We start from the raw sequence: 72089 nt of genomic DNA on the forward strand, positions 1-72089 counted from the left end.
CCCATATCTCTTAAGTTCACGTTAATGAAGCTACGAGTCCATGAATGTTGAATCCCCAATGATGCCCACATTCATTGTGGAAAGGATCAAGCCTCCTTTTAGAATCCCAAGGGTGAGCTAGTTACAACACAAGGAGAAGGAAGTAAACCAAAGATCCAACTAGCTAAGGCAACAAGAATAGTTCAAGGAATAAGGAAGGAATTACCCGTCTACCTGATCAAGCTAAACAAACCAGATCAAGTAGAGGACACCAATGAAGAACCATCATGGCTAGAAGAATACGTGAATGTGTTCCCGAAAGAATTGGCTAAATTACCACCGCCTAGGGGAAGTGGATCATGAGATTAAGCTAATGCCAGGAGCTGCACGAGTTGCAAAAAGGCCCTACAAGATGTCCATTCCTGAAGCTATTTAGTTAAATGAACAACTCAAACAGCTACTAGACCAAGGGCACATATGCACCAGCAATTCTCCTTGGGGGGCTCCAGTTTTGTTTCAAAAGAAAAAGAATGGTACACTTCCACTTTGCATCGATTATAGAGGTTTAACCAAGTAACCATCAAGAATAAGTACCTCATTCCAAGGATCGATAAGTTACTCGATCGATTGCAGGGAGAAAAAATATTCTCCAAGATTGATTTGAGGTCATGGTATTATCAGATCCGCATCAAGGATGAGGATATTCCAAAAATAGCATTCAATACCAGATATGGTCATTTTGAATTCACAGTAATTTCTTTTGGATTGACTAATGCCCCTACCACCTTTAACCGGCGAGTGCATGACATGTTTAGACCATATCTAGATGATTTTGTACTCATCTTCTTTGATGACACCTTGGTTTAGTCCAAGGAAGAGGAGGATCATGAACCCCAAGTTCACATCATCTTTTACACCATGGGGACTCGTAAGCTCTATGCTAAAAAGAAAAAGTGTGCCTTCCTCAAAAGGCAAATTAAATATCTTGGATTTATTGTGTCAAATGAAGGAATCTCTGTAGACCCTACAAAGGTTAAGGAACTCTAAGAGTGGTCTCCACCGGCTACTATTAAAGAAGTGCATAGCTTTCTTGGATTAATAGGTTGGTACAGGATCTTCATTAAGGACTATGCTTTAATCGTATCACCCCTCACAAATTTACTAAAAAAGCAAGTTGCCATAGTGTGGACGCCCTTTGAACAAGCAAGTTTTGATCAACTCAAGCATAGCTTGGTGACAACACCAATTCTGAAGCTCTCTAACTTAAGCAAGGAATTTGAAGTTGTCACGGATACTAGCTATGTACTAATGCAAGAAGGTCATCCTATTGCCTATTCCTCGTGGAAGCTAAAAACCCATGAAAGGAATTATGCAACCCATGACCCGAAGCTGCTAGCAATCATTCATGCCCTCAAAATTTGGTGACATTACTTGCTTGGTAACAAGTTTCATTGCTCACGGACCATAAGAGTCTTAAATGGATCTTCACCCACACCGACCTCAACTTCGTTGGATAAAAGTTCTACAGGAGTATGATTTTGAGATTAGGTGTATCGACTCGACAAAGAGAATGTGGTTGCTGATGTTCTAAGTTGTAAGGTGTTCCTCAGCTCTCTTATCATGGAGGAACCCGCAATGGCGGAATCATTGGTAACTATGGTGTCAATACATAGCAACCCTATCCTTGAACTAGCTAAGGAAGAAGCTAGCCATAACCCAAAATATCTAGAGATGATAAATGAAATTTTGAAAAATGACCAAAACCCCAGACTTAAGGACAAGTATCAAGAATTCTCGGTCAATGAGGGACTTGTCTATTTTAGGACAAGATTATGCATACCCTTGAGCAAGAAATTCAAACAGAGAATGCTTTGGGATACACAAGACTCCCTTCTTCAGGACATCTCAAATATCTCATGACCCTGAACACGGTTAGAAAGAGCTACTATTGGGGAAGGCTCAAAGGAGACTTGCTCAAATATATCACAAAATAATTTATCACGAGTATGCACTCTAAACTCATAAATGTTTATTAATTTAATATGTATTTTACAGAATCACCCATGTACACACTAAATTAATGAAATGCCCGAAAAGGATAGGCGTCCCCATCAACTTCTCGCACAAAGAATCCACTCTGTGTATGAGCCCGGGTCAACAAAGTTTACGGAATCGATCGTAAAACCTCACGAAATCCACCGTGAAATATGCCTCTTGGCATCAAAACATGTAGATAGGCTAGGTACCATTCTTCAGTGCATCCATATTTTTGTGTGAAGCATCACTCGATTGGTTGTATAGCCTAGATCAGACATTGAATATTTTCTCAATCATGAATCACAAGACATAAATTTCATTTTAAAACATATTCTCTAGGACACATTGCATAAACAAAACAAGCGCATTAAGGCAGAACATGTCAAGATGCCTTGAAAGCTGCAACCTCTTGACATCCCCCAAATGAAGTGGGAATTTATTAGCATGGACTTTGTTGTTAGGTTAGCTTCAATGCAAGGAGGCTACAATTTGATTATGGTTATAGTAGACATACTCACCAAGGTTTCACACCTTGTTCCAATCAAGAAAAACTATAAAGCTTTAGATATTGCTAGCAAGGAGATATTCAAACTCCATGGGTTGCCTAGAAGGATTGTTAGTGACTGTGACTCCCTCTTCACATCTCACTTTTGGAGAGGAATATTCAGGGCCATTGTGACTCAACTCTGTCTTAGTACAACCTATCACCCAGAAACTGATGGCCAAATGGGGTCAACCAAGTCAATGAAGATATCCTTAGAGCTTAGTGCTATCGCGAACCTAAGAAATGAATCCAATATCTACCAGTGGTAGAGTTCACCTATAATGCTTCCTACTAGCAAAGCATTCAAATGAAACCTATTCAAGCATTGTATGGGCATGATTGTTGTACTCCGTTGAGCTTTTCAGATCCTACTTTAAGGGTAGAAGCTTCTAAGGAAATGCTCGAGGTAATGGATGACCAACTTAAGGCCATTAGACAAGATATTAGAGCGCCAAGGACAGGCAGAAAGTATGTAGATCTAAATAGACAAGAGCGACTCTTTAATGAGAGAGACATGGTTTTTTTTTGTGTACAGCCCAAGAAGTGTTGCTTATCATTGGGAGAATTTAAAAAACTGAGTCCAAGGTATTGCGGACCCTAAAAGATCCTCAAATGCCTAGGGCCCAATGCCTACAAACTCCAACTCCCTGAGAACGTAAATGTCCACAATGTATTTCATGTTAGCCTACTAAAGAAATATGTATCCAATCCTAGCCATGTACTCAATGATCAAGAAGTTGTAATGCCAAGCGAAGGAATCCTTGAGCTTTAGCTAGATAGAATCCTAGACATTCAGGAAAAGAGGTTGAGGAGTAGAATCCTCAAGGAGTATCTCATCTAGTGGAAGGACTTTCCAAAAGAAGATGCCACATGGAATGACTAGAGTACTCTCAACCAACAATATCCCCAAATCCTTTTGAGATGATGACATCTTGATTCCTTAAGGAGGAAAGGATGTAATATTTCCCTCTCCCGCCATATGACCCACCCCCTTAATTAATGAATTTCAAAAAAAAAGGATAAACGCCCCCCTTTACTCATGCCGCTAGCTAGCTGACGGAGGGGAGGGGGCAGCCGTGTGATGACAACTCGGCGTGGGGGAGCTCCAACAAGAAGAGGATGGGCTGCTGCTGGTGGCTCAGGTGAGAGGGGGGGTAAGATTTGTGTATGGGTAGAGCGAATCGAGGCCTTCCAAAACATGTATGTGGAGCAAGGAGACATCGACTTCATGGGGCCATACACCTGGCTACCCTGATGGGGATGGAGGGGGGCTCCATATCATACTATTTTTCCCCCCAATACCACTATAAAATCCCCTTAGGCATAAGAAGAAGGGACATTACTAACATTACTCTTCCATGCTATCAAACTGGAGGGAACTCCATATTCAGGATTTTGGAAACTTCCCATCAATATGGGAAAACCAAATCAAAATGGATTTCATGAATTTTGTGAATTTCATTAATTTGGAACTTGGGGCAATTAAACATATTATTTCTTATGGTTGTTTCCAAGAGATGGAAAAAAACTCAAAAAGGTGGTGTTAATAAACACCTTAGTTTTAATATCCTTGAAATATTCAAGGAAAATCTTCAGTCTCGATGGATTCTTGTAGACTTTCTTTAGCCTTCAATACAACCTCTGGGGGAATTTTAAAATTTTCGGAGATTTTGTGCCTTTCTTCATCCAAGAGAAGACAATGCTATCTATTGTTTCCCATTGTTCAGGATCTTTTTTGTTGCACATCCAATATTTATCCCAACAATTAAAATACACCTCTACATATGTAGCATTTTGACGACAAGAAACTGGTGCCCAATATTGTATACGTACCTTTGTTGAAGTTTTTGAAATGTCTATTTGTATCGACCTCACTCTGTGCAACAACAAGCCATATTGGATATACTGGATCTGAAGGTCTAACAAGCACAAAGTCATCTTTCTTAACATCAAGCATTGGTTCAAATGCATGTTTGGGTCATTTGCTCGGAGGACCACAATAGTGATCCTTCAACTCTTCCAATCCAATGAAGTCATCTGTATTATCTACATCTATATTGGTTACATCACTTTGTGTTCTTGGCCAAAAATCTATGAAAAATAAATCTTCTTGGACAAGATCATCTTGAATGTTCCTTGTGCAACAAGCAATGATTGATATGCAAAGAGATAGCGATTTTTGTTTTCTGACCCAGAATTATCAAGTTGAAGTAGTAAGTTCTCTAGCAATCCTTTGAAATGATGATGGTCATCCTGTGGTGTATTATCTTCCATGCATGATTTATTTTGTGCAACACCTTGATAGTGGTCTAGTGCTTTTTTCGAGTTGAGGGCATTTAGTAGCACAGAGGTTGATCTTGGCATTCCATCTACTTGTAGATCACCATTTGCATGCCTGTGTAGTCGCTCCAAGTTCCTAAAGTACAATGACAATGAGGCAATTGTGAAGTTAGGATCATGAGGCCATAGATCGAGTGATAAATGTCCATATCTACCTTCTGCATGTCCATTTGTAATCATGCATGTTAAAGAAACTGGTAGTTGAGTAGATCTCTCAGTCTCTTTTGATTGCACCCTTAACCTGGGGATAGCTGTCTTTTGCTGGTCCATTTTATCATGTATGATGCACAAGTTTTTATCTGGATCTAATGCTGAGGCCAAGTGCCAACTGTAGTATATGTTTTGACAACTTTTTTGCTGTAGCATGTGACATTGACGCTTCTTTAGAAGCACATTTCGCTCTTGAAGACACTTTGTTGCTACAAGTTGCTCTTTGATCTCTGAGCAAATACTACATTTGGAGAACTCACTTGTCTTTGCTAAGGTTACATGCTTGAACTCTGTGTTCCAAATACGATTGAAGGTGAACAATGACATTTTCTTACATCCAATACCACTCAATGTTGTATTTACTTTTTCCAATATATCTACCTACTTGTAAACATCTGAGATGATCAATTGTATCCCCCTTGATCCATCTTGCATTGCTCTACTGTTGTGTGGCATTTGCTCTGCATTCTTCTTAACAAAGTTTCTAAGGATGGCTCTTCCCATCTCTATGTGATCCCAAGCTGCTCTTATTACCCCCTTGTTTCCATGCATTGCCCTCCTCACGCCATGCTTAAATTGTGTTTTGTACTTGTAAAAAGATGTCTTTGGGATTCCATGAATCTCATACCATGTCCTTCCACATACTACTTGTCCATTGAAGATAAAACTGTACTTCCTTGTTCCCAAGTAATCAATCCTGCATGATGATTCAAACTTGTCATAATCATAGTTTGTGTGGTTTTCAATTTGCAATCCCCAAAAGTATTTACATAATTGTTGCATTGCTTCTCTATCAGTAAACTGATAATGCTTTTCTTGGCAACAATCAATCATGGAAACCTGTGAAATGAAGTCCATAGAAGTCCTCAAGTTTGCACCTTTAGGGGCAATAATTCAAGGCTTTCTATTGACCATACAATATGATCTCTTCTGAACAAAAATTGATTTTTTTGCAGAAACATAATCTTCATTGGTATCTTCCATGTTTTTGGCACAAGCATTTGTAGAGACAAATTGCATGTATGATTGTTGTTGTAGCAGCGATATTCCATAATCAAAGGCGACTTGCTTAATAGGCCATCTTTCCAAAGTGACACAGTGGAGGTTGTCATCTATGTATGTTCCTGTGGTTTGATCAAGGGCTTTATCTACCACCACACCAACATCCTCTTCTCCTAGCAATTCAAAGTTTATCACATCATATGGAAAAGCCAATAATATAACCCATGTACCAACACATACAGTGTTGCCTTCTGTCCATAGCATCACTCTACGTTCTCTCCAACTTTCACGAATGCTAAGCACATCAATATCCTCAGAAGGTAGAACATGGTGTTGGGGGTAAAGGCGCCTCCGCCGTGCCGCCCCGTGTATTACTACACTGACAGTACCCGCCAATGCACACTGCAGGTGGCGGGCGCCCGTCACGTCACTTTATTCTTTATTCTTTTAGTGACAGTTTGAATAAAGGAAGGCCCGGTCACACATTGTGACTGCTGGAGTTCCCATTTCTTGTCTCTCTCTTTCTTGCTCTTGCTCTCCCGCCATAGCTCGCGTGCAAGCTTCGATCCTTCTCACCTTTCAACTGGTATCAGAGCTTGGCATTCTCTTGCTCGAGCTCGACTTGGTGCTTCCCGACCTTCGCATCGACTCGCTTCACGCATTGGGTATCCATCCCGGCAACCATAGCCGACCTCTTGAGCTCCCGACTCTCCCCGGCTTCCCGAGCTCCATCCTGGCCTTCTTGAGCTTCATCAAGGCCTTGCCCTTAAGGTATTGCTTCAGCATTTGCAGGCATTTGAGTGTATTCTCAGATTGAAACAGGGCAGGAACAAAGGGCAGCCACTCTTCTTGAGCTCCATAGCTCATATCTTCCCTCCCCTTTGCATTGGGCCTTCATGGCTTGGCATGTGCCTACCTTGGGCCATCATTGAGCCCCCCATTACCCCCTTTTTAGCCCATGTGGAGCAACAGCAAGTTCAGCACCAATAGGGCAGATTGCATCATTTTTTCCAGGCTGTGAGCACTCATCTACTTCAGCTCCACACTTGGCCATTGCTTCTTGCTCTCTACCTTGATCAAGAGGGCTATAGACTTCATGTTTGATGTCATTCAAGCTTTGGGTATTGGTCTTGATCTTTCAGGGCTGATTTCTTCAGATTTGGGACTGTCATAAACTGTCATAACAGGCTGAAAACAGGGCAGCACCATTGGCATTAGCATTTGTTGCTTATACTCCATTCCGGTTGTGCTATTTGATGCCCGTATGCGGTCTACATGATGCCTAGTGCCTTGGGAATGTATGCACATGATTATGCCATGATTTTGGCTTGAAATATTGGCTGATTTGGGACTGTTATTTACTGTTATACAGTGCTGGAAACAGGGCAGCCACACTTGGCATTGGCATTTAATGCTTATACTCTACTCCGGTTACCTTGTTTGATGCCCGTATGCGGTCTACTTCCTACCCAGATGTATTGGGGATGTATGCATTTGGTTTGACCATGATTTTGGCTTGAATTTGGGGTTGAAATCTACTGTTTAGAACAGTAAATACATGCTGGAATAACAGTGGGCTGAAGGTACTTTACATGCTTTGGCACTTACCTATCGATACCGGATGTACGCTTTGAGCTTTGGCATGATATCTCTGACATTTGGGGACGACTTGGAGCATATGTATGAGATTATGGGATGCTTTTGAGCTTCGCATTAGCTCGGTCTTCACTGGCATTTGGACCGACTCGGCATGCTCGTGGACCGCCTATGCCTCATGTCTCTGCTTGACAGTTAGGCTTTTGCATTACATGCTTTGGTTCGTGACATATGCTATTTGGTTCGTGTATGCCATACCGACATTTGGAGCTTGGATTTGGATGTATTTGAGCATTCCCGGCTTACTTGATCACTGATCTTGGTTGCTATTTGGATGTCATTGAGTTGACCGAGAGCTTATTTGGGCTTATGTATTGCTTCATGGTTAATACGACCGGTGCTTCATGTATGTCATGCTCTCTCAGATGCGCTTGATGCATTGACAGGGTCACTTATCACTGGTGCTTTCTCTTGGGTTGTTTGAGCTTCTGAGCTCGCTTTGTACGCCTTTTGTGCCAGTGGGAGAATTTTACATGCTTTCTTGACCTTTGACAGTTGCATGCTATTGGAGCACTTACATGTATTTGGAGCAGTTTATGTCTTGAGCAGCTACATACACATTGAGACTTTGGGATCATACTCCGATCTTTATGGATATGCATTGATGTACTCTTGGTTCACAGGATGCTTATGAGCTGAGTCTCATATTTGGATCTTTCTCTTTGAGCAGATACCTATTTGTGTCAGGTTTTGGCAGTTACAGGAACACTTTGCCTAGAGTGTCTGGGGGTGTGCCTTTCACTGGCAGATGTTATTTTGACATGCTTGGTGTTGAGCTCATGTTCTTTTCACTGTCATTGGCCTTGCTTATGTCCATTTCATGCCGGCTTTGGACCTAGCATTGTTTTGCTTGACATTGGATCCTATTTTGGGACAGTTTGCTCTCTAGACTGCATACCTGCAATTTATTACAGCAAGCAGTTATTGGTGGACTGAGGTGTACTTTTCATGCTGAAATATCCTGATTTGGTGTACCGCACCTAGTACTAAGTGGGCAGCCACTTTTGGCACACTTTGCTCGCCCTTTGGACCCCGTTTTGGTCATTTTTGGGCAGTTTCTGTAGTAAAACAGCAAGCAGTTTTGGACTGTTTGGGCATTTCCAGCCTGCATAATGGCGTCATCTTCGCATGATAGTGCCATCTTTAACATTACAAAGTTGGATGGTACCAACTACTCTTACTGGAAGAGTCAAATATGGCAGGTTTTGGTGCAGAAATCTCAGATTAAGCCACTTCGGTTGAGTGGGGAGCAGCCTGAAACTATGGACAATGACGACTGGCTTGAACTTGATGAGCTATGCAAGTCCACGATTGTATTGTCTCTCACTGAACAGGTACATTATAATGTATTTGAGGAAGCACAGAGTGCATGGGATCTATGGAATAAGATCAAGAATCTTTATGATAAGAAAAGTCCGGCGAGTCAGATGTACTGGTTGAAGCAGCTTATGGATCTGCGCATAAAGGATAATGCGACTATGTCTGCTCACTTGAGCCAGTTCCATGCTATACTGAAGAACCTGACTTCACAGGATATCACCTTTGGAGAGGAAGTAACTCCTCTTTTCTTGCTTGGAACTCTGAATGAGTCATGGGATGTATTCCGCACTGCCCTTTGTGCCTCTAGTGCTACTCTAAAATTGGCAGATGTTGAGAGTGCTCTTCTTCAGGAAGAGGTGAATCGCAAAAACTTGGATGCCTCTCGTGGTAGTCATGCTTTGACAGTTAGAGGCAGGAATGACAGGTATGACCGTGGTAATGGCCGAGGCCGTGACTCGCAGAAGGGTCGGTCTAAATCTCGTGGTGGCAAGTCGCGTAGTAAGTCGCGTGGACGCAATGCAAATGTCACTTGTCATCATTGTGGGAAAAAGGGCCATATTAGACCACAGTGTCATGAGTTGCGCAATGAGAAGCGCAAGGATAAGGGGAAAGATAAAGTGCAGGAGAAGTCCTCTGATCGCAGCATAGTACCTGCGAAGTCCAACGTCAAGATTGAGGAAATTAATGTCACGCAGACTGAAGAGTCCGATGGTGGTGATGAGTTTATACTTGCAGCTAGTTCTTCTGATGCTTCACACTTGACTGAGACACCTAGTATGTATGCACAGTGCTGGTTATTGGATTCAGGTGCGTCCTTCCATGTGATGCCTTACCGTGAGTGGTTTCACTCTTACCGTACTGTGTCTGGATCAGTCAGACTTGGAGATGACAGGTCTCTTGATATTGTGGGCTGTGGAGATATTCAGTTGCAGTTTTCCACTGGCAGTTCCTTTTTGCTCAGGGATGTACGTCATGTACCTGCGCTTACGCGTAGTCTTATGTCTACAGGACAGTTGGATGATGCAGGATTTCATGTCTGTTTTGGGGATTCTACCTGGAAGATTACCAAAGGCAGACTTGTGCTTGCTAGAGGCGCCAAGGCTGGCAGCCTCTATCCTCTTGTTGTATCTGGGTCTTCTGTAGACCATGTTTTGGCAGTGGGCTCTATCCCACATGTATCACTTTGGCATGCCCGTTTGGGGCATATGTCTTTGAAAGGAATGAAAATGTTATCTGGTTTGCAGTATCTTCCGCCTTTGGATTATGCATGTTTTGACTCGTGTGATCATTGTCTTTATGGTAACCAGAATAGGTCTACGTATAAGAAATCGGGTAGGCCACGCATGAGTGAGCCCTTGGCATTGGTGCATTCCGATGTTTGTGGGCCTATGCCTTGCATGTCTATGGGTGGCGCGAAGTACTTCGTTACCTTCATTGATGATTTTTCTAGGAAAGTGTGGGCTTATCCCATAAAGCAGAAGTCCGATGTCTTGGCAGTTTTTCAGAGATGGCTTGCTCTTGTTGAGAACCAGACTGGGTATAGGATGAAATGCCTTAGGACAGATAATGGGGGAGAATATGTCTCGCATGCTTTTGAGCGGTTTTGTGATGACAGGGGTATTAAGCGTCAGTTGACCGCCCCTTACACCCCACCCCAGAATGGTTTGGCTGAGCGCATGAACAGGACTATTCAGGAGCGTGTGCGCTCTATGCTTAGCCATGCAGGCCTACCCCCGAGTTTTTGGGCTGAGGCAGTTAGTACGTCAGTGCATGTCATAAACCGATCGCCTTCCAGTGGATTGGATTTCCAGGTTGCAGAGGAAGTTTGGGCTGGTAAGCCACCCTCTTATGCGCATCTCCGTGTCTTTGGATGTGAGGCATTCTGCCATGTGCCCAAGGACAAGAGGAGTAAATTGGATCCAAAGAGCATTAAATGCATATTCCTTGGCTATGGTGAGTCAGGAGAGATGGGCTATCGCCTATGGGATCCGCAGGCGCGGAAAATAGTACGCAGCCATGATGTCGTCTTCCATGAAGACAAGATGCACAGGCAGCCTGAGAAGGTGGTTGAGATCCGCAGAGTGATCTTTCAGGAGGAGCCTAAAGCTCCAGCACAGCCAGTAGTACAGCCTGCAGCAGTTCCTCCACAGGGCCAGGATGTTGGACAGGTAGTTAGACAGGCAGCAGAGCCTGCGGTGAGACGGTCTGCTAGAGATAGACGTCCACCTGACAGATTTCAGCCCTCTATGCATTATGTTTTGGTTACAGATGCAGGAGAGCCTTTCACTTATGATGAGGCTATGCGCAGGGGTGATAGTCACTCCTGGGAGAGGGCTATGCAGTCTGAGATAGACTCCCTGCATAAGAATGAGACTTGGGATTTGGTTGCCTTGCCTAAGGGCAAGAAGGCTTTGCCATGCAAGTGGGTGTACAAGCTGAAAAGTACCCCTGGACACCCCAAGCCGGCATACAAGGCTAGATTGGTAGCAAAGGGTTTTAAGCAGGAACATGGTGTGGACTTTGATGAGGTCTTCTCTCCTGTGGTTAAGATGACCACCCTGCGCTTAGTCTTGGCTTTGGTTGCACAGCTTGACTTAGATCTATATCAGATGGATGTCAAGACGGCTTTTCTACATGGGGACTTGCATGATGAGATCTATATGGATCAGCCTAAGGGCTTTGCAGAACCTGGCAGGGAGCACCTAGTGTGCAAGTTGAAGAAGAGCTTGTATGGCTTGAAGTAGGCACCTAGGGAATGGTATCATAAGTTTGATGCCTTTATGCAGTCACAGGGCTACAGCGGGAGTACATTCATAAAGTCCTTGAGCGCTTCCGCATGCAGGACGTAAAGCCTATTGGCTGTCCATTACCTTCTTATGTGAAGGTATCACAGGCCGATTGTCCGCAGACAGATGAGCAGAGGGCCGAGATGGCCAAGATCCCTTATGCATTAGCCGTGGGCAGTTTGATGTATGCCATGATAGCCACTCGTCCAGATATTGCACATGCAGTTGGTGTTGTGGCACGCTATATGGCTACACCTGGCAGCAGACATTGGGATGCCGTGAAGGGTATCATGAGGTACCTGAAGAGCACAGCAGATATGTGTATTTGCTATGGCAGCCAGGATACAGGGGTCGTGGGGTACACTGACTCCGATTATGCAGGACATGCAGATAGTAGGAAGTCCACTTCTGGCTATGTATTCACCTATGCTGGAGGGGCTATCTCTTGGATGTCCAGGGTTCAGAAGTGTACGGCTTTGTCTACCACTGAGGCCGAGTATGTTGCAGCCACTGAGGCTTGCAAGGAGGCCATATGGTTAAGCCGTCTAGTTGCTGACCTTGGGATTGATGCTACACCTACACTGCATTCGGATTCTATGAGTGCCATTCAGTTGGCTAAGAATCCGGTCTTCCATGCGAAGACGAAACACATTGAGGTGAGGTATCACTTCATACGTGGTGTCGTGGAGGACAGGTCTGTTGACCTTGTCAAGATCTCCACTGACGAGAATCCTGCAGATTTGCTCACAAAGAGCCTCACTACTGAGCGCTTTGCCTTCCTCAGGAGGTTGATGGGCGTTGGATGAGATGTCACCTTTCCTCATCCCTTGTACCTATGTACATTTGTACTGTCTTTTCTTTTTCTTTTCTCTCTCACTAGGGCAGATTCGCCTTTAAGTGGGAGGTTGTTGGGGGTAAAGGCGCCTCCGCCGTGCCGCCCCGTGTATTACTACACTGACAGTACCCGCCACTGCACACTGCAGGTGGCGGGCGCCCGTCACGTCACTTTATTCTTTATTCTTTTAGTGACAGTTTGAATAAAGGAAGGCCCGGTCACACATTGTGACTGCTGGAGTTCCCATTTCTTGTCTCTCTCTTTCTTGCTCTTGCTCTCCCGCCATAGCTCGCGTGCAAGCTTCGATCCTTCTCACCTTTCACATGGTTTGATTTGTAATCATATCCTCTATCATGAATTGCTATTGAGTTTGAAACAACCACCAAATCTTTCTTTCTCCATTTTGCAAAACCACCTACAACATCATGAACCTTCATTGCATCAATTGTTGGGAATGGAAAATACACTGCTACATTGAAACATTTATCAATAGCCACTGAAATATATCCATCTTCAAGAGTTTCTTCATGGCATGTCTCATTTGGATGTATTGCATGCACTCTACCAAGTGCAACAATCTCATGATCAACTAGCAAATTCACAGTTTTTCCAAAATAAAGTTCGTTATTTATGATACCTGTACAAGTGAGAAAATGGAGAATTTATCATTTGTATGTTGTCACCTCTCAGAAAAGAAGAAAATAGTGATGAAATTGCTAAATACAATGAAGTATCAAATTTCATTGAAACAAAAAAAGTACTTAAACATTAGACAGAATGAGTCCAACTTCCATAATAGAAAGTATTAATGGAAACATCGTACAGAAAGATGGGGATAGATTTGACCATATGGCGAAAAACAAACTTTCTCATGAATTATGCTGCCCTAAAGTAAATAAGAAAAGTTTCTTCTATTATTTTTAGTTGCCTTGATTTTATTTTATTTTATTAGCTACTCTTTGAGTAAGCAAAAACTTCATTGTGTGTTCTCATTGGGAAAAGATATAGCAGATGTTCAAAACTTGTACTATATCTATTCAACATGAGAACCATGATTAAAATTATTTATAATGTGCATAGGAAAAGATTTAGCCACCTGGTCAAAAATCTATTGTATGTATTCCATACCATAGCAAATATAAAAATTATTTGTGATTCCCATAGGAGAAAACATAGTCAAATGATTGAAACCTTTGTTATATGTATTTCACATGACAAAAAGGATAAAAGCTCATTGTGGTCTCCATAGAAAAATATTTAGCCAAATGGTTAAAACTCAAGCCAAATACATATAACAAGGATAAAAGTTCATTGTGATCTTTATGGAAAAAGATTTAACCAAATGGTCAAAACCTCTATTGCAACTATTTTACACAAGACTTAGGATTAAAACTCTTTGTAATATCCACAAGAAAAGATTTAGCCATATGGTCAAAACATGTATTTAACCTAGATGATAGCAAGAATAATAATTTTTTGTGATGTCCATAGAATAAGATTTAGCCAAATGTTCAAAGCCTTTATTGTATGTCAACAAGAATAAATAATTTATGTGATCTCCATTGAAAAATATTTGATCAAATGATCAAAACCTTTATTTCATGTATTCCACATGACAACAAGGATAAAGATATTTTTGAGAAACTTTGACCTTGTGCTTAAATGTTGAAACCATAATGACCTCTATAGAATAGGAGATTTCATTTCCTATGACACAAAGTTATAAATATTGAGGAAATTTGTTAGAGAGAGAACTAGGGAGAGAGAAAGAGGAGAGAGAAGACTGCAAAAGAGAGAGAAATACTGCAGGAAGAGAGAGAATAAGACTGACGACGAGAGAGAAAGACTAGATTTAGAGAGAGAAAGACAAGAAAGAAGGGGAAGCCATAGAAGCTGTGAACAAGAAGGGAGAGAAAGACTGTAATTGTATTAATGTGTCAAAAAGATGTGAAAATTTACATCTTCTCTCCTTTTATACCAATGTTAGTGTGGCATGGCATAATATCAATGTTATTAACACTAATTTGTGATTCCCAGCTTCTTACAATCCATCCCTTCCCAAAAGTTTTTGTCATAAAAAACAAACCTAGAAACAACTAGAAAGAAGATGGATAGAACAGAGTACTACTCTGTTTTTACAGCTTACAAATAGGAAACGAATGAAGTATAACCGCTACATGAGCTGAACTTGAAGAACGGAAATAAGCCCCAGCTATATACATGATTTTAAATACTTCAGAAGTAAATGGAGCCATAAAGTCTTCAACAGATAATCCCGAAACAAAGTAGACAGCTTGCTGAGTAAACAGACCCTACTGGACCAAATCTGCCATAACTTTTGGTAGGAGTGTCCAAATGAGATGTACCATATATCAAAACGAAGCTCTTGAAGAGTACTTTAAGCCCATATAGATAGCTTAACTTTGAAAATTAGATATGATAAAAACTGTTCTAAAACAGCGTGCTGTCCTGAACCAGCCTGCATCATTACTAGCTCCATAAGCAATCGGCTTCAGCCACCACCAATGTCTCCCTCAAGTATGGATACTCATCTAATATAGAATCAGGTCTCCAAGAATCCTCTTCAGATGGTAAACCTCTCCATTTGATCAAATATTCCACAATAGAACGTGATCGAAGCTTCTTTTTACGCTGACCTATAACAGCCTTTGGGATGTACTGAATAAGACCATCTTCATCAATGGGTGGTAGCTCATCAACTATATCCACTGGATTACCATAATAGGGCTTGAGCTGACTAACATGGAGGACGTTATGAATCTTTGTAGAATAGGGAAGCTCTAGTTTGTATGCCAAATCTCCAATTCGCTTGAGGATCCTGTAAGGGCCATAAAACCTGTGGGCAAGCTTATTACTAGATCCATCTTTTAACATAGAGTACTTGGATTTGGGCACCTTCAACAAAACCAGCTCTCCTTCTTGGAACTCTAAAGGCCTCCTCTTCTCATTAGCATACATCTTCATTTGATCTTGAGCCTTCCTTAGATTCACCTTGCATTGTTGAAGAAGGATCTGCATTCTTTCCAACTCCTCCTTCCCATGAGGATTGATCTTTTCATTAAAGATGACTGTGGGTAAGGGCACCTTATAACCATACACAGCCTCAAAGGGTGAAACTCCTATGCTCGTACGAGTGGAATTGTTATAAGGAAACTCAGCCAAGTGTAACCAAGAATCCCATGAGATTTGGACATCATAGCAAAAATGACGAAGATAAGTCTCCAACCATTTATTAACTCTCTCAGTCTGTCCATCAGTTTGAGGATGATAAGCCGTAGATGGAGCCAATTTAGTGCCCATATATGTAAATACCGCCTGCCAAAAGTTACTCATAAACTTTGAGTCTCTATCATGGACAATCACCTGCGGTAATCCATGTAGTCTAAAAATATGCTCCATAAACTAGTTGGCCACTTGAGAAGCAATAAACTGAATCTTGGTTAGAATAAAATGAGCTGCCTTGGTGAGTGTGTCTACCACCACATGAATACTATTCCATCCCTTCTTGGTAGTAGGTAAGCTAGTAATGAAATCCATAGTAATATGAGTCCATTTACCCATAGGAATAAGCAATGGCTGTAACAAACCTCCCGGCTTATGGGTGCTGTCCTTATTTTGCTGACAAGGCATACACTTCATAACAAAGTCCTTTACATCTTTCCACAGTCCTTTCCAATAAAAGCTTTTACTGATCCTCTCATAGGTCTTGAAAACTCCTAAGTGTCCAGCTAGAGGCGAAGAATGTAACTCCTCCATAATTTTCTACTTAAAAGAAGAAGTAGAGGGAATAACAATCTTGCCTTTCCACCAAATAAGACCATTTCTAAGCTGGTAATGTGAGTTTTCGTCCATAAGACCTTGCTGTAATTTCTGAAAGATTTGGCTAAATTCCTCATCTAAAAGATAGGCCTCCTGTAGTTCTTCAATCTAGTCATTATGTAATTCTGTCATAGCTAAAACTTTGCAAGCCCACATACGAGAAAGAGAATCAGCCACTATGTTATCTTTGCCCCTTGTATGAGTGATGTCAAAATCATAATTCTGTAATGTAGCTACCCAACGACGTTGCTTTGGAGTGAGATTTGACTAAGTAAGGAAATACTTGAGTACCCTGTGATCACTATGTACTCTGAATCGACTGCCATATAAGTAATGGTGCCACTTCTTGATCGCATGCAAGATAGCCAACATCTCCTGGTCATAAACATTCATGGCCATTTCCTTATCTGTAAGATTATGGTTCTCAAATGCAATTACTCCATGCTCCTGAAGCAAAACAGCCCCAATGCCACGGTCACTAGTATCACACTGTATAGTAAAAGTTTATGTATGGTCTGGAGCCATCTTTATCAGCTGATGTTAAGGCACAAAATCCTACTTCACTTTTTAAGGCTATTGAGCTTGCGGAGCACTATGGAAGAAAGTATAGAAAAGAATCTTCATTTTAGCCTGGTTTTGGATAGCCAAGGACTGTTTTAAAGCAGGGAAAAGTTGGTAACACTTATGGTAGTAATCATGTGCCCAATGGGAGCTTATGGGTCTTCCAATAATCCCATTTCCATGACCATTTTGGTTAGATGGTTGAAGTGGGACTGAAGAGCCACTGTTTGAATAAGCCTTCTCATTAACTTCTCTTGATGCCATTTGCAACTGCATGAATTTAGAAATTTTTTCCATAAGTTGTTTATTGGATTCCAACAACTTATCAATAGAAGCCTTGGTTTGATCAGTAGATAGAACCATCTGCTCCATTCTTGACAAGTTGGCCTCATGTCGTTCCCTATGTATTTGTTCATGGGCACACAAAGTATTATTGAGTATACTGACTTCTCCTTGTTGTTGAAGCTCTTCAGGGTTCTCTTGAAGTGTACTATCCATCATGGAATCCCTGATTTGCTGAGCATAATCTTCATGGACCTTATTTTTGCCTTTATGTCCTGCCATATTAGTGCAGTCCTGCAATACCCCCTGTCAGAAAAATGGCTATAACTTTTGCTAGGGAGCTCCAATTTCAGACATTTTTAGTGCAAATCGAAGCTACGAATTCCCTCTTCGAGATGAGCTATAGCACGCTATAACAAGTTTAGGACAGAAAATTCTGTAGCTGGATTTCAGAGTCTGAACTGTCCAGTCCTGTACCCTGTCTAGACCTATAAGTGCCCTATTTTGACCCTGTAGTGCAAGATAGTAATTCCAAATGGCTACCAAACCCTACAAAAGGGTATATAGGACCTGTGGGTACCCTATAGTACCTGCACCTGTGCTTCAACAATGAAGGGTGTACCTGTAACCACCTGTAAGTACCCTGTAAGTGACCTGTAAATTCCCTGTTTTACCATGTTTTGTTCCTGTAGGTACTTCAGCCCTTGGAAAGTCTTCAATCTTCAATTCTCCACTCGCTGTACTTGTGTGAGGGATAAAATGGCATGACAGGCTCCCTACATGGGCTCTGAATCACCAGGAGGTGGGCAAAGTTCCCCCCGAGTCGGTTGGTTGCACCCCTTCAGGATCTTCAATAGTGAGGGAGGGTCACCTCTTTTTTGTCCAACTATCTCCCCCGGCATCCACCTTTTTCCTCAGTGGGAATATCGACATGGCAGAGGCTAGTGTTCTAAGCAATCAGCATGATATGCATTTCTAAAATATTCATTTAGCCTTTCATGAGATGCAATTGAATAAGATTTTGAAAATTTGGGATAGGAGAAGGGTCTTACCAATGCAATTCAATGACTCACTGATTGCTAGTACTTACCCTTTTACAATATTTCAGCTTGGGTGAAAGAAATTCAACAAAACAAATCAAGGTTATGCATCAAACTGATCAAATCATACTTATGATGAAGTAATGATTGAATCAAAATGAAATTCAATGGAGTAGGCTGGAATCAATGAAAATTAACACTAATCTCTGATTTATTGATCAATCCAGTGAATTAATTGATCAATAATCTCCCATCAACAAGTGGAAAAGCCATTACAATTGGATTATTGAGAGATTTCAAAGATTAGTAAAAGAGAATACCTCCATTAAGCTTGAATAATGTGATTGATGTCACCTTCAATCCCATTGATGCAAAAGTTCTTCATAATCCCTCATAAATCTGTAATAAAGCTTGAAATCTCCATAGAATTAGCCCATACAAGCTCTAATATGATGAAATCCTTGAAGAATCAATGCTCCGGCCTTGCTTGAACACTTGAATATCAAAGATTCAAGCCCCTTGATGAAAAGCCCCAAAATAATCCTTCCATTTGAGCTCCAATGTCATGCATGGGCTGAAATCTCCTCAATGTCTTTAATCTTGGAGTCTATCCAGCTTGTACTTAGCATTAGAGAAGCCTTGGAGGTCGGGGAAGTCCAAAATTTTGAGAAATTTGAGCTTCCAGGTCTGTGGCTATGGCTGCCCTGCTGTGTATTAGGGTTTTGAGCAAAAGAATGGCTGATCAGGGTTCTTCTGTAGAGATAAAGATTGTTGTCAACAAGTGTTTGATGAAGCCTTCAAGACCTTTGATCAATGAGCTGAAGATTAGGAGCAGACTGAGCAAGGAGGAGCAAGAAAATCAGTGCAAATTTTGGCGCAAATTTCGGGCTGTTGTCTCCTCCTCCTGAAGCTTAGGCAACAAAGAACCTTTGCCCCATGCTTTGGCAGTGAGAAATGTTCAATAGAGAGAGGTATTTGGGAATTTCTTGACAACCACCATGGAAGCTTCAGCCAAAAGCTTAAAATAGAGAGAAGAGAAGCTCTCTTTTGAAAAGTAACTGTAGTTTAGCCTCTAACTAAGCCCGATTAACCATCCTTTACCCTAGTTACCTCCATTTTTGCATGAAATTTGATGACATCCTACCATTTAAGCCATTATCCACCATATCTGACCTTGGATATCTCCAGATGTAGTCTCTTACTAACTATAGATGATCTGCAGCGCTCCACTAGTCACTATCTTGTACCATTTTTGTCTGAAATTGATTTTGAAATAGGAAAATGGCACTGAAAATGGAAGAAAAGAATGGATCAAAGACTCAAGCTCTGATACCACTTGTCAGAGAGAGAACTAGAGAGAGAGAGGACTGCAGAAGAGAGAGAAAGACTGCAGGAAGAGAGAGAAAAAGAGTGATGAGGAGAGAGAAAGACTAGATTTAGAGAGAGAAAGATAGGAAAGAAGGGGAAGCCATAGAAGCTGTGAACAAGAAGGGAGAGAAAGACTGTAATTGTATTAATGTGTCAAAAAGATGTGAAAATTTATATCTTCTCTCCTTTTATACCAATGTTAGTGTGACATGGCATGATATCAATGTTATTAACACTAATTTGTTATTCCCAGCTTCTTACAAAATTTTAGCATCAACTAGAAGCTATTTGAGAAGGAAAGATAATTTTTATCATGATTAAATATTTATAAATCTTATACTACCTGCTTGTTGATAATAGTAAAATGTATCATATTACATTTTATTTTTAAGTTATACTATTTTAGTCTAAACCATGTTATATTAGTATATCGTACTATGTGTATATTATGGAATATATTATCAAAATATATTTTAAAAATATATATATTAAATTAAATTATTAATAATTAATAAATATAATTTAAATATATTAAATCATATTTTGTAAGATTATGTATATTTAATGTATCTAATATGTAATGTGTAATATCATCGAGGATTTTGAACCCACCTTAGTGATAGTTCGAGAGTAGAATCTCTAGTAGGGTAGGATAGAGAGTATGTAGGTAAAATCTCTAGCTGTGGAAATAGGGGCAATATCCCAATGGTGGGTTCTTAAGGAGGGGCGAGGGGGAAGGAACTGGTCTAGGAGAAATGCCCCTGGTACGAGTTTGAGGGCAATGTCTTCCTCGGTGGAGGTTTGGGAGTAATACCCCCAGTAAGGGTTTCGGGATAGCGCCCGATGTAGGGTGTAATATTCCGCATTGAGAGAATAAATGGGACTTATCGAAAAAAAAATTAATTCCCCCCCCTTATCCCTCCAGCTAACTGACGAGCTGGAGGGGGAGGGGAATAGAAGGAGCTGGTGGAGCCTTAAGAGGGAGGGGGACCATGCGTGTTGACACGCCATGAGGAAAGATCCACCTCCCTTCCACTATTTAACCAAGGGGAGGGGGGGGGGGGGGGGGGGGGCGCTTTACAAGGGAAAACAGGGAGGCCATGAGAGAATAGGATGAATCTATCGCCATGAGCGTGCTGCTGCTAAGGGAGGAGGAAGGCCCCACTGCCGTAGAAGGAGTCATGACTTTCGGACAGTCGTGAAGGAAGGAGGAGCTGGGTCGACGCCACTGTGGGGGACTCCGCACTGCGCCGCTGCCTGAAGCCATATGTCATCCCCAGACGCCTACCCCTTGCCCGCCGTCAACGTCCATGTGGATCTTCAGTTTTTTTGAAGCCTTGGAAGCTTCTTAGAAGCTTCCAAGGATTGGGCCTCCTAAGCCCCCTTTTCTGTGGCTTGGGACTACCATCCCCTCTGAACTCCCTCCTAAGACCCTCCCTTTTTGCACTAAACCAAACCCCCTTCCCGGTTTTTCTTAGAACCTTTTCATCCCCCCCCTGGGTTTTTAAAACCCTCAAGTCCCCCTTCCTATACCCTTCCCTTACCCTTTCACCCCCTCCCGGTTTTACCCCATTTGGAATCTTTTCACCCCGTCCCGGTCTTAAGGCCTTAAACCCTTCCCGAGGGCCGTTAAATCCCCACAACCCTTGGCCTCATAACCCATAAATTTCCCCCCCCCCGTACCTAAATCTATAAGTCCCTTCTTGTGTTAAAACCCCGTGTTTTTCTCCCCTCATATTCTTTTTTTTCTTAACACACCCCTAAGCCCTTTCTAACCCCGTGCTTCCTTTTCCTTACACACCCTTTTCTCTCCCCCCCCTACTATAAGCCTTCACCCTTCACCTTTCCCTCTCACTCCGGGTTAAAATCCCAAAAACCTTTACTACTCTAAAAATTCCATTTCTATACCTTTTACCCCAAGCCCAAAGTTCTCCAAAGGTTCATGTGGTTGCAAAGCCACACTCACCCATAACCTTTTTGTCGTGTATATACCCTATAGGGCCTTCTTAGGCTTTATAAACCTTTCCCTCTCCGAAGAAGCTAAGACTTTAAAAGTCTTATTATCCCCTCTCGTGGTCAATCTATTGAAAAGCTCCTTGCCTCAAAAGAGAGACGGTGGAAATCCGAGAAGGAGAGTAAAATCTGCCTTCACATCCGAAGGATTACAACTGCGATGCCGCCTAAGAAAGTCCAAGGAGTAGCTACGGGAGGGTCATCTCTCGGTATCCATGTGGATATCTCACCTTAAAGCCGGGTTTTTTTTTCTTCTTGGTGTTAATTTGGTTTTAAGTCGATCATGCAAAGAAAAATTGTTAAGGATAGGATATATTTGTTCGAGTTATTTTTAACGAAGGAGTTAGCTTATGAATGACAATGTATACAACTTAGCTTTCTTCAAATCGCATCAAGCATTATAAAATTACAAGCAAGATTAACCATTTACTATAGTAATATATTCCTAAAGTGTAGAAATTATATCTTGCACCATTAGTCTTATTCCTTTCGCAACGATTCATGTAAATAGCTAAATTCAAGAAAGGTTTCTTTCGATGCTCAAATTACTAGGGAGTTATCTTTGCTAGTTGCACATCTTAGCAAGGAAATTGTTGTTATTTGACATGAGTTCATCTTTAAAGAAAACAGAAGTTAAAAGTTAGGAATTAACAAGTATAAAAATTAGATATACGAATTCATTTGGAAAGAAAATGTAAAAGGGGACTGCTGGATGACACTCTATTAACACTTTTCCCCTGCTATTTGAGGACTTGGGACTAATAAAGTGTGTATACACCAATTTCACAGCTAGGCCTTTTTTTCGTCCCTAGGAGTATTGTCGCGCTTTGTATCACCTTGGCATTATGCTATATGCCAAATTAAACTGTATTGATTGGGAAAGTAAATTGTCACAAGGATAGTAAAACCGTGACAAGACTATTAATATTACCTTCCAAAAGTTAACTAAACCAATCTAAACATAGAAACATTCATACCCTAAACACTTGACTACTTTCCTTACTGTAGGGACAATAAATTCATAAAGATAAGAAACTAGGGTTTGTCCCTAAGGTTCTTAAATGAAGAAACCCTGGGCTTGACATTCATCAGCTTAAAGAATCTAAACAGATTATTCCATCGCCGGACTTGCGCAACATGTATGAAATCATTTTGTGATTGATTCACAAGGAGAAAAGGGAAAAACCCTCATCAAGGACGGCAGATCCTTACGCAAGTTATCTTGCAAAAAGACGTATTTTTGGATATCCTTCTAAATAAGGAAAATTGTAAACCAGAAACTAGCATATCTAAGGTACCTTAGGGTTAACCAAGTTGGGTATACCCTACACCGGAATATAAGGGATCTTGCCAAGTTACAAGACATCTTGTGAACGACTGTTGATACACTCAAAAAGGAAAGAACACTTCCTTAGCAGTTTGCCATACAACTGGGTTGATTAATGGAAATGTCTGTGCTTGCTAGAGATTTTAGGGCTCTGTTTGAATTATGAATTACAAATTAATTAAGTACCTATACTTGAGGTTGAAGGCCTGAAGGGAGAGGTAGCTTCAATTACCCCTGACTGCCTGCCTGACCCTAACCAAGGGGGTTGTTTGACCACGCCGGGAACGTGGACCGAACCCGCCGCGAGAGGTCTCTCCGTTGAGTTCTACTTGGAGCAGGAGGACGCTTGGGTGCCAGGGGGGGCTCTGGCCGTAAATCCCTCGCCTTCCGGGTCCTGCACAAGAGGCTAACGTGACTTGGGATTGGATCTCGAGGCCCGCATACTAGTTGATGGGCAGAAGCTTGGAATAGTGATCCCTGGAGATTACTGGTTAGCCTTCGGGCAGATTATGGAAAAGCCTACGGGTGAAACTCCTTGTATTTCAGAGATAAAATGATGAAATGTTAAAAGAACTTGCTTGATGTTATTTTTCTATGTCACGTGATAAGATTACGTGAAGGAACCAGTGCTTAACAAGGTTAATTAAAGAAGCTGATTGTTATATGTCAAATTAATGTGTTGGATAATTACATAACTAAAACAAACCGAGGAAAGTGCGGAGGATGGGCCATGGGTCCGTCCTACGGTTGGGTGGTCCCGATTAGCTGGGAACTTTTCTCAAAAATCTCGAAGAACAGCGGAATGATCATCATCATCAAAAAGAATAACGAGAATGATGACCTAGAGTTACATCTTACCCAATTTACGCTGTTTTAGGGGAACGGAATGGGACTATGCCTTATGGCAGAGAGGTTGAGCTTTGCATCCCTCTCGTTTCCCATTCTCCTTGAACCAAGTGCAGCGTGAATCCGCTTCGGACCTGGCGTTTCTGCGTAAAGTAGTTCGCTCGGGTCTGACACTAGTTGCTGTTATCTAATGACCCCTTTAGGAAAACCCTAATTCCGTTCGATCCTAATGGGAACGGCCAGGATACTTCCGCTACGTGGCAGACGCGGGAAGAACTAGATCGCAAAACCCGTAACATTCCATGGGAGTGTCGGGCGGAGCTTTCTAGACATCCTTTCCGATGGACTGCTAAGACATGTCCTGGAGGATACTAGGGGACACGTTACAATTGCTATCAGAGCCGACCAACAACGGAATTGTTTTTATGAGATCTCAATAAAATAAAAGAAATTGTTGCTGTCCAAATATTTCCTCATCTTCAATGCTGTCTTGCAGAACTATGAAGCGTAGAACAAGTTTTTGGTGTTTCGGGTCATGTTTATGACTGCAATGCATTCTCCGCTTTATTGACAAAGAATTGGGATGATGAACATCCTGCAGCAGATTTATAATCCATCACCTTTATACATAGAATGAAGATGGACGGGGTCTTCAAGAATCTACTACATAGCTGCCCACCGGTTCGCTTATCTACAGACCAACCTAAAGAGGATCAAGTGGTTGGAAGACTTGAAAGTCGTGAAGCTGTTCATTTTTGTGGAAGCTCACGTAAATTCGACTTTATATATTCAAGGTCGGAGGGTTGAAATGAACTCATATGTATATGAGGAAGTAACCCGTGTAATCCCAACCGACAGGATTAAAGTGTTGGGCCACCATGAGAAGCATGGATTCCAATGAAAAGGGTATCCTGAACTTCCAATGAATTATTGATTCCTAAAGATCCATGACCCAAAACCCTACTATTACACAGTTCCTGTAGACAAATGCAATACAACGTTGTTCTCCCCAAACTGAATGTAATGATTGGATTATCATCACACGAGACGTTGTATAAGGCTACGCCCATGTAAATATAAATAAAGACTTCTTTTATCAATATCTGGCTGTGCATCAGAGTTGTTAAAAAGTTAATTAGCTTCATTATTTACGAGATAGCTGAACTAAAGATAAGCTAATGTCAATTATCATATAATAACATTAAGAAAACTTTTATGCAGGCACAACCCCAAGTACAAGTTCCAAATTCGCCCCCTACATCAAGTACTGCTGTGACCCAGGAGAAGAAGTTCCTCCTCAAGCAGATAAAGCCACCCGAGTTTGATGGGAGAGGCAGATTCGTCCAGTCTGATGCTGAAATTTGGATTGAATCTATGGAAGATTACTTTGAAGCAGCTGGTACTGCACCTACAAATCAGGCCATGCTCACCAAGTTAAAACTCACCGGCGAAGCCAGACTTTGGTGGAAACAATGGTGCAGGGATCAAGGGACTTCAGAGGGGTCCGTTACCTGGGAGAAGTTAAAGAAAGCCGTGCAGGGGAGATATTTGCTACCTGCATATCGTACTCAGAAAATGAATGAGTTCTACGAGCTAAAATAGCTAGGACTCACCCTTGATGAATACTACTCTAAATTTGTCTCACTCTTAAAATATGCGCCACAGATGGACACGACACACCAGGTGTCCAATTTTTGCACAGGCTTAAATCCACCCGTAAATACCCGTCTCGAATCCATCAGATCTGCAGGATGCACTTATTCGAGCGGCGCCTATAATTCAGGAAGTGCAAGCTAGACCAAGGGGTAACAAAACTTGGTCCTATAGTGACCCGAACAGAGGAGCATTCAGACATCAAGTGAAGAGAGTTCAAGATCACAATCAGGGACAAAGGAAGAAAGCAAGGACAAATAATGTCAACAACTTTGTTCTTACTCAAAGTAATGGCCAAAACCTCCGATGTTTCCACTACAACGAACCCGGTCACTTCAAGGGGCAATGTCCCAAGCTCAACGGGGGACATCGTCAAACGCCTTTCCAAGGTGCAGCTGCGGTCAAGGAGCCGCCACCCGTGGAAGAGGAAGAACTGCCTGCATTTCCAATAGGCAAAGATGTGAAGAAGAAGAAGAGGAAGATCGGACTATGGAAGCAGAATTCGAAAGAGCGACAGTCCATGCCGCTTTACACAAGAAAGGGCCGAATCGCCAGTTCTCGGTGATTCAAACACTGTCGGACTATCAAGGTAAAGGTTTCAAAACCTTGATTGATTGTGGCAGTACACATTCCTTTATCTCACCAGCATGTGCAAAAAGATTAGGAATAGCCACAGTAGAAGCACCTACCCTGCTTGTGGAATTGGCAAACGGTTGTGAGGTAACTTGTACTAGGCAAACTGCTAAGGTGGAATTCTTTCTGGGAGGAAAGAAGACTTTAGTCAAATTCAGAGTCATGAATTTAGGTATCCATGAGTGTCTACTCGGGATGGATTGGCTTAAGCCTAATGACGCCCACATTCATTGTGGAAAGGGTCAAGTTTCCTTTCGAAACTCTGAAAGGGAATTTGTCACAACTCAAGGTGAGGCAGGAGTGCCAAGAATCCAATTAGCCAAAGTATCTCGGATCATAAAAGGAGTTAGAAAAGGATTACCCGTTTACCTGATCAAACTCAACAAGTTAGATCAAAAGCAAGAGTCTCATGAAGGACCTTCTTGGCTAAAGGAATACGCTGACGTATTCCCTGAGGAATTGATTGAACTTCCGCCTCCAAGAGAAGTAGATCATGAGATTAGACTAGTGCCTGGAGCTGCACCAATTGCAAAGAGACCTTATAGAATGTCCATACCAGTAGCAATTGAGTTGAAGGAACAGCTCAAGCAACTGTTGGATCATGGTTACATTCGGCCTAGCAACTCACCGTGGGGAGCTCCAGTACTATTCCAGAAAAAGAAAGATGGGACACTTCGACTATGTATTGATTACCGAGGGTTGAATCAATCAACAGTTAAGAACAAGTATCCTATTCCTAGAATAGATGAGCTTCTTGATCATCTTCAAGGTGCAAAGATCTTCTCCAAGATTGATCTCAGGTCAGGTTACTATCAAATAAGGATCAAGGAAGAAGATATTCCAAAAACGGCCTTCAATACAAGATATGGGCACTTTGAGTTCTTGGTTATGTCATTCGGGCTTACAAATGCACCTGCCATCTTCAATAGATTAATGCAGGATATTTTTAGACCATATCTTGATGATTTCGTGCTTGTCTTCTTCGATGACACTTTAGTCTATTCTAAACAGGAAGAAGATCATGAACCTCAACTTCAGATTGTCCTTGAGACAATGAGGGCCCATAATCTGTATGCAAAAATGAAGAAGTGTGCATTCTTCAAGCGTCTGATTGAATATCTGAGATTCATAGTATCATCAGAAGGAATATCAGTAGACCCACAGCCAAAGTCAGAGATGTGCTTGAATGGCCAATACCAGTATCCGTCAAAGAAATACGTAGCTTTCTTGGCTTGATAGGATGATATAGGGTCTTTATCAAAAACTATGCTTTGATTGCAGCACCTCTTACAGACTTACTAAAGAAGCAGACTTCTATTACATGGTCAACTCCCGAACAAAATAGCTTCGACAAATTGAAGCAAAGTTTGGTATCAGCACCTATTCTAAAACTTCCTGACCTCAATAAGGAGTTCGAGGTAGTAACTGATGCCAGCATTCTTGCCTTGGGGTGTGTACTTATGCAGGAAGCTTTGGAGACACTACCTGTTGAGTAACAAGTTTACTCTAGTAATCGATCATAAGAGTCTCAAATGGATTTTTACCCAGAATGAGCTCAACATGAGGCAACGTCAGTGGATTGAAGTATTGGAGGAATATGATTTTGAAATCAAATACTGACCAGGGAAAGAGAATGTAGCTGTTGATGCACTCAGTCGCAAGGCATTCCTAAATTCCCTAATCTTGTAGAATCCATCAACGACCAGATCTCTAGCTACAAAGGTATCTATGCCAAACAACCCTATACTTGAACTAGCTAGAGAGGAAGCATGCCATGATTTGGCCTACCAAACAATGATAAAAGAAATATCTACCAAGGAGCAGAATCAGAAGTTGGAAGAAAAGTATCAAGAATTTTCCATTGATAATGGACTTGTCTACTACAGAACAAGGCTGTGTATACCGGCAAGCCAGTCACTTAAGTAGAAGATATTATGGGAAGCTCATGATTCTCCTTTTGCAGGACATCCTGGCTATACAAAAACTCTTAATGCAGTTAGGAAGAGCTACCATTGGGGGAGGCTTAAAGGTGACGTTCTCAAGTATGTCACTGAATGCTTGTCTTGCCAACGTATCAAGGCCGAACATGTCATGATGCTAGGGAAACTGCAACCGCTTGACATTCCCCAAATGAAATGGGAATTTATCAGTATGGATTTTGTTGTGGGCTTACCCCAAGTCCAAGGATGATACAATTCCATTATGGTTATGGTTGACATGCTTACCAAGGTTGCACACCTGATTCCATTAAAGACAAACTATAAAGCCTCCGACATTGCAAGATTGTTTATCAAGGAGATATTCAAGCTACATGGGTTACCTAAAAGAATCATTAGTGATCGAGATTCTCTCTTCACATCACACTTCTGGAGAGCTATCTTTGAAGCTATTGGGACTCAACTCTGTTTTAGCACCGCCTACCATCCCCAAACGGATGGACAAACAGAGCGAGTAAATCAAATCATTGAGGATATGCTTAGGGCATACTGCTGTCGAGAGCCAAAGAGGTGGATTCAATACTTGCCATTAGTTGAATTTTCCTACAATGCTTCTTACCACCATAGCATTCAAATGACCCCTTTCCAGGCATTGTATGGTCATGATTGTCGAAGTCCCCTAAACTTTTCTGATCCAACCCTAAGAGTTGAAGCTTCAAGACAAATGTTGGAGGACATGGATGATCAAATAAGGTCAATAAGACAAGACATACAAGCAGCTAAGGATAGACAAAAGGCATATGCAGATTTGAAACATCAAGAAAGAGTCTTCGAAGAAGGAGACATGGTCTTCATTCGGGTACGCCCTAAAAAGAGTTCTCTATCCCTAGGAGAATGCAAGAAGCTAAGTCCAAGGTATTGTGGGCCATATAAAATCCTCAAATGCCTAAGACCCAATGCTTATAGATTGCAACTCCCTGAGAACCTAAAGGTTCACAATGTATTCCATATCAGCCTATTGAAAAAATATGTACCCAATCCTAATCATGTACTTGATGACCAACAAATTGTAATGCCTAGTCAAGGAGTCCTTGAACTAAGGCCAGAAAGGATCTTAGATGTTAGGGAAAGACAATTAAGATCTAGAACCTTGAAAGAATGCCTTGTCCAGTGGAAAGATTATCCCAAAGAGGATGCCAGTTGGGTAGATGAAGGCACTCTCAACCATCAATATCCCTAGTCTATCTCGAGATGAGGACATCTTGATTCCTCCAAGGGGGAGAGAATGTAATATTCCGCATTGAGAGAATAAATGGAACTTATCGAAATATTTTTTAATTCCCCCCCCCCCCTTATCCCTCCAGCCGATTGAAGAGCTGGAGGGGGATCTTTCCTCATGGTTAAATAGTGTTGACAGGCCATGAGGAAAGATCCCCCTCCCTTCCACTATTTAACCAAGGGGGGGGCCGCTTTTCAGGGGAAAACAGGGAGGCCATGAGAGAATAGGATGAATCTATCGCCATGAGCGTGCTGCTGCCGAGGGAGGAGGAAGCCCCCGTTGCCGTAGAAGCAGTCACGACTTTCAGACAGTCGTGAAGGAAGGAGGAGCTGGGTCGACGCCACTGTGGGGGACTCCGCGCTGCGCCACTGCCTGAAGCCATATGTCATCCCCAGACGCCTACCTCTTGCCCGCCGTCAACGTCCATGTGGATCTTCAGTTTTTTTGAAGCCTTAAGAAGCTTCCAAGGTTTGGGCCTCCTAAGCCCCCTTTTCTGTGGCTTGGGACTACCCCCCCCCCTCTGAATTCCCTCCTAAGACCCTCCCTTTTTGCACTAAACCAAACCCCCTTCCTGGTTTTTCTTAGAACCTTTTCATCCCCCCCCCTTGGGTTTTTAAAACCCTCAAGTCCCCCTTCCTATACCCTTCCCTTACCCTTTCACCCCCTCCCGGTTTTACCCCATTTGGAATCTTTTCACCCCGCCCCGGTCTTAAGGCCTTAAACCCTTCCCGAGGGCCGTTAAATCCCCACAACCCTTGGCCTCATAACCCATAAATTTCCCCCCCCCCCCCCCCCTCGTACCTAAATCTATAAGTCCCTTCTTGTGTTGAAACCCCCTTTTTTTCTCCCCTCATATTCCTTTTTTTCTTAACACACCCCTAAGCCCTTTCTAACCCCGTGCTTCCTTTTCCTTACACACCCTTTTCTCTCCCCCCCCTACTATAAGCCTTCACCCTTCACCTTTCCCTCTCATTCCGGGTTAAAATCCCAAAAACCTTTACTACTCTAAAAATTCCCTTTCTATACCTTTTACCCCAAGCCTAAAGTTCTCCAAAGGTTCATGTGGTTGCAAAGCCACACTCACCCATAACCTTTTTGTCATGTATATACCCTATAGGGCCTTCTTAGGCTTTATAAACCTTTCCGTCTCCGAAGAAGCTAAGACTTTAAAAGTCTTATTATCCCCTCTCGTGGTCAATCTATTGAACGGCTCCTTGCCTCGAAAGAGGGACGGTGGAAATCGGAGAAGGAGAGTAAAATCTGCCTTCACATCCGAAGGATTACAACTGCGATGCCGCCTAAGAAAGTCCAAGGAGTAGCTACGGGAGGGTCATCTCCCGGTATCCATGTGGATATCTCACCTCAAAGCCAGTTTTTTTTTCTTCTTGGTGTTAATTCGGTTTTAAGTCGATCATGCAAAGAAAAATTGTTAAGGATAGGATATATTTGTTCGAGTTATTTTTAACGAAGGAGTTAACTTATGAATGACAATGTATACAACTTAGCTTTCTTCAAATCGCATCAAGCATTATAAAATTACAAGCAAGATTAACCATTTACTATAGTAATATATTCCTAAAGTGTAGAAATTATATCTTGCACCATTAGTCTTATTTCTTTCGCAATGATTCATGTAAATAGCTAAATTCAAGAAAGGTTTCTTTCGATGCTCAAATTACTAGGGAGTTATCTTTGCTAATTGCACATCTTGGCAAGGAAATTGTTGTTATTTGGCATGAGTTCATCTTTAAAGAAAATGGAAGTTAAAAGTTAGGAATTAAAAAGTATAAAAATTAGATATACGAATTCATTTGGAAAGAAAATATAAAAGGGGACTACTGGATGACACTCTATTAACACTTTTCCCCTGCTATTTGAGGACTTGGAACTAATAAAGTGTGTATACACCAATTTCACAGCTAGGCCTTTTTTTTGTCCCTAGGAGTATTGTCGCTCTTTGTATCACCTTGGCATTATGCTATATGCCAAATTAAACTGTATTGATTGGGAAAGTAAATTGTCACAACGATAGTAAAACCATGACAAGACTATTAATATTACCTTCCAAAAGTTAACTAAACCAATCTAAACATAGAAACATTCATACCCTAAACACTTGACTACTTTCCTGACTGTAGGGACAATAAATTCATTAAGATAAGAAACTAGGGTTTGTCCCTAAGGTTCTTAAATGAAGAAACCCTGGGCCTGACATTCGTCAGCTTAAAGAATCTAAATAGATTATTCCATCGCCGGACTTGCGCAACATGTATGAAATCATTTTGTGATTGATTCACAAGGAGAAAAGGGAAAAACCCTCATCAAGGACGGCAGATCCTTACGCAAGTTATCTTGCAAAAAGACGTATTTTTGGATATCCTTCTAAATAAGGAAAATTGTAAACCAGAAACTAGCATATCTAAGGTACCTTAGGGTTAACCAAGTTGGGTATACCCTACACCGGAATATAAGGGATCTTGCCAAGTTACAAGACATCTTGTGAACGACTGTTGATACACTCAAAAAGGAAAGAACACTTCCTTAGCAGTTTGCCATACAATTGGGTTGATTAATGGAAGTTTCTGTGCTTGCTAGAGATTTCAGGGCTCTGTTTAATTATGAGTTACAAATTAAATAAGTACCTATACTTCAGGTTGAAGGCCTGAAGGGAGAGGCAGCTTCAATTACCCCCGACTGCCTGCCTGACCCTTACCAAGGGTGTTGTTTGACCGCGCCAGGAACGTGGACCGAACCCGCTGCGAAAGGTCTCTCCGTTGAGTTCTACTTGGAGCAGGAGGATGCTTGGGTGCCAGGGGGGGCTCTGGCCATAAATCCCTCGCCTTCCAGGTCCTGCACAAGAGGCTAACGTGACTCGGGATTGGATCTCGAGGCCCGCATACTAGTTGACAGGCGGAAGCTTGGAATAGTGATCCCTGGAGATTACTGGTTAGCCTTCGGGCAGATTATGGAAAAGCCTACGGGCGGAACTCCTTGTATTTCAAGGATAAAATGATGAAATGTTAAAAGAACTTGCTTGATGTTGTTTTTCTATGTCACATGATAAGATGACGTGAAGGAACCAGTGCTTAACAAGGTTAATTAAAGAAGCTGATTGTTATATGTCAAATCAATGTGTTGGATAATTACATAACTAAAACAAACCGAGGAAAGTGCGGAGGATGGGCCATGGGTCTGTCCTACGGTTGGGTGGTCCCGGTTAGCCGGGAACTTTTCTCAAAAATCTCGAAGAACAGCGGAATGATCATCATCATCAAAAAGACTAACGAGAACGATGACCTAGAGTTACATCTTACCCGATTTACGCTGTTTTAGGGGAACAGAATGGGACTATGCCTTATGGCAGAGAGGTTGAGCTTTGCATCCCTCTCGTTTCCCATTCTCCTTGAACCAAGTGCAGCGTGAATCCTCTTAGGACCTAGCGTTTCTGTGTAAAGTAGTTCGCTCGGGTCTGACGTTAGTTGTTGTTATCTAATGACCTCTTTAGGAAAACCCTAATTCCGGTCGATCCTAAGTGGCAACGGCCAGGATACTTCCGCTACGTGGCAAACGCGGGAAGAACTAGATCGCAAAACCCGTAACATTCCATGGGAGTGCTGGGCGGAGCTTTCTAGACATCCTTTCCGATGGACTGCTAAGACGTGTCCTGGAGGATACTAGGGGACATGTTACATAGGGATTTGGGGGCAAAGCTCCCAATGGGGGGTTTAAGCGGTAGGGCCCTTGGTGGGGCTATGCGGGCAACACCCCTAGTAGGGGGTTAGGGGTAGTGTCCCTGATGGGGGTTTAGGGGAAATGCCCCTAGCGGGGGTCCGAGGGCAGTACCCCCGATGTGGGGGATTAGGGGAAACGGCCCCAACAGGGGGTCCGAGGGGCAGTGCCCCCTTGTCGGGGTCTGGGGGCAACACCCCCAGTGGGGGTTCAAGGGCAGCGCCCCTGGTGGGGGTTTGGGAGCAACGCCCCCAACGGCTTGAAATCTTTAATAAAATTAAAAAATAGACACAAAAATAAGATCTAAATCTACTTGTATTGCGTAACAAGTTATGGTTATTCGAATAGCTTGATACATTAAATGATTTGTTTCATGAGTCGGTCTTTACAACTAATCATGACGTTTTTCAAAATGAGTTTCTCTTCCCCTCCCTCTCTCTTCCACACAACTCTCTAACCTGAGTGTTTTCTTTGTTGCGTTTTTACAGTTGCAGGTTTCGCATCTCTGATCCTCTGCGTTTTTATCTCTGCTCTTGTCGCCCCTCTCTTATTGCAGGTGTTGCAGCCCTAATCTTTGGCGGTTCTATCCCCCTCCTCTTCTTTGACTACTCTCCACTGTTTCATTTTCTCAAACTGAAACAGATTGTGCAGTGCTATTTCTGGTTCGAATCAGGGTATTATGACAAAAAATACGTGCGTCTTCAAATCAGAAATCTTGCTCCAAGTCTTCAGCAATTCAACAAGGTAGTGAATGATCGCCAGTCCACACCGTGCTTGCTCCTACTTCACGGGTGATTTTTGTTACATTGGCACACATTACTGATCTACTAATTACAACTGGTTTTCAACTTTTCCTTACTTCATTTCTAATTTTGAGTTAAACTACATTGATTATGACCATTTCAATCCATACAATTACTACAAATCACACTACTACTCTTTTATATGATTAGTATTGAATAATATTAAGGTCAAATCACACTACTACATTGATTATGACCATTTCAATCCATACAATTACTACAAATCACACTACTACTCTTTTGTATGATTAGTATTGAATAATATTAAGATCAAACACCAAAAGCATTTTCTAAATAAGAATCATGTATGAAAACTAGATGCAATATGTATTTTTGTATATGTATTTCTGTAGCAATGAGATTAAGCACTCACTCTTGAGAATCCAATGCCTTCTTCTTCTTCTCGATCGCTTGATTGATCTCCTGGAGCACTTGTCTTTTTTGTTGTCCAACCACTACCTTGCAAGTGATAGCTTCACTCTACGTCAATATTGAAAACATGACTTCTTGCACTGTTGAAAATACCCTTTTTGTTGTGAATATGAAATATATGATTTGTGTAATGTTGAAAAAAGTCTCTTAGATATGAATATGGAACAAATGGTTTGTGCAATGCTTTTATCAATGATGAGTGCTTTCAAAATATTAGCCTTTATTTCTATTCTGTGATGCTATATACCTCAAGATTTTTCCTCAAGGCTAAACCTAGCCTTATATTTTGTAACGTGTCCACCTGCTGTCTTCAGAATACATCTTAGTAGTCCATCGAAAAGGATGTCTAGAAAGCTCTGCCCGGCACTCCCATGGAATGTTACGGGGTTTGCGTTCTAGGACTTTCCGCGTCTGCCCACCTAGCGGAAGTATTGTGGCCGTTCCCACTTAGGATTGACCTGAATCAGGATTTTTCCTATTGGTCATTTCCTAAATGAAAACTAGCATCGAACGCGAGCGAACTACTTTACGTAGAAACGCCAGGTCCAAAGCGGATTCACGTTGCATTTGGTTCAAGGAGAATGGAAAATGAGAGGGATGCAAGGCTCAATCTCTCTACCATAAGGCATAGTCCCATTCCGTTCCCCTAAAACAGCATAAATCGGGATTATTATAACTTAGACTCTAGGTCAGCGCCCTTGCTGTTCATGTCCTTTGAATGATCTTCTTGCTATCCATCGTGATTGAGAAAAGTTCTCGGCGAACGGGGACCACCCATCCGTAGGACGGACCCATGGCCTCATCCATCGCACTTTCCTCAGGTTTTTTTAGTTATTTAATTACCTACCACATTTAGTTGAACATGCATCAATCAGCTTCCTTAATTAGCCCGTTAGACACTAGTTCCTTCACGTAATCATAGCACTTGATATAGAAAAGTAATGTTAAACAAGTTCCTTTTCAACAGCTTATCATATTTATCTATGGAATACATTTATAAAGTCCAGCCCGTAGGCTTATCCACAATCCGCTCAAAGGCTATCCAGCAATCCACAGGGATTACTAATCCAAGATTCCGCCCGTAGACTAGTATGCGGGCCTCAAGATCCAATCCCAAGTCACGTTGGTCTCTTGTGCAGGGCCCGCAAGGCGAGGGATTTACGGGCAACCAGATCCCCCCCTGGCACCCAAGCATCCTCTTGCTCCAAGAAGTGCTCAACGGAGAGACCTCTCGCGGTGGGTTTAATCCACCTTCTCGGTGCGATTAACAACCCCCTTGGTTAGGGTCAAGCATGCAGTCGGGGGTAACTGAAGCTGCCTCTCCCTTCAGGCCTTCAACCTGAAGCATTAGATATCTTTTCATCCTTTAATTCTTTGAGTAAACAAAGCAAAATAGTGCTCTCAAAACTGTTACAAGCACAATCATTTCCAGTGGTCGTTATTTTGGCCAACTACTAAGGAGCGAATCCTTCTTTCTGAATGCATCCATCACTCAATTCGGGATCAATTGCGACTTGGCAAGATCCCCAAGGGTTTTTTTATTAACCCTTATATCCTTGGGTTAGGGTCGTATCCTATTAACACAACTTAACCAATACCTTTAGTTCTATTAGCAGTAAATATGTTATTCCAATTTACTGATTGGTCCTTTTCTTCCAACCAAATATCTAATCCCCGTATCTTGGTCACTTTACCCAAGAAAGGTACTATATTAGGACGATTATTCATCCTCTTGTAAGATCAACTTGCGTAAGAATCTGCTAATCTCATTCCGAGGAATTTGCCATTCACTTGTGATCAAATCACAAGATCAGGCGACTGCAACCTGTTGCGTGAGTGTCGCATAAAAAACCATGGGACTATTTTACCCATCGAATGGCATCTTCTAATCACAAAATCATGATTAGATAGGAAATAGGGTTAGGGTATCTTCATAACAATCCATTCCTTATTGCACTAGGTCGATATTGTCGGACCTAGGGTTCCAATTTCAAATCTAGTTTCAACCTTTTAGCGAGCGAACCTTAGGGTAGAAACCCTAGATCGTCTCTCACAAGTACGTCCTATTGTCCCTACATTCCGTGAATGTGGGCAAGTCTTTAGTTTTAAGAGTTTCAGGTTTGGCAATAAGAGCGATTACGTCATGTCCTCAACGTGCTCAATCCCAGTTAGCACTTGGGATATGTTGCATTGATTTAACCATTCCTAACGAGTCCCTCGCGGTTTAGGTGTTTAGGTTAAACCAATTTACTTGTCTACTCTTGAAGATAATTACGCTACCATTTTTGTAATCACATGATTCATTGCTTATGTATAAGTTGATTTACAAACCCTAACTTTTTTAACTAAGATCAAAGCGTAAGTTTAGTTATGGCATAATTCCTAGTGATCCTTCTATAACATGTAATCAAGATTCATGCTACTAAGCTTTAGGGCTTTATGATTGAACCATGTAGCCTTTTTCTAACAACTATGTAGTCGAAACGAGATTTATGCCATTTGCCTAGAGTTTAATCTTCTTCATGCAGCCTAGAGTCATTTCCATGACTAGCAGTTTCCTACGATTGTTAGCAACCTTCTTTAAAGAATCATTTCGAAGAAAATATGTTTAATAATGTGACATGCGATTTATTCTTTCCATGCATAATCAAAGTGTACTATCATTATTTTGACTTGCAAAGATGGGCATTTAGTAAATTTAAGTTCGTTATTTTGCAATGCATAAAAACCACTTGCTAGGAACACATAGAGATATTCTTATGCTCTTCTATTTCATTCGTTTAATACAAATGACCGATTCCTTGATCGAAGTTATTTCTTTTAATTTAGCCAAGGTATTTCAATTGAAAAAAATGCATCCTAATTTTCGTAAATGATCTATGCACAATCGAAATATTAGGATGTTAAACAAAATTTAGGAAGAAAAACCTAGACTTGTGGTGAAATGTCCACATGGATGTTAGGAGATGATCCTCCAGCGTTTGCGCCTTGTGCCTTATTAGGAGCTATCGTGTATTCGATCTTCTCGACTTAGTCGCAGAACTATGATCTTGGCTCGTCTCCTTTGCACGCGAAAACTTCCTTTTTAGATTCGGCTTCTTGACCAAATTTACCGTCTTTTGGAATCGAGCTTTAGAAGGCTTAATACGCTTCCTCCTCGGAGTGGTGATTTCAGGATTAGGAAATGGATTGAAAAGGCTTGTAACGGAAGGACTTGAAAGGAAACAGGGTTTTTAAAAACTTTGTGGGGATGCAAGGGCTTAAACTTTGGGGCTATAAGGGAAGGAAAAGGCCTTAAACTTCAAGGAAAAAGGGGTGTAAAAGATTGCTTTGGGAAGGAAAATAAAAGGGGATCTTAAAAGATCCCGAGGTAACAAAAACCCGCTTGAGAGGACCATAGGGAAGGCCCACGAGAAGGGTTTTACCACTCGGGCTACTGGAAGCTTGTGGGAAATCCAAGGGGGGAAAAGAGGCTTAATTGGGCTTTTAAAAGGCTTGGATGGGACCCCACAGAAAGGGGGCTTTGAATCCCTGGGGGTTATTAAACCCACTTGAAAGGGTTTTAAGGAAAGGCCCACGGGAAGGGGGGCTTTGGAGGAGGCCCTTTAGAAGCTTCAAGAAGCTTCTTGAAGCTTTTGAAGAAAAACACGTGGTAAAACCACGTTGATGAGAGGGGGAGCGACTAAATTGGCAGGGCGACATCTTCCTTGTGCCGGTGGGGCTGATGACTCGATCCTTCGTACTCACACGGTGACTTCACAGCATCAGGCGATCATTCTCCTCCCTTTACAACTACCATACCGCCCTCCTTCAATGGCAGCAAGCGCACTATATCGTTGCCTTCAGCTCTTCCTCTCTCATGGTCTGTGGCGATTGCAGTGTGATCCCTCCCTCTCACACAGTGAATCCCATTATCACAGTCTCCCTCCTTCCTTCCCAGTCCGTCTTCTCCCTACATGGCGAAGGTTTTTTATAGGGAGAGGGAGAGGTACCTCCCCTCCCCCACGCGGCCTGATGCATGAGCATCAACCCTTCCATGAGCTCCAACACGGTGCTCAATCATCATGCCTCCCCTCCCTCTCCTCCAGAACTACCGTCGGCTGGGGGAAGGAGGGGATAATTAAAAGAAAATTGCCCTTATTGCACATTATCCTTTTGGCCTTGGAAATATTACATTCTCTCCCCCTTTGAGGAATCGAGATTTCCTCATCTCGAGATAAACTGGGGATATTGATGATTGAGAGTGCATTCATCTATCCAAGTGGCATCCTCCTTAGAATAACCTTTCCATTGGACAAGGCATTCTCTCAAGGTTCTGGATCTCAGTTGTCTCTCCCTAACATCTAAGATCCTGTTAGGCCGTAGTTCAAGGACTCCTTGACTAGGCATTACAATTTGTTAGTCATCAAGTACATGGTTAGGATTAGGTACATACTTCTTCAATAGGCTGATATGGAATACATTATGAACCTTTAGGTTCTCAAGGAGTTGCAATCTATAAGCATTAGGTCTTAGGCACTTGAGGATCTTGAATGGTCCATAATACCTTGGACTTAGCTTTTTGCAATCTCCTAAGGATAGGGAACTCTTCTTTGGGCAAACGCGAATGAAGACCATGTCTCCTTCCTCAAAGATTCTATCTTGATGCTTCAAATCCGCATATGCCTTCTGTTTATCCTTGGTGGCTTGGATGTCCTGTCTTATTGACTTTATTTGGTCATCCACCTCTTCCAATATTTGCCTTGAAGCTTCAACCCTCAAGGTTGGATCTGAGAAGTTTAGGAGACTTCGATAGTCATGACCATACAATGCTTAAAAAGGGGTCATCTGAATACTTTGTTGGTAAGAAGCATTGTAGGCAAATTCCAGTAAAGGCAAGTATTGAATCCAACTTTTTGGTTCGCGACAACAGTGCGCCCTTAACATATCCTCAATGACTTGATTTACTTGCTCTGTTTGGCCATCAATTTGGGGACGGTAAACTGTACTAAAATAGAGTTGAGTTCCAATGGCTTCGAAGATAGCTCTCCAGAAGTGTAATGCCAAGAGAAAATCACGATCACTAAAGATTCTTCTGGGTAGTCCATGTAGCTTGAATATCTCCTTGATAAACAACCTTACAATGTCTGAGGTTTTATAGTTTGTCTTTACTGGAATAAGGTGTGCAACCTTAGTCAACATGTCAACCACAACCATGATGGAGTTGTATCCTCCCTGAACTTGGGGTAGACTAACAACAAATTCCATACTGATGAATTCCCATTTCATTTGGGGAATGTCAAGCGGTTGCATCTTCCCTGGCATCTTGACATGTTCGGCTTTGATACGTTGACAAGACAAACATTCAGTGACATATTTAAGAACGTCATCTTTAAGCCTCTCCCAATAGTAGCTCTTCCTAACTGCATTGAGAGTTTTGGCATAGCCAAGATGTCTTGAGAAAGGGGAATCATGAGCTTCCCACAATATCTTTTGCTTAAGTGACTGGCTTGCCGGTATACATACTCTCGTCCTATAGTAGACAAGTCCACTATTGATAGAGAATTCATGATACTTAGCCTGTAGCTTTTGGTCCTGATCCTTGATAGAGATCTCCCTTAGCATCTTTTGATAGACTGGATCATGGCATGATTCCTCTCTAGCTAGCTCAAGTATTGGATTGTTTGGCATAGATACCTTTGTAGCTAGAGATCTAACTGTTGATGGATTTTGCAAGATTAGAGAATTAAGGAATGCCTTGCGACTGAGTGCATCGGCAACTACATTATCCTTTCTTGGTCGATATTTGATTTCAAAGTCATACTCCTCCAACACTTCAATCCACCGACGTTGCCTCATGTTGAGCTCGTTTTGGGTAAAGATCCACTTGAGACTTTTATGATCAGTCACTAGAGTAAACTTGTTACCCAACAGGTAGTGTATCCAAAGCTTTAGGGCATGGATGACAGCTAACAATTCTAGATTATGGGTAGCATAATTCTTCTCATGGCTCTTCACTTTCCTTGAAGAGTATGCTACAGGATGACCTTCCTGCATGAGCACACAACCTAAGGCAAGCGTGCTAGCATCAGTTACTACCTTGAACTCCTTACAAAGGTCTAGAAGTTTTAGGATGGGTGCTGATACCAAACTTTGCTTCAATCTATCAAAGCTAGTTTGTTCAGCAGTTGACCATGCAATGGATGTTTGCTTCTTCAAGTAAGTCCGTCAGAGGTGCTGCAATCAAAGCATAGTTTTTTATGAAGATCTTATACCATCCTGTCAATCTAAGAAAACTGCGTATTTCTTTGACAGTTGTTGGTATTGGCCAGTCTAGGACATCTCTGGCTTTGGCTGGGTACACTGAGATTCCTTCCGCTGATACAATGAATCCCAGATATTCAATCTGACGCTTGAAGAATGCACATTTCTTCATCTTAGCATACAGCTTGTGTGACCTCATTGTCTCAAGGACAATCCGAAGTTGGGGTTCATGATCTTCCTCCTGTTTAGAATAGACTAAAGTGTCGTCAAAGAAGACGAGCATAAAGTCATCAAGATATGGCCTAAAGATATCCTGCATTAACCTGTTGAAGGTGGCCGGCGCATTCGTAAGCCCGAATGACATAACTAGGAACTCAAAGTGTCCATATCTTGTGTTGAAGGCCGTCTTTGGGATATCTTCTTCCTTGATCCTTATCTAATAGTAACCGGACCTAAGATCAATCTTGGAAAAGATTTTCGCACCCTGAAGATGATAAAAAAGCTCATCTATTCTACGAATAGGGTGCTTGTTCTTGACAATTGATTGATTCAACCCTCTGTAATCAAATCACAGTCGAAGCGTTCCATCTTTCTTTTTCTGGAATAGTATTGGAGCTTCCCATGGTGAACTACTAGGACAGATGTAGCCCTGATCTAGCAGTTGCTTGAGTTGTTCCTTTAGCTCAATTGCTTCCAAGATGGACATTCTATAAGGTCTCTTTGCGCTTGGCGCAACTCCTAGCACTAGCTTGATCTCATGATCCACTTCTCTTTGAGGCGGGAGTTCTGTTAACTCTTCAGGAAATACGTCCGCATATTCCTTTAGCCATGAAGGCCCTTCACTAGACTCCTGCTTCTGATCTAACTTGTTGAGCTTAATCAAGTAGATAGGTAGTCCTTTTCTGACTCCCTTTATAATCCGAGATGCTTTGGCCAATTGAATTTTTGGCTTCCTAGCCTCACCTTGAATTGTGACCAATTCCCCTTCAGCGTTTTGAAAGGAAATTTGGCCCTTTCCACAATGAATGTGGGCATTATTAGGTTTAAGCCAATCCATTCCAAGTAGACACTCATGGATGCCTAGGCTCATGACTTTGAATTTGACCGAAGTTGCCTTTCCTCCCAGAAAGAATTCCACCTTAGTAGTTTGCCTAGTACAAGTGACTTCACGACCATTTGCTAATTCCACAAGTAAGATAGGTGCTTCTACTGTGGCTATTCCTAATATTTTTGCACAAACTGGTGAGATAAAGGAATGTGTACTGCCACAATCAATCAAGGTCTTGAAACCTTTACCTTGATAGTCCCGACGTTGTCTGATTCACCGAGAACTCGCGATTCGGCCCTTTCTTGTGAAGAGCGGCATGTATTGTTACCCTTTCAAATTCTGCTTCCATGGTCGAATCTTCTTCTTCTTCGCATATTTCCCTATTGGCAATGCAGGCAGTTCTTCCTCTGCCTCGGTTAGCAGCTCCCTGACCACGGCCAGTTCCTTGGAAAGGTGCTTGGCGATGTCCTCCTCCAAGCTTGGGACATTGCCTCTTGAAATGCCCGAGCTCGTTGCAATGAAAAAAATGGAGGTTTCGGTCATTTCTTTGAGTAGAAACAAAGTTGTAGACATTATTAGTCCTTGTTGTAACGTGTCCACCTGTTATCTTCAGGACACGTCTTAGCAATCCATCGGAAAGGATGTCTAGAAAGCTTCACCTGGCACTCCCATGGAATGTTACGGGGTTTGCGATCTAGGACTCTCCGTATCTTCCACGTAGCGAAAGTATTCCGGCCGTTTCCACTTAGGACCGACCTGAATTAGGGTTTTCCCTATTGGTCATTTCCTAACAGCAACTAGCGTCAAACCCAAGCGAACTACTTTACGCAGAAACGCCAGGTCCGAAGCGGATTCACGCTGCACTTGGTTCAAGGAGAACGGGAAACGAGAGGGATGTGAAGCTCAATCTCTCTGCCATAAGGCCTAGTCCCATTCCGTTCCCCTAAAACAACGTAAATCGGGATCATTTATAACTCTAGGTCAACGCTCTTGTTGTTCTCGTTCTTTGAACGATCTTCCCGTTGTCCATCTTGATTGAGAAAAGTTTCCAGCCAACCGGGAACACCCATCCGTAGAACGGACCTATGGCCACATCCACTGCATTTTCTCAAGTTGTTTAGTTATTTAATTGCCTAACACATTTAGTTGGACATGTATCAGTCAGCTTCCTTAATTAGCTCGTTAGGCACTAGTTCCTTCATGTAACCATAGCACTTGACATAGAAAAGCAATGTCAAACAAGTTCCTTTTCAATAGGTTATCATATTTATCTTTGAGATACATAAAGCCTAGCCCGTAGGCTTATCCACAATCTGCCTGAAGGCTATCTAGCAATCCAAAGGGATCACTAATCCAAGATTCCGCCTCTAGACTAGTATGCGGACCTCGAGATCCAATCCTGAGTCATGTTAGCCTCTTGTGCAGGGCCCGGAAGGCGAGGGATTTACGGCCAGAGCCCCCCCTGGCACCCAATTGTCCTCCTGCTCCAAGTAGAGCTCAACGGAGAGACCTCTCGCGGCAGGTTTGGTCCACCTTTCCAGCACGGTTAACAACCCCCTTAGTTAGGATCAGGCAGGTAGTCGAGGGTGACTGAAGCGGCCTCTCCCTTGAGGCCTTCAACCTGAAGCATTAGATATTCATTTATCCTTTAATTATTTGATCATACAAAGCAAAACAATGCTCTTAAATCTGTAACAAGCACAATCATTTCCATTCATTATTCTTGGCCAACTGCTAAGGAGTGAATTCTTCTTTTCAAATGCATCCAGCACTCGATCCTGGATTACTTGCGACTTGGAAAGATCTCATATATCTTGGGTTAGGACCATACCCTATTAACCCGACTTGGTCAGTACCTTAACTTCATATGTTATTCCAATTTATTGGTTGGTCTCTTGCTTTCAAGCAATTATCTTTACCCTAGAAAGATACTATATAAGGACGATTTTTCATCCTCTTACAAGATAACTTGCATAAGAGTCTGCCAACCTCATTTAGAGGAATCTGGCCATTTCCTTGTGATCAAATCACAAGATTGTGCGACTCTACTACTCGTCGCACAAGTGTCGCATCAAGCTATGGGACTATTTACCCTTCGAATGGAGTCACGAAACAATCTATTCATGATTACATTAGGCTGACATTGTCAGTCCTAGGGTTCCAAGTTCCATCTTTTTTTAGTGAGAGACTCATAGGGAAAAACCCTAGTTCACTTCTCAAGTATGTTCCAATGTTCCTACATTCCGTGAATGTGGGCAAGTTTTTAGGGTATAGAAGTTTCAGCCTTGGCAATACAAGCGACTAGGTCACATGTTAAATCCTAGTTAGTTCTTTGGAATTGAACCCTTCACGGTTTTTAGGTGTTTAGGTTTAAGCCAACTTGTCTATTCTTGAAGGTAATTACACTATCATTTCCATAATCACATGACTCATTGTCTATGCGTAAGTTGATTTTCAAAATCTAACTTTTCGGTTTAAGATCAAGCATAGGTTAGGTTATAGCGTAATTTCAATTAATCATCGAACAAGATTCATGCTAAAACCTGCAGCCTTTTCTAATAATTATGTAGTTGAAAAATGATATTTATACCAATTGACTAGCGTTATTCAACTTAAGAAACATTTCATGCCTTGCAATTTCCTATGGATTGTTAGCACTTTCCCTAATGACTCAATGCGATAAAGATATGTCCTAATAATGTGACATGCATTTTATACTCGCATGCGTAAACGGAGTGCACTATCTTAGTTCTGTTTTGTAAATATGGACATTAATTTAAGTTCAATTCATTGAAATGCACAAAAGCTACTTGCTGGAAATGCATATCAATATTTTGCTCGCTTTATTTTGTTCATTTTGTTGAAAATACTAATGACTGAACTTTTCTGTCTCGTGAGCTAATTCTTTCAGAATTAACCTAAGTATTTAAGATAAAAAATGCATCCTATCTCCAAAAATTATCCTCACACGATTGAATTATAACAACCTAAAAATTAGGAAGGAAAACCTGGACTTGTGGTGAGATGTCCACATGGATGCTAGGAGACGATCCTCCTGCGGTTGCGCCTTGGGCTTTCTTAGGAGCCATCACGAATGCAGACTTTCCATCTTGGATGCCGCTCTATGAACTCCCTTTTGAAATTCTACCATCCTTTATGAGTTTTCTTTTCCTTCCTTTTGTAGAAGCTCTTTGAAGGGATATTTCTATGGAGGAGGGGAGAAACCACGGAAAGGGTTTAAAACCCAGGAATGGGGTATTTTAAAAACCTCCACGAGTAAGGCCCATTAAAGCCATGGGAAAGGGCTTAGTGGCTTTTTAAGGACCCACAGGAAAGGGAAAAATAAAAGGTGTAAAAGACCCTATGAGGGCTTTTGTATGGGGGAAGAAGGTGTCTACAGACCCTTAACAGTGGATTTTGTGTGGGGGCTTCAAGAGGAGTCTTTTCTTTTTGTGTGGGGGGGGGGGGGAGGACATAAGAAAAGGGTATGAAAGGGCTAAAGAAGGAATTCTTGCATGGGGGGGGGGGGGGGGGGGGGGGGGGGAAGGGCTTAAGGACCACTTGAAGGCCCTTCAATGGAAAATCAGGGGGGCTTATAGAGCCCCCCCTTAGAAGCTTTGGAAGCTTCTAGAAAGAGGCACGTGGGGGTGGAGGCAATGGACAGATGGCACTTCGGTGGCGTGTTTCCTGTGGCGGCGAAGATGGCGGCGACCTCCTGGCTCACGGCGAAAATTTGGAGCATCTCGGCTGCACTCCCCTCTCCACTCCTCCTCTCCCTCTCACGGCCAGCATCAACCCTTCATACTCCATGACAGCCCTCTTTTATATGGCAACAGTGACGCCCCCTGTATCCTCCCACCATCCTCGATTTAAATAGGTGAGGGGAGGGGATCCTCCCTCCCCTGCGTGGCATCTCGCACGCCCTCTTCCCCCCTGCAAGCTCAATCGAGGAGCTTGATCATACCTTCTATTCCCCTCCCCCTCTAGCACGACAGTCGGCTGGGGGGATAAGGGGAATATAAATAGAAAAATTTGTCATTATCCTAACCTTATAACCTCCTCAGAGAGGGGATTCGTATGCGGAATGTGTGTTTTTATTTCGGAATTGTTACATTCTCTCCTCCTTGGAGGAATCAAGTTGTCCTCATCTCGAGATAAACTAGGGATATTGATGGTTTTCATCTATCCAAGTGGCATCCTCTTTGGGATAATCTTTCCACTAGACAAGGCATTCTCTCAAGGTTCTGGATATTAGTTGTCTCTCCCTAACATCTAAGATCCTGTCAGGCCTTAGTTCAAGGACTCCTTGACTAGGCATTACAACTTGTTGGTCATCAAGTACATGGTTAGGATTAGGTACATACTTCTTCAATAGGCTGATATGGAATACATTATGAACCTTTAGGTTCTCAAGGAGTTGCAGTCTATAAGCATTAGGTCCTAGGCGTTTGAGGATTTTGTACAGTCCACAATACCTTGGACTTAGCTTTTTGCAATCTCCTAAGGATAGGAAACTCTTCTTTGGACGTACGGGAATGAAGACCATATCTCCTTTCTCAAAGATTCTATCTTGACGCTTCAAATCCGTGTATGCCTTTATGTCTATCCTTGGCGGCTTGGATGTCCTGTCTTATTGACTTTATTTGGTCATCCATCTCTTCCAACATCTGCCTTGAAGCTTCAACCCTTAAGGTTGGATCTGAGAAGTTGAGGGGACTTCAACAGTCATGACCGTACAATGCTTGGAAAGGGGTCATCTGAATGCTTTGTTGGTAAGAAGCATTGTAGGCAAATTCAACCAAAGGCAAGTATTGAATCCACCTTTTTGGCTCACGACAGTAGTGTGCCCTAAGCATATCCTCGATGACTTGATTGACTCGCTCTGTTTGGCCATCCGTTTGGGGATGGTAAGCTGTGCTAAAACATAGCTGAGTCCCAATGGCTTCAAAGATAGCTCTCCAGAAGTGTGATGTGAAGAGAGAATCACAATCACTAATGATTCTTCTTGGTAGCCCATGTAGCTTGAATATCTCCATGATAAACAATCTTGCAATGTTTGAGGCTTTATAGTTTGTCTTCACTAGAATAAGGTGTGCTACCTTAGTAAGCATGTCAACCACAACCATGATGGAGTTGTATCCTCCCTGAATTTGGGGTAGACCAACAACAAAGTCCATACTGATGAATTTCCATTTCATTTGGGGAATGTCAAGTGGTTGCATCTTCCCTGGCATCTTGACATGTTCGGCTTTGATACATTGACAAGACAAACACTCGGTGACATATTTGAGAACGTCACCTTTAAGCCCCTCCCAATGGTAGCTCTTCCTAACTGCATTGGGAGTCTTGGCATAGCCAGGATGTCCTGAGAAAGGGGAATCATGAGCTTCCCACAATATCTTCTGCTTAAGTGACTGGCTTGCTGGTATACATGGCCTCATTCTATAGTAGACAAGTCCACTATTGATAGAGAATTCATGATACTGAGCCTATAGATTTTGGTTCTGATCCTTGATAGAGATTTCCCTTCACATCTTTTGATAGGCTGGATCATGGCATGCTTCCTCTCTAGCTAACTCAAGTATTGGATTGTTTGGCATAGATACTTTTGTAGCTAGAGATCTAGCCGTTGATGGATTCTGCAAGATTAGAGAATTAAGGAATGCCTTGCGACTAAGTGCATCAGTAACTACATTCTCTTTTCCTGGTCGATACTTGATTTTAAAGTCATACTCCTCCAGCACTTCAATCCACCGACGTTGCCTCATGTTGAGCTAACAATTCTAGATCATGGATATCATAATTCTTCTCATGACTCTTTAATTTCCTTGAAGAGTATGCTACAGGATGACTTTCTTGCATAAGCACACATCCTAAGGCAAGTGTTCTAGCATCAGTTACTACCTCGAACTCCTTATTGAGATCTGGAAGTTTTAGGATAGGTGTTGATACCAAACTTTGCTTCAATCTGTCGAAGCTAGTTTGTTCGGGAGTTGACCATGCAATGGATGTTTGCTTCTTCAGCAAGTCTATCAGAGGTGCTGTAATCAAAGCATAATTTTTTATGAAGACCCTATATCATCTTGTTAATCCAAGAAAGGTGCGTATTTCTTTGACAGATGTTGGTATTGGCCATTCTAGCACATCTTTGACCTTGGTTGGGTCCACTGAGATTCCTTCCGCTGATACTATGAATCCCAGATATTCAATCTGACGCTTGAAGAATGCACATTTCTTCATCTTAGCATACAGCTTGTGTGACCTCATTGTCTCAAGGACAATCCGAAGTTGGGGTTCATGATCTTCCTCCTGTTTAGAATAGACTAAAGTGTCGTCAAAGAAGACGAGCATAAAGTCATCAAGATATGGCCTAAAGATATCCTGCATTAACCTGTTGAAGGTGGCCGGCGCATTCGTAAGCCCGAATGACATAACTAGGAACTCAAAGTGTCCATATCTTGTGTTGAAGGCCGTCTTTGGGATATCTTCTTCCTTGATCCTTATCTAATAGTAACCGGACCTAAGATCAATCTTGGAAAAGATTTTCGCACCCTGAAGATGATAAAAAAGCTCATCTATTCTACGAATAGGGTGCTTGTTCTTGACAATTGATTGATTCCACCCTCTGTAATCAATACATAGTCGAAGTGTTCCATCTTTCTTTTTCTAAAGCAGTACTGGAGCTCCCCATTGTGAACTGCTAGGACGGATGTAACCCTGATCTAGCAGTTGCTTGAGTTGTTCCTTCATCTCAATTGCTTCTGGTATGGACATTCTATAAGGTCTTTTTGCAATTGGCGTAGCTCCTGGTACTAGCTTGATCTCATGATCCACTTCTCTTTGAGGCGGGAGTTCTGTCAACTCTTCAGGAAATACATTTGTGTATTCCTTTAGCCATGAAGGTCCCTCACTAGACTCCTGCTTCTGATCTAACTTGTTGAGCTTTATTTAGTAGACAAGTAGTCCTTTTCCGACTCCCTTTATAATCCGAGATGCTTTGGCCAATTGAATTTTTGGCTTCCTTGCTTTTCCTTGAGTTGTGACCAATTCCCCTTCAAAGTTTCGGAAGGATATTTGGCCCTTTCCACAATGAATGTAGGCGTCATTAGGCTTAAGCCAATCCATTCCGAGTAGACACTCATGGATACCTAAACTCATGACTCTGAATTCGACCGAAATCCTTTTTCCTCCAGAAAGAATTCCACCTTAGCAGTTTGCTTGGTACAAGTAACCTCACGACCATTTGCCAATTCCACAAGCAAGATAGGTGCTTCTATTGTGGCTATTCCTAATCCTTTTGCACAAGCTAGTGAGATAAAGGAATGTGTACTACCACAATCAATCAAGGTCTTGAAAATTTTACCTTGATAGTCCGATGGTGTCTGAATCACCGAGAACTGGAGATTCGGGCCTTTCTTGTGTAGAGTGGCATGAACTGATGCCCTTTCAAATTCTGCTTCCATGGTCTAATCTTCTTCTTTTTTGCACATTTGCCTATTGGCAATGCAGGCGGTTCTTCCTCTACCTCGGGTAGTGGCTCCGTGACCACGGCTAGTTCCTTGGAAAGGTGCTTGGCAATGTCCTCCTCCAAGTTTGGGACATTGCCTCTTGAAATGACTGGGCTCGTTGCAGTGGAAACAACGGAGTTTTCAGCCATTGCTTTGAGTAGGGAAAAAGTTGTTGACACTATTAGTCCTTTCTTTCTTTCTTTGTCCCCGATTCTCACCTTGAATTCTCTTCATCTGAGCCCTGAATGCTCCTCTATTTGGGTCATTATAAGACCATGTTTTGTTACCCCTTGGTCTAACCTGCACCTCTTGAATTATAGGGGCAGCTGGAATGAGTGCGTCCTGTAGATCCGATGGACGCATAGATTCGAGACAGGTATTTACTGGTGGTTTTACACCAGCACAAAACTTTGACACCTGCTGTGCCATGTCCATCTGTGGCGCATACTTAAGAAGTGAGACAAATTTAGAGTAGTATGCATCAAGAGTAAGCCCCAGCTATTTTTAGCTTGTAGAACTCATTCATTTTCTGCGTGCGATATGCAAGTGGTAAGTATCTTCCCTGCACGGCTTTCTTCAGCTTCTCCCAAGTAACGGATCCTTTCGCGATCCCTTGATCCCTGTACCATTGCTTCCACCAAATCTTGGCTTTGCCGGTGAGCTTCAGCTTGGTGAGCATAGCCTGATTGGCGAGTGTCGTACTGGCTGCTTCAAAGTAATCCTCCATGGATTCAATCCAAATTTCAGCATCTGCTTGGATGGACGTGCCTCTCCTGTCAAATTCGGGTGGCTTAATCTACTTGAGAAGAAACTTCTTTTCCTAGATTAGAGCAATACTTGATGTAGGAGGCAAACTGGGATTCGATACCTGGGGTTGTGCCTGGACAAAGATTTCTTATCGTTATTATTCATTAAGTGCTGTGTTTTATATTTCGTTTCCATTTCAGCTATATCAACCAAGTAATCTAACCACTTAACTTCTTATCAATTCTCAATGACAAAACAGACATTGATAAAAAAACAAGTCTTATTGTATTTATATGGGCATAGCCCTTTCGGAATACAACATGTCTTGGGATGATAAGCCAACTGTTTACATTTAGTTTGGGGAGAATAATGTTGTATTACATTTATCTACATGAATTGTATAATAGTATGGTTTCGGGTCATGGATCTTCAGGAATCTATAAGTCATTGGAAGTTCAAGGTATCCTTTCCTTTGGAACCCGTTCTTCTCATGGCACCCCAATACTTTAATCCTGTCGGCGGGGATTACACGAATCACTTACTCATATACATATGAGTTTAGTTTGACCCTCCGACCTTGAATATGTAAAGTTGAATTTACGTGAGCTTCCACAAAAATGAATAGCTTCACGACTTTTAGGTCTTCCAACCACTTGATCCTCTTTAGGTTGGTCTGTAGGTATGCAAACTGGTGGACAGCTATATAGTAGATTCCTGAGGTACCCGTCCATCTTCATTCCATGTACAAAGGCGATGAATTATAGATACATTCTAGGATGTTCATCATCTCAACCCTTTGTTGATAATGCAAGAAATGCATCGCAGTCATAGACATGACTCGAAATACCAAGAACCTCCTCCATGCTTCATAGTTCTACAAGACAGCATTGAAAGTAAGGAAATGTTTGGAATAGCAGCATTTGCTTTATGTCATCTTATTAAGATTTCATTAAAAAAATTCCGTTCTTGGTCCTCTGATACCAACTGTAACGTATCCACCTGTTATCTTCAGGACATGTCTTAGCAGTCCATCTGAAAGGATGTCTAAAAAGCTTCACCCGGCACTCCCATGGAATGTTACAGGGTTTGCAATCTAGGACTCTCCATGTCTGCCACGTAGCTGAAGTATTCCAGCCGTTCCCACTTAGGACTGACCTGAATTAGGGTTTTCCCTATTGGTCATTTCCTAATGGCAACTAGCATCGAACCCAAGCGAACTACTTTACGCAGAAATGCCAGGTCCAAAGCGGATTCACGCTGCACTTGGTTCAAGGAGAATGGGAAACGAGAGGGATGCGAAGCTCAACCTATCTACCATAAGGCCTAGTCCCATTCCATTCCCCTAAAATAACGTAAATCGAGATCATTTATAACTCTAGTCAACCCTCTTGTTGTTCGTGTTTTTTGAACGATATTCCCGCTGTCCATCTTGATTGAGAAAAGTTCCCGGCCAACTGGGACCACCCATCCATAGGACATACCTATGGCCATATCCACCGCACTTTCCTCAAGTTGTTTTAGTTATTTAATTACCTAACATATTTAGTTGGACATGTATCAATCAACTTCCTTAATTAGCCAGTTAGGCACTAGTTTCTTCACGTAACCATAGCACTTGACATAGAAAAGCAATGTCAAACAAGTTCCTTTTTAATAGGTTATCATATTTATCTTTGAAATACGTAGAGTCCAGCCCGTAGGCTTATCCACAATCTGCCCAAAGGCTATCCAGCAATCCACATGGATCACTAATCCAAGATTCTACCCATAGACTAGTATGAGGGCCTCGAGATCCAATCCCGAGTCACGTTAGCCTCCTGTGCAGGGCCAGAAAGGCAAGGGATTTATGGCCAGAGCCCCCCTTGGCATCCAAGCATCCTCCTGCTCTAAGTAGCACTCAATGAAGAGACCCCTTGCGGCAGGTTTGGTCCACCTTCCTGGTGTGGTTAACAACCCCCTTGGTTAGCGTCGGGCAGGTAGTCAGGGGTAACTGAACCGGCCTCTTCCTTCAGGCCTTCAACCGGAAGCATTAGATATCCATTTATCCTTTAATTCTTTGATCAAACAAAGAAAAACAATGCTCTTAAATGTGTAACAAGCACAATCATTTCCATTGGTCGTTATTGTTGGCCAACTGCTAAGGAGTGAATCCTTCTTTCCGAATGCATCTAGCACTCGATCCGGGATTACTTGCGACTTAGAAAGATCTCCTATATCCTAGGTTAGGGCCGTACCCTATTAACCCGACTTGGTCAATACCTTAAGTTCATATGTTATTTCAATTTATTGGTTGACAAATATCTAATCCCCATATCTTGGTCACTTTTCCCAAGAAAGGTACTATATCAGGACGATTTTTCATCCTCTTGCAAGATAACTTGCGTAAGAGTCTGCAAACCTCATTCCGAGGAATTTGGCCATTTCCTTGTGATCAAATCACAAGATTGAGTGATCTACTACTCGTTGCACAAGTGTCGCATCAAGCTATGGGACTATTTACCCTTCGAATGGAGTCACGAAACAATCTGTTCATGATTTATACATTAGGCTGATGTTGTCAGTCCTAGGGTTCCAAGTTCCATCTTTTTTTAGTGAGAGACTCCTAGGGAAAAACCTTAGTTCACTTCTGAAGTATGTTCCAATGTCCCTACATTCCGTGAATGTGGGCAAGTTTTTAGGGTATAGGAGTTTTAGCCTTGGCAATACGAGTGACTAGGTCACGTGTTAAATCCTAGTTAGTTCTTTGGAATTGAATTAACTCTTCCTAAATGAGTCCCTTCGCGGTTTTTAGGTGTTTAGTTTTAAGCCAACTTGTCTATTCTTGAAGGTAATTACACTATCATTTCCATAATCACATGACTCATTGTCTATGCGTAAGTTGATTTTCAAACTCTTACTTTTCAGTTCAGGATCAAGCATAGGTTAGGTTATAGCCTAATTTCAATTAATCATCAAACAATATTCATGCTAAAACCTGCACCCTTTTCTAATAATTATGCAGTTGAAAAATGATATTTATGCCAATTGACTAGAGTTATTGAACTTAAGAATCATTTCATGCCTTGCAATTTCCTATGGATTGTTAGCACTTTCCCTAATGACTCAGTGCGATGAAGATATGTCCTAATAATGCGGCATGCATTTTATACTCCCATGCCTAAAGGAGTGCACTATCTTAATTCTGTTTTGTAAATATGGACATTAATCTAAGTTTAATTCATTGAAATGCACAAAAGCTATTTGCTGGAAACGCATATCAATCTTTTTCTCACTTTATTTTGTTCGTTTTATTAAAAATACTAATGATCGAACTTTTCTATCTCGTGAGCTAATTCTTTCAGAATTAACCTAAGTATTTAAGACAAAAAATGCATCCTATCTCCAAAAATTATGCTCGTACGATTGAATTATAACAACATAAAAATTAGGAAGGAAAACCTGGATTTGTGGTGCGATGTCCACGTGGATGCTAAGAGACGATCCTCCTGCGGTTGCGCCTTGGGCTTTCTTAGGAGCCATTGCGAATGCAGCCTTTCCGTCTTGGATGTGGCTTTGCGAACTCCCTTTTGAAATTCCACCATCCTTTATGAGTTTTCTTTTCCTTCCTTTCGTAGAAGCTCTTTGAAGGGATACTTCTATGGAGGAGGGGAGAAACCACGAAAAGGGTTTAAAACCTGGGAATGGGGTGTTTTAAAAACCTCCGCGAGTAAGGCTCATTAAAGACACGGGAAAGGGCTTAATGACTTTTTAAGGACCCATAGGAAAGGGGAAAATAGAAGGTGTAAAAGACCCTACGAGAGCTTTTCTATGGGGGAAGAAGGTGTCAAAAGACCCTTAACAGTGGATTTTGTGTGGGGGCTTAAAGAGGAGTCTTTTCTTTTTGTGTGTGTGTGGGGTGGGGGGGGGGGAGGGATGAAGGACCACTTGAAGACCCTTCAATGGCAAATCAGGGGGGGAAAGGGGGCTTATAGAGCCCCGCCCTTAGAAGCTTTGGAAGCTTCTAGAAAGAGGCACATGGGGATGGAGGCGGCATGTTTCCTGTGGCAGCGAAGATGGTGGCGACCTCCTGACTCATGATGACAATTCGCAGCGTCTCGGCTGCACTCCTCTCTCCACTGCTCCTCTCCCTCTCACGGCCAGCATCAACCCTTCACACTCCACGGCAGCCCTCATTTCTATGGCAGCAACAACGCCCCCTGCATCCTCCTACTATCCTCGATTTAAATAGGTGAGGAGAGGGGATCCTCCCTCCCCTACGTGGCATCTCGTATGGCCTCTTTCCCCTTGCAAGCTCCATCGAGGAGCTTGATCATACCTTCTATTCCCCTCCCCCTCCAGCACGACAATCGACTGGGGGGATAAGGGAAATAATAAAAAAAAAATTGTCGTTATCGTAACCTTATAACCTCCTGAGAGGGGATTCATACGCGGAATGAGTGTTTTTATTTCGGAATTGTTACACTTGCTTTCTTTCTTTGTCCCTGCTTCTAACCTTGAACTCTCTTCATTTGAGGCCTAAATGTTTCTCTGTTCGGGTCATTATAAGACCAAGTTTTGTTACCTCTTGGTCTAGCCTGCACCTCCTGAATTATAGGGGTAGCTCGAATGAGTGCGTCTTGAAGATCTGATGGGTGCATAGATTCAAGATGCGTATTCACTGGTGGATTTAAACCAGCACAAAATTTTGACACCTGTTGTGTCATGTCCATCTGTGGCGCATACTTAACAAGTGAGATGAATTTAGAGTAATATGCGTCAAGAGTCAGTCCCAGTTGTTTTAGCTCGTAGAACTCATTCATTTTCTGTGTGTGATACGCAGGTGGTAAGTATCTTCCCTACACGACTTTCTTCAGCTTCTCCCAGGTAACGGATCCTTCTGCGATCCCTTGATCTCTGCACCATTGCTTCCACCAAAGCCTGGCTTTGCCGGTGAGCTTTAGCTTGGCAAGAATAGCTTGGTTGGCAGGTGCAGTACTGGTTGCTTCAAAGTAATCCTCCATGGATTCAATCCAAATTTCAGCATCTGCTTTGATGGACCTACCTCTCGGTCGAATTCAGCGGCTTAATCTGCTTGAGAAGAAACTTCTTCTCCTGGATTACGACAGTACTTGATGTAGGAGGCGAAACTAGGAATCTATACCTAGGGTTGTGCTTGGATAAAGGTTTTTTAATCTTATTACTCGTTAATTGCTATGATCTATATTTCATACCTAATTCAACTATCAACCAAGAATCCTAGCCACTTAACTTTTTATCAATTCTCATCGACAAAACATACATTGATAAAAAGAAGTCTTATTGCGTTCATATGGGCATAGCCCTTTTGGAGTACAACATTTCCAGAGATGATAGAGCAACTGTTTACATTTAGTTTGGGGAGAATAATGTTGTATTATATTTATCTACGGGAACTGGATAATAGTATGGTTTCGAGTCATGGATCTTCAGGAATCGGTAAGTCATTGGAAGATCAGGGTATCCTTTCCTTTGGTACCCATTCTTCTCATAGCGTCCCAACACCTTGATCCTGTTGGTGGGGATTACACGGGTCACTTCCTCATATACATATGAGTTTAGAACTCAACCCTCCAACCTTGAATATGTAAAGTTGAGTTTACGTGAGCCTCCACAAAAATGAACAGCTTTACGATCTTTAGATCTTCCAACCACTTGATCCTCTTTAGATTGGTTTGTAGGTATGCAAACCGGTGGGCAACTATATAGTAGATTCCTGAGGCACCTGTCCATCTTCGTTCCATGTACAAAGGCGATGGATTATAGATATGCTCTAGAATGTTCATCATCTCAACCCTCTGTTGATAATCTGGGGAATGCATTGCGGTCATAAACATGACTCAGAACACTAAGAACCTGTTCCATGCTTCATAATTCTGCAAGACAACATTAAAAGTAAGGAAATGTTCGAAACAACAACATTTACTTTACTTTTTCTTATTAAGATTTCTTAAAAACAAATCCTTCGTTGGTTCGCTCTGATACCAACTATAACGTGTCCACTTGTTGTCTTCAGGACATGTCTTAGCAATCCATTGGAAAGGATGTCTAGAAAGCTCCACTTGGCACTCCCATGGAATGTTACGGGGTTTGCGATCTAGGACTTTCTGCGTTTGCCACGTAGCGGAAGTATTCTGGCCGTTCCCACTTAGGACCGACCGGAATTAGGGTATTCCCTATTAGTCATTTCCTAAACGGAAACTAGCGTCGAACCCGAGCGAACTGCTTTACGCAGTAGAAATGCCAGGCTCGAAGCAGATTCACACTGCACTTGGCTCAAGGAGAATGGGAAACGAGAGGGATGCAAGGCTGGACCTCTCTGCCATAAGGCATAGTCCCATTCCGTTCCCCTAAAATAGCTTAAATCAGGATTATTATAACTTAGACTGTAGGTTAGCGCCCTTGCTGTTCGTGTCCTTTGAACGATCTTCTTGCTGTCCATCGTGATTGAGAAAAGTTCCCGGCCAACGGGGACCACCCATCCGTAGGACGGACCTATGGCCTCATTCACCGCACTTTTAGCATCAATCAGTTCCTACCACATTTAGTTGGACATGCATCAATCAGCTTCCTTAATTAGCCCGTTAGGCACTGGTTCCTTCACGTAATCATAGCACTTGACATAGAAAAGCAATGTCCAACAAGTTCCTTTTCAACAGCTTATCATATTTATATTTGGAATACATTCATAAAGTTGAACCCATAGGCTTATCCATAATCCGCCCGAAGGCTATCCAGCAATCCACAGGGATTACTAATCCAAGATTCCACCCATAAACTAGTATACGGCCTCAAGATCCAATCCCGAGTCATGTTGGCCTCTTGTGCAGGGCCCGAAAGGCGAGGGATTTACGACTAGAGCCCCCCTAGCACCCAAGCGTCCTCTTGCTGCAAGTAGCACTCAATGGAGAGACCTCTCGCAGCGGGTTTGGTCCACCTTTCCGACACAGTTAACAACCCCCTTGGTTAGGGACAAGGCAGGTAGACGGAGGTAACTGAAGCTGCCTCTCCCTTCACACCTTCAACATGAAGCATTAGATATCTTTTAATCCTTTAATTCTTTGAGCAAACAAAGCAAAACATTGCTCTCAAAACTATTACAAGCACAATCATTTCCAGTGGTCGTTATTTTGGCCAACTGCTAAGGAGAGAATCCTTCTTTTTGAATGCATCTAACACTCGATTTGGGATCAATTGCGACTTGGCAAGATCCCCAAGGGTTTGTTTATTAACCCTTATATCCTTGGGTTAGGGTCGTACCCTATTAACCCAACTTAACCAATACCTTTAGTTCTATTAGCAATAAATATGTTATTCCAATTTATTGATTGATCCTTTGCTTCCAAGCAAATATCTAATCCCTGTATCTTGGTCACTTTACCCAAGAAAGGTACTATATCAGGACGATTACTCATCCTCTTGCAAGATTAACTTGCCTAAGAATCTGCCAATCTCATTCTAAGGAATTTGCCATTCCCTTGTGATCAAATCACAAGATCATGCGACTCTGCAACCTGTTGCACGAGTATCGCATTAAAAACCATGGGACTATTTTACCCATCGAATGGCGTCTTCTAATCACGAAATCATGATTAGATAGGAAACAGGGTTAGGGTATCTTCATAACAATCTATTCCTCATTGCACTAGGTCGATATTGTCGGACCTAGGGTTCCAATTTCAAATCGAGTTTCAACCTTTTAGCCAGCGAACCTTAGGGTAGAAACCCTAGATCATCTCTCGCAAGTACATCCTATTGTCCCTACATTCCGTGAATGTGGGCAAGTCTTTAGTTTTAAGAGTTTCAGCTTTGGCAATAAGAGCGATTAGGTCATGTCCTCAACGTGCTCAATCCCATTTAGCACTTGGGATATGTTGCATTGATTTAACCATTCCTAACGAGTCCCTCTGGGTTTAGGTGTTTAGGTTAAACCAATTTACTTCTCTACTCTTGAAGATAATTACACTACCATTTTCATAACCACATGATTCATTTCTTACGTATAAGTTGATTTACAAACCCTAACTTTTTCGACTAAGATCAAAGCGTAAGTTAAGTTATGGCATAATTCCTAGTGATCCTTCTATAACATGTAATCAAGATTCATGCTACTAAGCTTTAGGGCTTTATGATCGAACCATGTAGCCTTTTTCTAACAACTATGCAGTTGAAATGAGATTTATGCCATTTGCCTAGAGTTTAATCTTCTTTATGCAAGCTAGAGTCATTTCCATGACTAGCAATTTCCTACGATTGTTAGCAACCTTCTTTAAAGAATCATTTTGAAGAAAAGATGTTTAATAATGCAACATGCGATTTATTCCTTCCATGCATAATCGAAGTGTACTATCATTATTTTGAATTGCAAAGATGGGCATTTAGTTAATCTAAGTTCTTTATTTTGTAATGCATAAAAACCACTTGCTAGAAATGCATAGAGATCTTATGCTCTTCTATTTCATTCGTTTAATACAAATGACCGATTCCTTGATCGAAGTTATTTCCTTTAATTTAGCCAAGGTATTTCAATCAAAAAAAAAATGCATCCTAATTTTCGTAAATGATCTATGCACAATCAAAATATTACGACATTAAATAAAATTTAGGAAAAAAACCTAGACTTGTGGTGAAATGTCCACATGGATGTTAGGAGATGATCCTCCTGCGTTTGTGCCTTGTGCCTTCTTAGGAGCCATCGCGTATTCGATCTTCTTGACTTAGTTCGCAAACCTATGATCTTGGCTCCTCTCTTTTGCACGCAAAATCTTCCTTTTTAGATTCGGCTTCTTGACGAAATTCACAGTCTTTTGGAATCGAGCTTTAGAAGGCTTAATATGCTTCCTCCTCGGAGTGGTGATTTTATGATTAGGAAATGGATTTAAAAGGCTTGTAACGGAAGAACTTGAAAGGAAATAGGGTTTTTTAAAAACTTTGTGGGGATGCAAGGGCTCAAACTCCGGGGCTATAAGGGAAGGAAAAGGCCTTAACCTTCAAGGAAAAAGGGGTGTAAAAGATTGTTTTGGGAAGGCAAATAAAAGGGGATCTTAAAAGATCCCGAGGTAACAAGAACCTGCTTGAGAGGGCAATAGGGAAGGCCCACGGGAAGGGTTTTAGCACTCGGGCTACTGGGAGCTTGTGGGAAATCCAAGGGGGAAAAAGGGGCTTAATTGGGCTTTTAAAAGGCTTGGATGGGACCCCACGAAAAGGGGGCTTTAGATCCCCAGGAGTTATTAAACCCACTTGAAAGGGTTTTAAGGAAAGGCCCACGAGAAGGGGGGCTTTGGAGGAGGCCCTTAAGAAGCTTCAAGAAGCTTCTTGAAGCTTCTCAAGAAATCTACTGGTGGCTCACGACCCAGTCCTTCGTGCTCACGCGGTGACTTCATAGTATCAGGCGATCATTCTCCTCCCTTCACAACTACCATACGGCCCTCCTTCAATGGCAACAAGCGCAATATGTCGTTGCCTTTAGCTCTTCCTCTCTAAGGGTCTATGGCGACTCCAACGTGATCCCTCCCTCTTACACGGTGAATCCGATTATCACAGCCTCCCTCCTTCCTTCCCAGTCCATCTTCTCCCTACATGGTGAGTGTTTTTTATAGGGAGGGGGAGAGGTGCCTCCCCTCCCCCACACGGCCTGATGCATGAGCATCAACCCTTCCATGAGCTCCAGCACGGTGCTCAGTCATCGTGCCTCCCCTCCCTCTCCTCCAACACGATCGTCGGCTAGGGGAAGGAGGGGATAATTTTAAAAAAAATTCCCTTATTGCACATTATCCTTTTGGCCTTGGAAATATTACATATTTGTTGTATCATTCTGTAATATTAGAGCATTTTATCAAGTTCTTATACATTGTATTATACTTTACTATATAGAGCTTTCCATTATACTGTATTTTCATAGTAAAAGCATTACCATCAGATTTTATGGTTACACTCTTTATAAATTTGCAATAAGCATATGGCTATACAATACTTACAAATACTCAATATGATTTTGCCATAGGATGTAATTTGATCTTCTAACAACACATATCATGATCTTTCATCAATTTATAGATTAGACCATATGGTCAAAAAATTTCTTGCAATATAAGAAGTACTTTTTGTTATTTTATTCAATACAATCTGAGATTTGGCCATGATGCCAAATCTTTTCTTATAATATAAAAAGTAATTTATGTTCTTTTTTCCAATATACTGTGAGATTTTGCCATGTGGCCAAATCTTCTCCTTAAGCTATCTCTTGGCCAAAATAAAGACTCTTGTAGTATCATAATATCTTGCAACCAATCAAGCACTTTGTTCATTTTACTACAAGAATGACATTTCGCCATTTGGTCAAATGCTTTCTTATATTATCAACCCTTGCTTACTTCCAAAAGGAAATGCTAGTTTCTACTTAGAATTCCTTACTTTCTATAATTTGGCCATGTGGTCAAATCTTGTCTTGCAACAAACAAACCACTTTTTTGGAATTTGATCCCAAAAAATTAAGACTAAATCTATGGTGGGTTCTATCACACAAATTTTGGGTATGCTAGATTTGGTTGTATGGAAAAATGTTCTAAGAAAAACATCTTCTATATTATCTCCAAAAAAGGAAGACCATGTTCTACTTGGAACTCCTTGATTACCTACTATATTTATAGGAAGTTTCGCCATGGGGTCAAAACTTGTTCTGCAACAAACAAACCACTTTGTTTCCATAAACCATTTCTTTCATTTCAATTTTTCATAACTTCCTATAAATATCGTATCATTTTGCCACAAATTAGCCACTTTTTCCATTCCACTACAAAATAAAAATTGGCCATATGGTCAAATCTTTCATTTTGTTATCAATGCTAGCATCCAAGAATCCCCCATTCTTGTTTTGTTCAGCCATATGATCAAATCTAATCTCATAAATCTTGCAAACCATGAGACCACTTTTTCATTCCATTATAAAACAATATTTGGCTATACAGTCAAATCCAATTTCACAGCATGTTACAACAAATGAATCGCTTTCTTCATATGGTTATGAAACTAGATTTGGCCATATGGTTAAAAACCAGTTTATAGAAATGGTCTTATCTTATAGGTTTCACCATGAGGTCAAATCTCCACCTTTCAAGTGTTTTCCACTTTATCTTATATTGATATATATGGGATTTGCTACAAAGCTATATTTGTTTATATGTGAATCTCATATCACAATAAACCGCATCCTTTCTTTAACTAGCCTTTAAAAACCCTATGGTAAAAAACCATGGCAAAGTTTCTAATCTTATAGATAAGTCTTATGACTAAATAAGATTTGACCACATGGCTAAAACCAATGACAATGTTTCTACAATATAGCTCATTTCAAGGGAAACTTACATGTGCAGTAATTAAAATGTTAACATTGGGCCAAATGGAATTGTGAGATTGCTACATAACCACATTGATATATAGGTGGATCTCATATTGGACTAAATCTCATTCTTTGATTAAATAGGATTTGACCACATGGCCAAAAATCTTAGCAAAGTTCCTAGAGTATGATCCTTGCATAGGAAACTTACATGGAGAAGAAATCCAATATTAACTTAGGGACAAAATCATCCATGACATTTTCTACATAACCACAATGATTTTTCACTATATCTCATACCACAATCACACTCAACATTTCATTATCATTTGACCATTTGGTTAAGCCCATGGTCAAGTCTCACTATTAATAGAATTTGATCTTCTCACCGAAGTCCATGGCAAAGTTTTCACTATATGATTCTTTCAAGAGAAACATAATGAATGCTAACTTAGGTCCAGGATAATCCATGAGATTTGATACATAAGCACACATTTATGGTTGGATCTCATATCACACTTAGTCTCAAATTTCAATATTTCATTTTATGAAAGAGTCCCTTTGGAGTACATTTGTCTTGTATTTCATAAAATCTTGTGATGTTGTGTTTTCAATTTTCAACTTAGAAATCTTATTCATTTATTTGGGTTTTGTGAATTTTGAATATTTTTAAATCCACTTTTGTCTAACAACTTTTTCTCTTTGTAGAACTATTCAATGGCAAAGAAAGATAGCACATCCAAAAAGGATACCCAAACCATTGATGGAGTTAGTGGTGGTTTTGTGTATCCATGGTATGTGGATGTTTATGATAGTCAAGGAAAAAGGGCTGACAATGTTCTTTTATTCACTTTAAAGAGTGATATTGCATTTTTTCAACAATATGGCGTAATAGAGAAAATAACAAATGGATGTGCTCGGAAAGAGGGAATACCATGTAATCTTGTTAAGATCAAGGGGAAAAATGTAGTATACAAACTTGATCCTTTGTCATTTCACTTTTCCCGTATTAAAGAGGATGAAGAATACTCTTTGAAAACAATGGGATGGACCTTATTTGAGGAGGTAAAGGGCACATAAGACATTATATTGGCATTCCAAGCTGTTCAAAATAGTGAGCTACTTTCCCTATCAAGAAAATATGATCGCCCCAACAAAAGAATGAAGCTCCAAGATAAACAAATAGACTTGAGATCTTCACCTTCCCCTCAAGAAGAAAATAATTCATGGAGTCCTACAAGCTCAAAGTCAAAATCACCTCAACAAAGTTCCTTGTCACAAGCTCTTGTTGTTAGTATGGCTACTAACACTACTAAGAATGATGCCACTTTACCTTCCATGTTAGAAGTTACATCTGCAAAGCTAATAATTTCTCTTGAGGTCAAGGGAGTAGAAAGAACATTCTATTTTCCTGAAATAGTTAAGAAGAAGGGAAAGAAGGAAGAATCATGATTTGACATGTTTGAAAATTTCTTTCCATTTTTTCCAACACAATTTCCTATTCTCGTTGATAGGTGTTATGAGGCACCTCCTTTGTATGCTTATAGGTCACTATGTTGGGATTATGTAGAGAAGCTAACCACGTCTTTCATAAAGACTCCCATGAACCCAGCAACAGTAGCATATCTTATTGAGGTGAAAGATACAAGCGCATCTACATCCTCTAGAGATTTCACATTGAAGGCCATGTTGTTGTGGACCATGCATGACTTTCCAAGATACAGAGAGTGTTTAGGTACATGTATATAACTCTATATTTGAAATTCAAGACTTAAATCAATTGCATTTTATTAATTCACTTGTTTGTTCAGGTTTAACCACATTAGGATATCATGCATGTCCTATTTGCGGTCCCTCTCTAGTTTCCTCTAGGCCGGCACGTTTAAAGAAGGTTATCTACGACAATCATCATTGATTTGTTCCTATTGACAATCCCAAATATGTTCACCCTACTAATGGAATGACTCCACAATCTCTAACCATTCGAGATTGGAAGGAGAGATGGATTAATGCCGACAACCACCCTCCACTCGACATGAGTCGCTAAGAAGTTCATTTCTCTCGATTGACTTTAAAGTATTTAGCATGATGAATTGTTTACATAATATATTGTTTGTTTGTTAGGTTCTCTATATTTTTTCATCCTTCGTACTGGACTGAACTCAAGATCAATCACATGTTGGATCCCATGCACATATTCAAAAATGTTGTATCTACATTATGGGATCACTTGATACGGGCTCGTGATTCAGTCAATGTAAGGGAGGATTTACGTAACATTGGTCGCATGAGATGAGCCTGGCCACTCATTGGACCCAGAGGAAAGATTTAGCTACCCCATGCACCTTGGATGTTGTCAAAGAACGAGGAAAAAATAGTGAAGGAACAAATATGTAGCTTTCAAACACCCACAGGATGTATGAGATGTCTCAAGGGAGACTTCATAAAGAAAAAGAAAAGAGGTGTGGAGCAACTATCTCGTTTGAAGTCCCACCATTGGCACAAAATGATTTAAGTAAGGGTATCTCTAACCATGAATATAGTAATTAGTGGAGTAACTATGTGTAAACTTTGGGGTATGATGACTTTTTCCTCAACTAATCATTTGATCTATGAATATTTTTTACATTTAGTTCGTACTTCCTACTAGCATATCCCATTGTGTATCCAAAGATGTACGTGATATCATTTACAAGATGGGAGAGCTTTTGGGGTGTGTATACATTGTATTTTTTCATTATATATCTTTGAATTTCTACACAAAAATAAACAATTCTCAAATACATCCTGATAGATACGTGAGCTCAAAGGAAATTGATCCAAACACATTGCAAGATGCTCGAGCATTATCTATTGAGGTGATTTGTTTGGTGGAGGAAATTTTTCCTCGATCCATTTTGACTACTCAATTAAATTTACTCGTACATTTGATTGATGAGATCGCACTTTGTGGGGCAGTTCATGCAAGGTGGATGTTTTTTCTTGAGCGCTTCATGAAAACCTTGAAAGATTTTGTCAGGCAAAAAGCACGGCCTCAGGGGAGCATGGCTGAGGGTTGGTTAGTGCAATCATCCCTTGTTTATATCTCTGAATATCTTGCTGAAGTGGACCCCTCTCAACCACGACTATGGAAAGATGATGAAGACTTGAGGATGACCTCTATAATACCTGAAGGAAAAGGAATGAGTAAAGTGCTAACAAAAGAAGAACTTCGTAAGTTAAATAGTTTTTGTGTGCTCAATAGTGATGTAATGAGAAAATGGGTGACACTATATAATGAAGCAAGGGCAAGAAGAAAAAGTAAAAGACAAGCATTTCGCACCAGATATAGACATAATGTCTCATTTCCAGATCATCTAAATGCGCTCCCACGTCATATTGATATAGATTGGTTACATGAGGAAATGGAGAGAATGGAAAAAGAGGAGAAAATTAATATATCTCAAGAAGAGTGGGAATACACACGAGGTTGCTTATCAAAGGTGAGACATACTATCAATTAATTTGTTTCTATAAGTTTTATTTTATATAAATAATTGACATATTTGATCTTTTATCTTTTACTACTAGTGCACATTATTCAATGCTATTTGGTGTGAGGGTAACATCTTCGAACTCAACGTATAGATGAAAAGAGAAATACCCAAGATTGTGGTGGCCTTTCTCACTTCGAGGATGCCAGTGGTACCATGGAAGGTTATTGTGGCTTGATCCAAGATATTCTGAAGCTTGACTTCATATAATTCTTTATATATGTACTGGATGTGAAGTGATTTAAAGGAGTGGTAACAAATGGTGAGCATTGCACAATCAGACATCATCCAAGTGGTTTTGTAATCATTGACTCTACAAAATTTCACCAAAACAAGAATGACACATTAGTACTACCTCAACAATGCGAGCAGATATATATGCAAAAGCAAATTTTTTAATATGTATACATGTGATACATATACACAATAAAATAAGTATTTACATTTCTTGCTTTTGTTTTTCAATTACAGGTTGTGTATCATCCAATGGTAAACAATAACCAATGGTGGTATGTCATCCCTATATCTAATCGTTCAAAACCAATATATGGTAATATTTCCGACATAGAGATAGCAGATGACAATCCAACAATTAATGATGATGTACATGATGACACCATAATGGATGATATGCGTCATATAGTACAAGATGAACCGCGCGAGGATGTTCAAGAAAACGCAGAAGAAGACAATAATGTGATTGTCAATGATATTGATGAAGTTATTGAGCAATATAGCAACACATCTGATAGTGGGATAGACTTATTTGTTTCGTTACCTCTTTGTAATGTAGACCTAGAAGTAGATAGTTTAGCAAGGGCTGATCTCATTGAAGATGAGATGGATCATTCACTGTAACATACTTAATTTGCTTAATGATTCAATGTGTATTCTTAATTCTATGGTTTTTATCATGCGCACACGTGCATACTCAAGAATCAATAGTCAAGTTTAAAGCTAAATTGAATTTTCCATAATAAAAAGGAAGTATTTTTTATCATCTTCAAGTAGAGAAATTACGAGATACATATTGCAATGCTTGCTACTAATTGTATAATAAGGTTTATGTCGCTTGCCGCTAATTACTTATATCAGGCTTGTCAACAGGAGGAACTGCCATTCATTAGAGAGCAATGAAAAAATAATTATTAACTCTGGTTTTTTTATTCAACGATTCAATGTGTATTTTTAATTCTATGGTTTTAATCATGTGCACACATGCATACTCAAGAATCAATTTCAGGTGGTTAAATAATTATTAACTTTGGTTTTTTTATTATATTAAGTCCAATTTTAGGTGGTTAAATAATTGTGCGTCTGGTGGCACATCTATATTGGCGTCTATTTACGCGGATATATAGACACAAATTTCGCGTCTATTTACATGCTCTTTTACACGCACATATAGACGCAATGATAGACGCGCCCGACTTTGCGCATCTAACATGCGCGTCTATGCCTCGTTTCTATTGTAGTGCTAGTTGCAAAAAGGCCCTACAAGATGTCCATTCCTGAAGCTATTGAGTTAAATGAACAACTCAAACAGCTACTAGACCAAGGGCACATATGCACCAACAATTCTCCTTGGGGGACTCCAGTCTTGTTTCAAAAGAACAAGGATGGTACACTTCCACTTTGCATCCATTATAGAGGTTTAAACTAAGTAACCATCAAGAATAAGTACCTCATTCCAAGGATAGACAAGTTACTCGATTGATTGTAGGGAGAAAAAATCTTCTCCAAGATTGATTTCAGGTCATGGTATTATGAGATCCACATCAAGGATGAGGATATTTCAAAGACAGCATTTAATACTAGATATGGTCATTTTGAATTCACAGTAATGTCTTTTGAATTGACTAATGCCCCTACCACATTTAACTGGCTAATGCATGACATGTTTAGACCATATCTCGATGATTTTGTACTCGTCTTCTTTGATGACACCTTGGTTTATTCCAAGAAAGAGGAGAATCATGACCTCAAGTTCGCATCAGCCTTTAGACTCATAAGCTCTTTGCTAAAAAGAAAAAGTGGGATACACATGACTCCCCTTCTTTAGGCCATCTCAAATATCTCAAGACCCTGAACACGCTTAGAAAGAGCTACTATTGGGGAAGGCTTAAGGGAGACTTGCTCAAATATGTCACGAAATATTTGTCTTGCCAGCGCATTAAGGCAGAACATGTCAAGATGCCTTGGAAGCTGCAATCTCTTGACATCACCCAAATGAAGTGGGAATTTATCAACATGGACATTGTTGTTGGGTTAGCTTCAATGCAAGGAGGCTACAATTTGATTATGGTTATAGTAGACATACTCACCAAGGTTGCACACCTTGTTCCAATCAAGAAAAACTATAAAACTTTAGATATTGCTAGATTATTCATCAAGGAGATATTCAAACTCCATGGGTTGCCTAGAAGAATCGTTAGTGACTGTGACTCCCTCTTCACATCTCACTTTTGGAGAGGAATATTCGAGGCCATTGGGACTCAAGTCTATTTAAGTAGAGCCTATCACCTTGAAACTGATGGCCAAATGGGGTCAACCAAGTCAATGAAGATATCCTTAGAGCTTATTGCTATCGCAAACCTAAGAAATGAATCCAATATCTACCAGTGGTAGAGTTCACCTATAATGCTTCCTACCAGCAAAGCATTCAAATGAAACCTATTCAAGCATTGTATTGGCATGATTGATGTACTCCATTGAGCTTTTTAGATCCTACTTTAAGGGTAGAAGCTTCTAAGGAAATGCTCGAGGTAATGGATGACCAAGTTAAGGCCATCAGACAAGATATTAGAGCCGCCAAGGACAGGCAGAAATCCTATGCAGATCTAAATAGACAAGAGCGACCCTTTAATGAGAGAGACATGGTTTTTATTCATGTATGGCCCAAGAAGCATTCCTTATCATTGGGAGAATTTAAAAAACTGAGTCCAAGGTATTGCGGACCCTACAGGATCCTCAAATGCCTAGGGCCCAATGCCTACAAACTCCAACTCCCTGAGAATGTAAAGGTTCACAATGTATTTCATGTTAGGCTACTAAAGAAATATGTATCCAATCCTAGCCATGTACTCAATGATCAAGAAGTTGTAATGCCAAGCGAAGGAATCCTTGAGCTTTGGCTGGATAGAATCCTAGACATTTAGGAAAAGAGATTGAGGAGTAGAATCCTCAAGGAGTACCTCATCTAGCGGAAGGACTTTCCAAAAGAAAATGCCACATGGATTGACTAGAGTACTCTCAACCAACAATATCCCTAATTCCTTTTGAGATGAGGACATCTTGATTCCTTAAGGAGGAAAGGATGTAATATTTCCCTCCCTCGTTGTATGACCCCCCCTTAATTAATGAATTTAAAAAAGAAGGATAAACGCCCCCCTTTGCTCACACCGGTAGCTAGCAAACGGAGGGGGAGGGGGCAACCATGTGATGACAAGCCGGTGTGGGGGAGCTTCAATGAGAAGAGGACGGGCAGCTGCTGCTGGTGGCTGAGGTGAGAGGGGGGACAAGATTTGCGTATGGGCGAAGCGAATCGAGGCTTTCCAAAACATGTATGTGGAGCAAGGAGGCATCGGCTTCATGGGGCCATACACCTGGCTACCCCGATGGGGATGGGGGGGGCTCCATATCATACTATTCCCCCCCCCCCCCCCCCCCAATACCACTATAAAATCCCCTTAGGCATAAGAAGGAGGGGCATTACTAACATTACTCTTCCCTGCTGTCAAACTGGAGGGAGAGTGAGTGAGAGAAAAGAGAGAGAGAGAGAGAGAGTAAGAGAAAAGAGAGAGAGAGAGAGAGAGTAAAAGAAAGAAAGAGAGAGAGAGAGAGAGAGAGAGAGAGAAATTTTCCCTTGGAGGCTTCCAAGCTTCCCCTTTCTTTTTCCCCCTCTTTGAGAGGGTTCTCATGGTTGATTTCCTTCCACAAGGAGTCAACTCTCTTCTAGCCTGGGTACTTAGCCACGAGGAAAAAGTCAAACTATACGATGCCTCCCAAGCAAAGTAAGGTCCAATTGAGCGTGAATCCTGCTTCAACCAATGCAATTGTAGGTCAAGGAACTGTGACACTTGGTAACCAGGTGCGTCCCATAAATCATACTTTGATGGGAACTCTTAAAAACGTAGATTAAATTCATTGGGAAGGGAGAAGTATTCTAGTTAAAAAAATTTAGGATAACTAACCACCAATTCGGTTGCATTATTCAATCAGGTTGGAAATTGTGTCTTATTGCACTTTATCATCTTTAGAACGAACAATTTGCACAAAATATTTCGCATTTGTGTACACTGAAATCAAGGACTTTATTGATTGTGTTCATAGTGCATTAGATTTAAACAATTTCATTGGCATGCTTGAGAGGTAAAAGAAACTGAAAAATGGGTTGTCGGGACGATAAAGTATAGTCATCATTAAGAGAAAATCATACTTTTTGCATTGCGGAATCGGTGAGATTGGAAAGGTAGGAATAAAGGCTTGAATCAATTCCATGAGGATTGTGAGTTGCTATGATAACAGTTAAGTATGTTTAGGTCATTGCAATACTAAACGGGATATTAGGCTGCTATAAACATTTAGAGAAAAGTAGCTTGCATTTGAATTAGGTGTGATGAATTCCTGTTCCTCGCACAAAAGGAAAATAAAAGTCTTTATTTATGATTTTCATAAGTGCATTGAAATGAATTCCCTAGAAAATAACTCCGCATTGCATCATCGTCTTAAGAAAGACTTGCATCTAGATTGTGTGGTATCGTGGACAATTTCAGTTGCACTGCTAGGGATTCATCTTAAAGATAGTTATAAGACACGCATATGAAGAGCTAAACTTAAGTGGTCAAGGTAGTTCAATAAGATGAGTCATGTAGACGTAAAGATAGGGCTTAACTCCACTTATTTAGGGACTAAAAGTAAACGAGTCAAACTATTGTTACATTCATAGGTTGACCTTGAGACAAGTGAACCAATCATTGGTCTTTGCCCTACATCTGGCCGCGATAAATCCAAAACAATCTTGGAGATATTTCCTTTAGCCATGATACAACTAGATGTTAATATAAGAAAACTCGAGTATCATTTTCCCAAGACAAGAACCTTGGGCTAAGGGCTAGTAAGCTAGGATAACTACCATTCAAGAACTATTGGATATAGATCCAATTGCATAATTGCTCACTCCTATCACATAGAAGTGGGGTCGGAAAGAAGGTATTATCTATCCCTCAAAGGATATTGAAAATTGACACAAGGGCAAGAAGGACAAATGCTAAGCGTTAAAGATAGGGACTCCACCTTAGTAGATGTCCCAAGCACTTGCTTGCACCATTGTTTATGCCTCTAAATTTAGGAACACCGCTTGTAAGAAGATTGTATGACCCCAAACTCATAAAAGAAATGGAAATAATGAATTAGGTTGATATTTTGAAAGGCACACCAAACCACCTCTAGTTGGCTTCCAACCCTAGCCAAGGGGGGTTTAATAGCCGTGATGGGAACGTGGACCGAACCTGTCCCAAGAGGTCTCTTCGCAGGTTGGTTTGAATGTAGGAAGATGATTGGATGCTAGAGGGGGCTCTAGTCATAAATTTCTCGCCTCTAGGTCCTACTCAAATGATATGTGTGACTCGAGATAGATTCTTGAAGCCCTTGTTACTAGTGCAAGGGCAGAATGTCGGAGGAAATAAGGTGCATCCTCATGGATTGTGGATATTGTCCCTTTTTAAACAAGACTTGTATCTCAGTTAAGATGCTAATACTAAGTTTACTTCCAAGGAACCTATCTTAAATTGTCTTTGTGGTAGTGCCATAAGATTACGTGAATGAACCATGTTCCCTAAAAGGCTTAATTAAGGAAGCCACTTTTAAATGTCACACATAAATGTGATAGGGCTAATTAAATAACTAAAGTACCCCTATTGAGGGAAGCGGGTGGGCAGAACCCCTGATGGCAGGTATGTCTTACGGCAGGGTGGACCTAGAGAACTGGGGGGCTTCTCACAAGATTTTACCGTCGTTTGACCTCTAGGCAATGTGAGGTTAGAACCCAACTCAGGTTGTTTTAGGGGACTGAAATGGGATCATGCCCTACTCGCAGAGAGGTTGAGAAACGCATCCCTTTCATTTCTCATTCTCCTTAAGCCAAGTGCGGTATGGATCAGCTTTGGATTGGGTAACCTCATGTAAAGTAGAATGTCCAAGACCCGACGTAGGAATGCTATGAGGAGACCTTGACCGCCATTAGGGACTCAAGTTTCAGGTCGATCCTAGTGGGTTTGATCGTGAGCGTTCCATTGCGAGAGGCGGACTTGGGAAACCCTAGGCAGAAAACCCCGTGACATTTCATGGGAGTGCCAGGTGGTGACACTTAGATTTGTTTCTTGATGAACTGCTAAAATATACTTAGAAAACCAATAGGCAGACATGTCAGAGCTTAACAATTTCCATGATATCAATTGCTTTCTTTGTGAGAAAAATGACTTCACAATGGAGCTTTCGGAGTGGTCCTTTTCTTGCTATAAGAGGCCATTCATGATCAGAGGGTACAATAGGGGGGTTTTCACTGCGAGGAACACTTTTCTGTTGTCAATTTGTCACGAGATAGCCTGTAGAGACCGTTCATTCTATGAGCTTTGCCTTCACATGAGATGTCAAGCGATTGTAAGCTCTTGATCTCAGCTTTGATACCACTGGTGCATAAATCAGATGGTGTATTCATGCCTAGTGAATGCCGGAAGGCTCCCAAGAACAAAGAATTCTACAAACCTTCATAATTTCAAGAACAAAGCAAAAGGGAATTTGCACGGCATGAGACAAAAAGACAAATTGGATGCAATCTTCCCCCATGCCTTGTGTGAGTACTTCAGAAGGTATATATTTATAAATTTATTTATCTTTTTGCCCAAAAATAGTCCACTTTACAAATAGCATAATTTTTCTTTTTTGTTTTCTTTTTCCCAAATATGAAGTAAGGCGTTTGGGCGTCCGAAAGTCAAGCTGTGCCCAAATACAAATATCAAATAATGAAATATTTAATTGAGCGTCTATGGGAAGTGCCTATGGGCATACAATGTTGTAAATTTATTGTCAAGTGCTTTAATAAGTAAGCACACTTAAATAAATATTGGTGCCACACCTTTAGTGATAAGGCGTGCACCCATCAAAAATAGTAATTCTTCTCGTCATTTAGATTTACGACATCGCTT

This window comes from Lygodium microphyllum, chromosome 24 (assembly GCF_053477565.2).
Source record: "Lygodium microphyllum isolate KBCC chromosome 24, Lygodium_microphyllum_v1.1.10, whole genome shotgun sequence".
Taxonomy (NCBI): Eukaryota; Viridiplantae; Streptophyta; class Polypodiopsida; order Schizaeales; family Lygodiaceae; genus Lygodium; species Lygodium microphyllum.